The 66,777-nt window shown below is 30.9% G+C and overlaps 1 protein-coding gene across 1 annotated transcript; it reads left to right on the forward strand.

Annotated features, from left to right (window-relative positions):
- Positions 1–807: 807 nt before the first annotated feature.
- Positions 808–32,975, forward strand: LOC111714717 (uncharacterized). The gene is made up of 28 exons (XM_023489877.1): positions 808–879; positions 1,912–1,984; positions 7,172–7,266; positions 7,428–7,580; positions 8,060–8,113; positions 8,604–8,662; positions 9,387–9,497; positions 9,809–9,875; positions 11,148–11,234; positions 11,479–11,557; positions 12,735–12,863; positions 14,393–14,508; positions 14,787–14,911; positions 17,203–17,295; positions 17,671–17,801; positions 18,612–18,682; positions 20,175–20,236; positions 22,416–22,569; positions 23,322–23,415; positions 23,903–23,965; positions 25,094–25,169; positions 25,912–26,237; positions 28,132–28,274; positions 28,769–28,880; positions 30,807–30,889; positions 31,003–31,085; positions 32,608–32,647; positions 32,752–32,975. Exons 8-28 carry the CDS (start codon positions 9,810–9,812, stop codon positions 32,806–32,808), a joined length of 2,190 nt encoding a protein of 729 aa, XP_023345645.1. The 5' UTR covers positions 808–879; positions 1,912–1,984; positions 7,172–7,266; positions 7,428–7,580; positions 8,060–8,113; positions 8,604–8,662; positions 9,387–9,497; position 9,809; the 3' UTR covers positions 32,809–32,975.
- Positions 32,976–66,777: the final 33,802 nt, after the last annotated feature.

Below are 66,777 nucleotides of genomic sequence, written 5' to 3' on the forward strand. Positions count from 1 at the left end.
TCCTGTCTCAAGGTTATCTCAGTTGCTTCTACAACATATTTGAGAAGAGCTGTCTGTAAAGAGCAGTGTCTCCTATCTCAAGGTTATCTCAGTTGACTCTAAAACAGATCTGATGAAAGCTGTCTGTAAAGAGCAGTGTCTCCTGTCTCAAGGTTATCTCAGTTGCTTCTACAACATATTTGAGAAGAGCTGTCAGCATCTCCTCTTAAAGGTTATCTTGTTCTTTCGTTCTGAAACAGACATGTGAAGAGCAGCGTCTCCTGTCTCCAGGTTATCTTGTTCATCAGCTTTTTCTACAGCAGATATGTAAAGAGATGTCTGTAAAGATCAGTGTCTCTAATATCAGGTTGAGCTTCTGCTCCAGGAGTCTGACTTGATCTTCTAGCTGCTCCAGATCACCAGCAAGATTGGTTGTTTGTAAAGGGTAATTTGGAGAGGATGGGGCAGCATCTGATATCCTTGATGCTGCTGAGGATTAAGAGGGTGAATCCGTTATCCAGGTATAATGATGGGGAAGGAGGCTAATGTCCTCCTTTTTCTCTCTGATAGTCATGATATAGATACATCAGTCCGATAGCTGTCTAAAAGTAGCTTAGCTCATACGTCTATCCTATTCAAGATTCGTGGGTTCACTAATCAATCTCCAGGTTCCTAATACTGCCATGACTCAGAGAAAAGGAGGAGGAGTTTAGAATGAGTAACAATGCCTAAAATACTATATCTACCTGATTCCACCTGTACTAAAGTACACATATACTCTATATCTATTTACTCTAATAGGAATAAAGATTATTTTGTGTATTATATAGGAATGAAGATGTAAAGTTAAACTGTCAGTTTACAAATAAAGATCCTGAAACTAGAGTTGTTTGGCTGAAGGTGAGATATATTAATCAATCAGTCAATCAATCAATAAATCAATTCAAAATTTCACAAATCATATTATGAAATGTCGCTGTTGCAGATATTTGCATCTTCTTAATTTAATTTTAAGATATGAAATTTGAGAAAATGATTCTTAGTATTTTATTTTTGCAGAAGCATTATTTATATCTTTCTTTAGAAATTAGTTTTCTTAAAGGTTTAGCTGTTATTTCATTTTGTTTTGTTGTGTTTCTGTGTCAACCATTAATATAAAGATAACATGAAATTTATCTCCTTTATTATCCCTGTTATTTTCTTAACTAGGGATGGGTACCATCAAAAACAAATTTTTGTGATCTTTTGAATATTTTTCACTATTTTCTAAAACCCGGAAGTTAGCTATTTACTAATCTCAAAAAGTTTCTATTATATTCTTTAAATGATCTTTAATCTCAATACTGAACTTTTTTTTAAATTCATGTTTATTAAGTTGTCCTAGGTTCTTTTTCCATGCCTGGTAAAATTCATGATTTTTGTAATCTTTTTGATATTTTTTATAAAAACAAATTCTTAAAACCAGAAGCATTGGCAGCAACAACTTCAAATAATTATTAAATTTTAAATTTTTAATCTTTAACTTTTTTAATACATGCTATAATTTATGATATGGCAATCATTTCCCAAATTCATTTTTTTTACTATTTTAAGCATTTATGGTACTTAGGAATTTTTGCAGTAACACTTTTAATTGTTAATTTTGTAATCCAGTTTTCATACAGCGCGACCTATTATATATGATAATTTCAAGATGACCATGTGTATAGAAAAACTATAGTTTATTATTTCTAAATGATCCCTTTGTTTGTTCATGATTGGTTAATTTTTCTGAATAACACCTTCATTCTTGCACAAATTTAATTCATTCAGAAAAAGTTCAACCTTTAAGGAAAACGATGCTTTTTTGCCTTAGATAGTTTTTAATTTTCATGTTTCATGTTCCACTATATCTAATAAAATGAATATTTTGAGATAAAATTATCTGTTTAGGACGGTTTACCAATAGAGCTAGTGAATAATCTACACTTCTCTCTAGTTGATGGAACTAATCTTTTAATCTCAGGTGGGATTTACAAATATTTTCTCTTTCTCTTAACCTTTTTCTGAATGGGGGGGGGGGGGAGGGGGTTTTGTTTATTTTTTTTACCAGAACATTAAAATTACATCTTGCTAATCTGAGCGTTCAAGTTTTTTAAATTTTTTGTTCTTCATAATTGGGCAGACATTTTACTTGAACATTTTCAGCAACACATCAAAAATAACAAAATTTTTTTTAATATTTGATATCTACAGATCTAAACTTCCATATTTAAAAAGCCTTTGAAAAGCATGTGTTTAACGTTAATATTGATTAAAAGTTTTTTTTTTTTATTTTTCCTTCATACTCTTAAACATCAGCACTGGGGGGAGATGTTGAAAAAGCCCTCCCCCCTCCACCTATATCAGACAAAATAGCTGTATTATCTAAACAATATTTTTCTCTAGAATTAAATATATTCTTTAATGAAACAAATGAAATTAAGCAAGTTCTAAATAATACATCAATGATTAATAAATAGGAAAAATTAATACTATTTCAACCTATATTTTACAAAAATAACAGGTATAGAGTTTATACCCCCAAGTTTGTTATTTTATCTATTTCTAATGTTCCCCCATATTATTTAATATTTTTATTATTTAAAACTAATTGATTCCTTTTACAGTAATTTTCAAATCTACATCCATCATTCAAATTGAATGCTTCCTTTGAAAGACTATTGGACGAAAGTAGACATTTAAGAGCATTTTTGTCAGATTTGCAAATTCTTAAAAAAAATTGTTGACATTAAAACAAGAACAAAAAAATTATTAAGCATTATTAGAACTATTAATTAGTGTCCATTTCATTCTAGCAAAATTACATTATTTTAATGAATTAATTACTTAATTTCACAGAAATTTATCTGGAAAAAGTTCGAAAATAATTTTTAAAATATAATTTGAAATTCAAGCCAATATTAGTTTAATTTGACACAGTTTTATTCTAAAACTTTATCCAATATTTAATATTAAACTTCCATACAAAATTATTTTCATTTTAAACTTAAATGTTTTCAACCTAAAAAATCATCCAATCAAATTTCAAACCTTTTTCAGATAAAAAGTTAGTATTTCCCAGTTGAAAATAGTCCAAGGGAATAGAGTCCTTGAGACAATCTCTGACTTTCTAATCCCTATATCTTTGCAACTGCATGTTGTAGACCTCAGATATGTCAAACTATTAGTTTTGTTAGTTCAAAAATCAAAATAAAAAATGTCTTAGGTTTACACAATCAGGTTGCAAATATATAGGGAGCATGGCAAATGTTTGTTTGTGGCAAAGACACAATGCATTCTGGTCATTATTTCATTTTTTTAAACTACTCATGTTAGATTCCTCAAATAACCTGATTGGTTCAGTCATTACTACATTTATTGGTTCCAAATCCAACCAAAAGAAATTACATACAGTGAGAAAAGTCCCATAACATGGGACACAGCCTTTATGCAGTGTAATTAGACCAAATTGACATAAAAACGATTTAATAAGTTTGCTTTGAAACAACATTAAATACAAAAGTATGAAGATAATATTCCTTTTTCACAGTTTTCTGGTTCTTGCTGTACCATCACAAGACAAGCGTTAAAAAAGAATTATTCAACAAAAATTGGAATTTTTTTTTTCTTTCAACATCATGCTTCATGCTTTCTTCAGAATACTGAAGACTTGTGTTTAAAAAACTCTAAGGTTGGTTATTTGAAAATTCCTTAAGTATGTAAAAATCATACTTTTCATATTTTATCAAAAGATATATTAAATGAGACTAAGAAACCCTACAGCTCCAGATATATTAAATGAGACTAAGAAACCATTCTGAAGATCTAATAATGAGAGGACTGATTAAAGAATCCCCTTCTTTTCCCCCTCCCCCCCCCCCCACCAATCAACCCCCGTGTCTCCATTTTTTCCCCCTTATAATAAGGAAAGAAAAGTTTCAAAATTATTTTTATGAAAAGTCTCAAATTTTTATTTTTCCTCACAATGTATATTTTTAATGAAATTTTTGAAATATTTCATATAGTTCCCTGCAGAGCCGTTCCTCAGCTCAGAGTAATTGGGAGAAAGGTTTTCTAAAGAGAAGGAAGGGGGGGGGAGGGTCTAACACTTAAATAAATCAGCTAAGTAAATCTCAGTAAATTAACCTCAATTGAAGTGAATTACAAGAGATGTGGTGTCATTTAGAAAAAAAACAATAAAAATATAGAAATATCCTTTCTTCATATTGCTTTTCTTTTCCAATACTTGGTAATATAGACTTACAGTATCCTTTTCCATTTTCCCAATGTGTTATTATAATTGCATTGTCCAACCATACAAACTTCAGGGGGGGGGGGAACAACCACAACACTCTAAGTATGTCTTATTAAGTGCATTTTCTGTTCTTATTGAAATACCTATAGTGGTAGGCAATTATATCAATACAATGAAGACAAATTTTTAATTCAATTTTGATTTAAATTAGGGTGTTAAGAAAAAAGAAGTCAAGAGAATTTATCATTTGAAAAGCTTCTCTTTGATTACATGTAAACTTGTAATCGGAAAAAGCTTGTTAATAATCAAACTTAAATAAAAAGTTGTCTTCATTGTAGTGATATAATTGCTTACCACTAAAGCAAAAAACAGCATAATAAATAAATAAATAAGAAAATAAAGAATATTTCTCAATCGCTTTAAAAAAAAAATATTTGCATTTCTTCTCAAAAAAAATAAAAAATATTAACACAATAATTTAAAACAGCAAATAACTTAATTTTTCTTGTTAAAGAAAAAGAAACATAAATTTGAATAGAAAACTTTGAATATAAAAAGATTCAGATTCAAAAATAAGACACTATATTTTTGACATTTTTTGGTAGAAGATAGAATTTCTGTAATATATAAAAAAATCAATACTTTTCTTTTCTGGCAGGATCAATTATCTTAGTTGTATGAAGAGGAGAGAGGGGAGGGGATACACAATAAGATTTAAGGATGCCACACAAACTGAGCTGGGGGAAACCAACTAATTTTAATTCATCATGTCAAAACTATGAAGTAAGAAAATGCAAAAAAAACATACATTAGAGCTCTAAAACAAAATTTAGTGAAATGTATTATTTTGCAAGATTTAAAATTTTTTTTAAAGATTTTAAATTGTTATTGTTATTGTTATCAATAAACAGATGGTGTACCCTAAACTAAGCTTTCAGTGCGAACTGTAGTAATCTGCAGTATTCTGATTAAAGAAATTCTAGGCAGTGACTTTTTTCCTGTCTCTATTGTGACATACTGTTAGTGTTTTTTCTTTGTAGGAAGGTCCCTAACTGACTAAACAAAACTACAAAATTAAGAAAAATATAAATCAAAAAATAGCAAGTGTGTGTTGTATCTCCTGGTGGGAAAACTGCTCCATTAAACCTATTAAATTGCCTTATAAAAATCATCTCTGTATTATATAAGCTAAACTCACTGTGTAACTATAAAGGTTTAATGTGTTTGTAAAGGATTTTACTCCAGTTAACTCAAATTAGCAGATTTTCAAAAATAATTTTTACCATCCACAAACTTTCCCTGTGGGTTAAGTGAGTTACCACAAAAAGTTGGACTTGAGAATTTAATATTTATTAGATACCAGTAAAAATAAAATTCCGCTTTTCTCCAATAGGTGTCTCTGAGGTTTCCTTCTATTTTGCACTGCCAAAATTTTTTCTTTGCATCCTTGATAATAAATGATGAGAAATTCCACAAAATGTATAACAAAAAATTCTCAGAATGGTGACAAGAAATTCCTCCGAATAGGTTACGAGAAATTCCTGAGAATGGGTTACAAGAAATTTCCACAAAATGGGTTATGAGAAATTGCTTGGAATGGGTTACAAGATATTCCTGGGAATTATTTACAAGAAATTCCTTAAAATGGGTTATGAGAAATTCCTCAGAATGTGTTTCGAGAAATTCCTAAGAATTGGTTCTGATATATTTCCGGGAAATAATCACAAGAAAATCTCCAGCCCCGGCCAAACCCAGCCACTGTACAGTGTTCATCCCAGGAATTTCTCAATGGAGAATCTTCCTGTAAATTCTCAAGAAAATCTCCAATTTCTCTTGACATTTTCAATGAATTTTCCTGTGAAAGATTCCTGGAAATATTGACAAATTCCTGGGAATTTCCGTGGATTTTCCCCAAAATTGTTGCCCAGGTTGAAGTAGGTGATAAAAAACTCTTGTAATCTTTAGAAGACTGCTTGTAATTCTAGCTCCACTTATCAAGAAACTATCATGTTAAGGAGAATACAGTGTATTTATTTTAATTAAAGGGGTTAAAAAATAGGGTTAAACATTTTTAACCATTATAACAGGATAATATGTACTTAAAGCCACCCCATTTCCTTGTTTTGCGCTCAGACAAAAACTTGTTTCTTTAGCCGTCTGCAGTCAATTATCCAACTTAACAAAGTCTGAGATAAAAGCTATAAGAGATAATGTTGTTTCACCAAAAACTACTGAGAGAAATAATTAAAAATAATGGAAAAGTGATCCTACAGGCAAAAACAAATAGAAGCTAATATAGAGGCTTTTTCTACTTGATGAATGTTGCTTCATATAAGCTAACATTATTGATAGAAAACAGATAAACATAACTTTTATATATTATTGTTTGATGACAGGCCTTAAGTTAATAACAATTGGTCTTGTTGTACATCAATTTTTATTAATTTAATCTATAAACATATTTACATAATAATGAATTATTATAAATAAAGAACACTATTTTTAAAAAGGTTGTCTTTTCACATCACGCTGGCCTTTATGTATTCACTTGCCAGAACCCTAGTGAATACACTTCTTTAGTGTACAAAATACATGCTTATTTGTATAAAAATATGTAAAATATGCACAGAAAGGAATTGTACCATTAAGCTTTTAATTTATTTTTAAAATGCAGTATTTTTGTTCTTTACAGTAAATGCTCTAAAGAATAACTAAAAAAGTGCTTTTTTCCCAAGCACATTTTTGAATATTAGGTCAACTTTATAAGGTTAAATATTAGGTTAAAACATTATTTAAAGCAAAATAATTCATCAATTTTTTTTGGCATTGTACCTACTAGAAGCCCTTTTTAGTACAATAAAACTAAAACTATATTTTTAAAACACTTCTAGCTGTCTAAAAAGTTCTGTTTTGTAGGTGCAACTGAACAAGATAGTGCAGTTTACACTTGCCAGTTAAAAACCAGTTCTGGACAGACCTCAGCTAGTGCTAGTGTAACTGTACTCCCAAAGGAAATTCACATGGAATTACTGCTGGATCTAATTAAAAATCCTATATTGACAATTCTTTAAGATCTAGCATTATAAAAGTACTGTTTACTTAGTGCTTAAAGATTGAGCAATATTTCTCTGATAATATGTTTTTCTTCATTTAATTCCCCTGGGGATTCTAGGAGCGGGGAGTGAAGAAACCCAGTTCCCCAGACCTACTTGACTTCCCTGCCTCCCCAGGGAAACCAAGGCTGGTTGGATCTACAAACACATCTATCAGGGTAGAGTGGAGTAAACCTGTCAGGGTTGGGAAAAGTCCTCTAAGAGGATATCAGGTGATACAATTTTCATTTGTTCGTTGGATGTTTTGCGCCGACATGTTAAAATTGACACTTTCCTAAATACCCCAGTCATTGATCAAGGATCAATTTAGTTTACCCTGGACAAAACCACAGCTTAGATCATGTTTACCCCTCAGTTTCTTAAATTCATAATATTTACCCTTTTTCAGTCTAAATGGACATTTTTCATTTTAGTCTGAAGTCTTGAAAATAAAAAATGAAAAACAAAAGATAATGTACATTATATCTAAACCTTTGCTAACAATTGCCTTACAATGAAAAAACTTGTAGTAGGATCATTCCTAATGCTCGTATAATATTTGAGTCATTAATTAAAATTGGTAATGATAGAAAAGTGTGGGAATATTTCTTTTTGTAGCTATCCTTAACCTTTCGATATATTGGTGTTCACCTTCAATGTAATCTAAGATAACACTTGTAATATGTAAATAGAACTAATCATATTATTCCAGGTTGAATACTATATCTCCGGTGAGGGCAACCATTGGGTTCTTGTGAATGTTCAGGAAACATTATCGTCTGTGAAAATATTATTTTATTACTTAATATTATCCCCTTCATACTTATCCAGGCTTTAGAAATATTCTGAAAAGACGGGGTAACATTTTCATAACAGAGATGATATATCATTCTTTGTTAGCAGATGCTTATCATGGGATTGTCCCATCACTCAACAATATTTCAAAGAAGGGGATGCTAGGAAGTGCCTCACAGGGTGGTTGAAACTTTGTCAAGGAGATTCAAATTGTGTTTTGTTCAGTTTATTGATAACTCTGTAGGATATCAAATCTAAGATTATATCATGAAATGTCCTTTTTTCTCTATATTAATCCTAACTTGAAAGGCATGCAATAAAAGTAAACCCCAATTAAAATTTAAGGAAAGACAAAAATTTCTTGTAAAAAATTTAACTCCCATGATTCAAAAAAAAGTGAACACCGTTTTGTCCTAAATACTAGCAGGATGGATTGGCAATATATGTTTGTGTGATGGTAGGAGGAAAGTTTAGTGATAGAACACCTGGGTCCTAGCTCTACATTGATATTTCTAGTCAGGAACAATATATATATTTATTTACATTCTTTTATCACAGGTTTCCTTTCTGGTTAAACAAGGTATATTTCTTGAAAATCAACCCTCCCCTCCCCCAAATAATTTTTAAAAAATGTGAAATTTTCTTTCTATTTTTAATTGCCAAAATTTGATGCCAATAATAATGCTTACCTATATGACAAAAAAAAAACACATTTTTACCAACAGATGTTGTGCCTTTTTTGCCTTTTGTCTTCCTTTTCAAATTTTGAATGTTCAGTGGTGCAACTAGCACTTTTGAGAGGGGGAGCAAAATTTAGATGGGTTTAGGGGGGCTAGCCCCCGCTGTCAAAATATTTTCAAAAAGAAAGTGTTGTTTTCAGGATTTTAAGTTAAAAAAACAGCGTTTCTTTAAATCAAAAAAAGAAAATAGTTAGAAATTCTAATAGAAATGATGCACAAAGTGCCAAAGAAAAATTTGGGTGTGAGGGAAAGAGAGTGGGGGCAAGAGGGGGACGAAATATGCTTGGGGGGGGGGTTGCCCCCACTAGTTGCACCACTGCAAATGATATGGCAAGGCCAAAAATGTCTTTATTAAGAGACTAGATTTTATAAATAGCAAGACACAGTTGAACTAAAATTAGATCTTCTTCTCTTGTGCTACAGGTCAAGCTCAAAATCAGTGGTTCAACGTAGCCTACTCTATCGATTTAATTGAGGTCTTAATTAATATAAATATTGGTAAAGAGCTCGGAATGAACACGGTCTATCTCCTCCAAGTCTACTCTCTGACCCAATAAAACCCAATAATGGAGGGAATGAAGAAGATAATCTTCAAAATCTAATTCAAAAACTCAGGTTTTGATTCTAAACTTTTAAGATAGTTCCAGTATCTTTAATATCAATATATGACATACTATGGATAAAAACTCGAAATTGGATTGTAAGGAAGTTTCAAACAATTTTTAAAGAATTCAGAATTTTTTCTTCTTTTTTATGTTTACTTTAAACAATCATATGATGACATTTTATATAAAAGCTTTAAATATGATCAATCACTCTGTTAAATAAAACTAATACAAAGTTTGTACATTTTATCCATTATTTTTTCCAATGTAAAGTTATAAAATAATTTTGTAGTGCATTTCTAACAAAATTTTCTTTGTTAGCATGAAGCAAGTTGAATGGAATGGAGTAGCTGTCAATTCTGCGACTCAAGTCACCTTCAAGTGGAATGTAAGTTTATTAATGTATCCAAATAAACTAAACACTTTAATTCTTAATTATTTATTTGCAGCTTGATCTGGTTTCATTTTTCAAACTATCAATTTTACTAGTTTGAAATTTTGTAAATCAATAAGACAGGAATCAGAAAACTATTGTTTGAGTATATATTAAGTTTTTAAAGTTGACATATCTAACTAAACTAGACCTAAGTAGATATAAAGCGAACAAAAGGAACTAAAATATTATAAAAATTCCACAAAGCAAAATATGAATATATTCCAAGTGGCTCAATATTATGTATTTTGTGTATTCTCTAGGGGACACTATTTTATTGTTCAATAACAATACAATTTACTAATTCTATATGTTTTTGTACAAATGATTTATCATTTTAAATATTTGAAGAGGTTGAACTGTCTTTTAAAAACTGAATGATAACCAATTAATAACTTTTATTTGAATAATTTTGATGAAAACTTTGCTAATAACATTTTAGCCATACACATAAGGTCATAAAAACAGAAGGGGGGGGGGGGGAGCATACAGATCTAGTCATGGTCAATAAACTTTTCTAGAAATTTTAGGTTTTTTTACTTTTAAAAAGTTCCAACATTTCAAAACGGTAAAAGTTTTATTAAACTCAGATCAATCTTTATCTTAAGAGAAACGAGAAATTTTTTTGTTTGTTTTTGGTTGTTTTTTTGCACATATCTTATCTCAAGGTCAAAATTTGGCTTAGTGTAAAATAGTAAAGCTAATGTTTACAATAAACAATTTTGAGATTTGTAAAACTTCTCAGATTTGTTATTAAAAGATAATAAAAACAAAGTTATGAAAAGTTGCTTAAATTTTCTAGTCTCTAGTATAATGTGTCTTTACCCATGGTCTTTGACTTTCCCTGACTAACTCACATTTACTTTTTTGTTTTGGTAGACTTGTTTATTTCAGAACCATGAACATTGTTGTAATCATAGAGTTTCTGAGAGCTCTAAACATTGCAAATTTTAAACGCTTGATTTCAACATCTAATGTGAGCACTTTAAAACTTAATACTTCAGTTTAAATTTTCCCTGTAGGAATGACCCCATGGGATATTGAAGAGGAATTAGATTAAGATGATGACCATGTTAATTACAATAAACAAGTTTTGCCTTCTGGTTAAATTACTCGTAACCTTTATTTATTCTCATTACTTTTGTAACATACGTCACATTCTAAAAATAGAAAGTTTCATTAAAAACTAATCTTAATCTATTTTTGCCAAACACAATAAATATTTAGGTTGTGCAAAACAGGAAGATTATTGAAGGATATCATCTATATGTTTGGAGGGTTGAAGGGGTGGAGGAGGAAGAGAAAGGATTGAAGGTAGAGATTGCCACCTTCGTTTTTTTACAAATCCTTCTAGAACAAATTATTTTTTATGGTTAAACTATGATAAATAAATGTGAACGATTTTTAGCAATTTTAAATCAATCAATTTCTTTTGTTTTTGTTTGTATTTATTTCTCTAACTGAACTCCTTGTTTTTTCATTGTTTGCAAATTTTTCCAAACAACACCATCCTTCACATTAAATGCTTTTATAAATCAAAAATGAGGTCCATCTCTAGGTGAAGGATGATAAAGAAAGTGATGAAAATATTGCTGGAGGGCAGACTGAAAACAAAGAGATAATTACACTTTCTGGAGGAATATTCTTGAAAACTTCAGATATTTTTTTTTATCTAAAGAGACTGTCAGCACAATTCAAGCGAGCCTCAAAAGATGGAAATGCCCGATTCACAATGGTATCAACTATGAATTATGTATCAATTTTAAAACTTTTTAGTGTATTATTTTGCATCCTGCATTGTCACCTGCATTGTTAAAATTACGGTTACAGTCCCTTTAATATATTCTTTCTACGAGACATCCTTATCATTTATAGGGAAGTCATTTCCAGAAACCATTGAATTAAAGAAAGGGCAACTCCAAATTATAACCATTATATTAAAAGCTTTGTCTGGTTAGAAATGAGTATAATCTCTCTTTGAATTTTTTTCTTCTATTTGTGCTTTATTTATTACTAGTTGAAGGGCCTGAAAAAAATTTGAAAATACAATTTTGAAAGAAAAATATTAGAAAAAAAAATATTTAAAAATAAAATTTTAGCCTATAAAACCCCCGGCCACCCACAAGTGTCCACACAAAATTTCAGCCCAATTAGTCCATTCGTTTGGGCGGCTATAGACACACATATATATAAATATACGAATTTCTTGTTTTATTATTTAGATTAATGTCTAGCAGATTTCTTGCCACCAAAACAATAGACGAAATGTGATAATTGAATCATTTTCAAGTTAAAAAAACAACAATACATATGTTACATTTTTGAGAAGACAAATGTTTAGAGGGTTTTAATATAGCATTTCCCTCTTTTAATGGAGGATTAATTGAAATTTGAACGACAGTCTTGTCAGTTGAAAATTCAAAGCACTTCTATTTTCTAAATACTGAAAATATTTAGTTCTTTCGATGTTAAAAATGATATGCTATTTTTTTGGTTTAATTTTACAATTTCAAATTTAAACTCTTTAAGCAGGAGAAAAATTTAGAAATTTTAGTAGTAATCTGTTTATTTGTTTGTTTTGATGTCGGAACCCCATGACCTATTTGTCTCAAATTTTGATTGGGGAACTTGGGAGGCCAACGGGAAAGCTTTTTAGCTTGGTTTAAAGATTCCATGTTGAGTGACTTTTTTAAGGAAAAATAACTAAAATTATAATTTATGACCAAGCGCAGGTAAACGGCTAGATAAACCATGATTTTTATACAAGACTAATGTTTATTAATTTTAATCAAGTTTTCAAGTATTTCCTAACAGGAGGAACTACATCCTACACTATGAAAAATCTGTCTCCGTACACCAGATATCAAGCATTCATACTTCCCTTTGCTAAAACAGCTTTTGGCAGACCTTCAGTAATTATCTCATTCACCACTAAAGAAACAGGTTAGCTATAAAATTTGGAATTGAAAGTTTCGTCCTGAGGCTGAATCTATCAATTTACATGTAAAAAAGTAATCTCTGTTTGCTTGTATGTTCGATTATAACTCAGGAATACCTTGACTTAGCTTAGTTTCTTGGCAAGGCTGGGTCCCAAGATAGTCTACTATAAAATAATGAGAAAAAAATAGGGCTTTTATGTTAATGGTGTGAATTTGTTTTTGGATGATTATGCAGAAAAATTTAATCATGAAATGCATACTGAGCTTGGAACTTTTACTTATGATAAAATATAAGCTACAAAGATTGGACATATCTTTTATAAAAGCTTTTTCTAATCGCAAAATCAGACCTCTGATTGATGGTTGTTCCATAATCCATCTCTCATTGGTGAATTCCTAGAACTTTGAAGATACGTTTTAAAATAAAGAAAAATTTAACCTCCAAGTGGTGGATTAGCTAGTACCGTCCATGCAAAAGTTTCCCCTCTAAGTTCATGATGATAAAGCTTAATTACAGATTTCAGATTTACAGTATTGGATTTAGATCAGGGGTATTAATTTAATTAATTTTTGATTTTAGGCTTAGGATTTTTTAATAAATTCTTCAAAGTAAGAGGTCCCAGTTTTTGAACACTTTTATTATGGTCTTTTATTTGCATTGAATTTGAACGGTGTCCGAATATAATTAATTTGAGCCGTGTCTTAAATCCGCCAAAAACCGGTTGCAGTTAAGCACCGGCTTAAATCTTGAAACATTGAATACAATTTTAAGTGCAACCAACTATATTTGAGGCACGCTTAAATTTAAGCCACTGCTAAAATTCTTTAAATTCTGTCTCCAATGTTGTAACTTTTGATTGTTGAATTTTTTCTTAAAATCATTAAACTGATTACCTAATAAACCCAATAGCTTAAGTAAAATTTTTTCCTAAAGGTAATACTGTAGGAGTAATTTCAATTAACCTCACAGGTCCACATGCAAAGATAGCAATGCCCGATTTACAACGGTACCCTTGAAACCTTAATGTGATTAAAAATAAGGAAGAACATGTTGTTTTTCCGACTCGATAAGTTTTTATTTCCGTGAATTTCTCCATGGTTTTATTTAAGTGAGAAATGCGCACTTCATTCTTGCAGAGAAAAAAAATATTTAAATGTGCATATCTAATTCATCCTTGATTAGACAAAGCTTTTAATTGTACTGTCGTAAATCGGGCGTTCATAGTTTACGGGATTGTAGGTGGTTCATGACCTAGTTGAGAAATTGATCGATTAAGAGCTTGTGTCCCTGTTGAGATTCATAACTGGCCCTTGTTGAAACATACAAGTTGAAGATCCCGCTCAGTGGTAGTGCCGTTGATAGTTCACGGAATTGTATCCTTGTGTTGACATTGAAAGTCAAGAAAATCTGAGTTTTACCTGGATAGATGGGCGTTTGGGAAACTGTTATGGAGTAGGTCATTTGCTACATAGAGTCCTTTTAATTTTTAGTAACGGAGTCCATTTCATCAAGTTAAAACTATTAGTGTTTAGTTCCTGTCCTACCACCGTCAAGACTAGAATTAAAGCTTGTGGAGTCCAGTTCAGCAGTAGCTAGTTGGAAACCACCAGCAGAAGAATCTATCGGGGGAAAACTTATTGGATATAAGGTCTGTAAATCATCTAATGTACAAATATAAGTAACAACTACCATGTGTAAAAACTAGCTGAAGTGCCCGGCGTTGCCCGAAGAATTTTAAAAACACTTTGAAAACACTCAGCCAAAAAAAATTAAGTCACTTATTAAGTGAAATTGGCCTCTTTACACTCAAAAATTTCTGTGTCTGTTAACTATTTAAAGTCTTAATTTGAGACAAAAAGTCGTCTTCCCAAGTCCAGAGTATAATGGGGGAAAAAAACATCCAGATAATGATTTTATTAACCCAAGGTTGAGATTCTGACAAATGGATCGCAGGTTGGAAACCTAACCTTGGATCCAGGATCGACAAGTCTTATGCTCAACAATCTATCCTCAGGATACACATATACACTTCGGATAGCAGCTTTCAACGGGTAGGTCGTCTTTCTTTCCACATTTTTTTCTGATTCTCACTGCATAGGTTTCAAATTTTTCTTGAAAAAGCTGTCTTCGTGATTACTATTCTTTTTTGACTAAAATCTATTGTTTTTGTATTCCTTAAACTAATTTAATTGAAAAAATAAGAATACAGAACTAATTGGAAATAAAAATAGTTTTTTTAATTAATGATAAAATCTAAAAAGAAATTTATAAATAGTAAAACAATCAAAAATAATCTTAGAAAATGTTAACTTATCAAGGGTTTCATATTTTGTTGTTAGTCATTTTTTTTAAATCGCACCAATTGGCCAATACCTAAACTATTAAAGTTAGCTGTCAAAGTTTTTGTGACCTATCTTTGAAAAATTTGGCTTTGCACATGTATTTCAACTTTATATCTATAACATATCTATACATAAGGTAGGGTTAAAGGGACTATTGCAGTATTTTCAATTTAACTTCCATAATATAGAGTGGTGTGTCCGATTAACGGTAACCATAAAGGGAGTGACCGGCAAGGTATGTTGGCTGAACTGTATATGCAGTATTGTGGACAATTCTTTTATGATTCATTTTCTACGAGGTATATTGACTGAGTTTGAGCGCAAAGTCGACGTTCAAAACCATGAATTTGGGTGGGGTTTTCAAATCATTAAATAACGACGACAGAAAATGTAAACAAAATTTTAAAGTGAACTAATTAGTAGTTTAGGAACAGGCTGAGAAAATAAAAATTAACAATATTAATTAAAAAATTAGCGAAAATTAGTAGTCTCATTCAAGTATTAGTTTCGATAATCTCTCATTATTCACAAAGATTGGTTGCAGATTTTCTGGATTTTTATAGATTTCTAGAAATCTGCGAACACATTTGTAAAGAATAAGAAATTTAATATAATGATGAAAATGAAATAACTGATTCTAACATTGATTTATTGACAAATATCTTTTTAGAAGTATGTTTCTAAACATCTAATTGGTTTACTTTAGTATTTTTACTATATTTTTTGTCATCGTTATTTAAAAGTAAAAAAAAAGATTCTAAAAAACCGTACCCACCTTGAACGTCGACTTTGCGCTCAAATTAAGTAATTATACATGGTGTCCTAAATGAATCCTAAAAAAAACTTCGTATGAAAAACAAAAATAATTTGCGAATTTACACCAAATAAATAAATAAATAAAATTAGGCAACTTAATATTTTTTCCAGCAAAAAATCATACATTTTCCTTAGTTTTGTTCAGGTGGAGGTTTAAAGGGCACCGTTTTGAATCCACCACTTTCTAAATGAAGAGTCTCTTGAAATTCAGACTCCAGTCCCTTTAAGTTAATTTCTAAAATATATATCAAGGTTTAAGAAGAAAGGTTATTTGATTTCATTCAGAATCTCAAAATATAAAATGCTTTTCAAGAATAGTTATTTTCAATCTTAACAAATTAATTTTGTATTAAATTTTGTTGTAGTGAAATTCACATCTCTCCACTGGAGTAGAAAGTATTTCATTTTGAGTAAATTGAAATTATAAATTAGAAATATTTGACTGAGGAACAATATTATTCAAGCAAGAATTCAAGTAATTGTTTGGAGGAGGCGGGTTATAAAAAGTGTTTTACTAAGTTTATTTAGATCGTTTTTAAACAAATCCCAACCCTCTCTAGCACTAGAATTATACCATTTTCTTCTCAATATATTTCGCCAAAAACTTTGGCATCATCAGGAGTTTGTCCTATAATATTACAGATATAAGCAAAAAAAATAATTTATATAAAAAAAAACTTTTTTCCTACAATAAATTTATAAAATAAACAATACAAAGAAAGATACTCGAATAAACAAAGAATTGAACGAAAATAAAAAAAAAACTTTTTATGTAACCTTTACAATAAGGAATTTTTCAAAATGAATATTGGCAAAACACACTTTTAAGAAAAATTAGAAAACCGTACCTTGTCTCTTGTCATTGTTTAGAAAGGGTTTTAATAAGTTTATCTTGTCATTGTTTAGATATAATAAGAATGCGAGAAAAACATAACAATGTGAAATTCCAAATGTGAACTTGCATGTTGTTTTAGAAAAAAATCAACAAATAAAAAAAAATGGGCCAGATCAATGATAGAAATTTTAGAATTTTAAAGTGAAGCCCTTACATTGTTTTCTTCTTTTTGCTGTGCAGAATTTTTCAAATAAAACTATCACTCAAATCTAAAAAACTTGTTGTGATTGATTGTGAACTATATAAAATTGAAATTGAAATCATCTGCAAAAACAAAGTTTTTCTTCAGTGCTGGAGTTGGACCTTACAGTGATGAAGTAACACTGAAAGTGGAACCCTCTCTTCTCTTCTCTCCTGCGCTCGCCCCTAGCGGTGGATTTAGGTAACTACATTTAGAACTTTTTGGTTCCCTAGCGGTGGATTAAGGTAACTATATTTAGAACTTTCTGGTTCCCTACCGGTGGAATTAGGTAAATACAATTCTCATTCACTCATACTTCTAGCGGTGGATTTATGTTACTAAAGTTCAACCATTTATTTTTGTAGCTGCGTTGTATTTAGATACCAAAGTGATAGTTTACACCCATCCATAGAAATGCATTTTTAGCTCTTCTACAATTGTTCCCTTCGCAGATTTAAAATAAAGAATATCTCTTTTGCTTTTGAACAGCTAAGCCTCTGGTGAAAGAAACAAAACTTTGAATTTTGAATTTTAAAAACTTTTGTTTTTTTTAGATTTAATATTAATTTGTTTTAGCCGCAGCATCCATGAAACCTGGTTCGTCTCCTTCATTGGGACATTTTCCATACTAAGTGTACTGGCAGCAGGGTTCCTTGTTTACATCAGGCGAAGAAGTGCTGCTAGGAAACATTATGCACAATATTCAGGTATATATTTACACTGCATTCATGTTCAGGGTATGTTGTTCAATATTCACTGTTCAGCTCGTTCACTGTTCGACGTACACTGTTCAGCGCACACTGCTCAGAGAGACCACTGTTTATAGCGCAGACTGTTCAGAGCGCACATTGTTCAAAGCGCACACTATTCAGAGCACACACTTTTCAGAGTGCACACTGTTCAGATCGCACACTGTTCAGAGCGTACACTGTTCAGAGCCCACACTTTTCAGAGCGCACACTGTTCAGAGCTCACACTGTTCAAAGTGCACACTGTTCAGAGCGAACACTGTTCAGCATACACTGTTCAACTTGCGTACTGTTCAGAGCGAACACTGTTCAGCATACACTGTTCAACGTGCAACTGTTTGGTGCAGACTATTTTGTGTACATTGTTCAGCGTGCACTGCTCTGCGTACACTGTAAAAAGGAACTGATTACTGTGTCAAAATAAAATTATCTATGAAACCTGATGCCGCAGACCTAGTAAAAACTAAAACTCTGATAGATCAAAACTATATCACACAATTTTAAAAAGAGAAAATGAAATTACTATTATATTATAAATATAATCAGCGAGCCAGGACCTAATGATTTAATTATTGAATTAATTCTAAAATAATCAAACTGTGGACATTTTTGCCTCCGAATATTCTTTAATGTAAATGTTTTTATCTTTAGTTTGACATTTAGAATTTATATTTGTATACACATTACTAGTTTCTTTGCAAAAATACAATTATAAAAGATTTTAAACAGCCTAAAATTATGTAGATTTTATAATGATTCTTTTTATAGTTGGAGAGTCTAAAACTGATAACAATAGTTTAACCTGCATGGAATCTGATACACTTTGGATAAATCCTAAGGTAGGAAAAAAACAAATTGTGTTTAGCAAAGGTCAAAACTTTTGGTTCAGAAAGCGGTTAACGGTAAACCTTTATTAAATCTTGGTAAACTCTGGCACAATTGAAGTACTCTACTGACTTTAAGAAGGCTGGGCAATTGTACAACTGCCAATAACGGAACACGGTACACCAAATGAATCATCTCCTTCTTGTGAGGCTAGTGTACCCTCGAATGTTAATATCAATTATTCACAGCGAAATCTTTTGAGACAAATTCTTTCAAAATGTAAAGACGGAAAAGAATTTTATTTAATTCGACTTCGAATTACTAAATTCCAATTGATTATCCCTAAACAGGCCTTCCTCTAGTTTTTTTTTGCCCTAGCACTATTATTTTTGACACTATCAGCGTGAAACTTTTTGACTTTTAATAACTTGAAATTTCAAGGATTTTTTGTAAATTTTTTTATGCATAAGGTAGGGTACAGGGCTGTAAAATGTCCGGTCTGTGTAAAAATTTAAAATAGTCCAAAATTTTTCAATGACTACAGATCTAAAACTATATTTTTGAAAATCCCTTGAAAAATTATATTGATATTTGTTTTAAACAAGCAAATTTTTTTTTGCCTTTTTTTTGGGCATTTTTTTCAACATTTTTTCAACTATACAAGTTATTTTGTAGCAGAGATTAAAATATTACAATTGTATTACAGATATAAAATTCCTTCCATAGCTAATTTTTATTCTTCTTTCAGAATTACACGGATCTGTAATTCTAAAATAATTTTTCGTTACTGCTTTTATTAAACTGTTCTTCCGTTTTCTTTTAATATAAACTAAATAACTGATATAACTTGTATAGAATCTGCAGACAATACGCATAATCTCCAGCAATGATTCAATGACAGAACACTTTCTATCAATTTTATTAACTTTTGAGACCACTTAAAGGAAAAGTTTGCCCAAAAATCTGGTTTTTGCTAAAGCGTTTCCTTCGTAAGAAAATGTCTTTTTTGCGCAGATTAAAGTTTAGTTTATAGTTTTAGATTCAAACTTTATCTTTAATCCTTATTCCAATATTTCACTAGCAGAAGAGTCGGAATACATTTTGCTGGAATAGAATTATACTAGCTGAACATATTTAGAAAAAAAAATATTTTGAAACAAAAAAATCTAATTTTTTTAGCCTATAACAATCACTGGCCACCCATGAGTGTCCACAAAAATGTTCAACCCAATAGGTCCAACTGTTTGGCCGGCTATAGACAACATATATATATGTCTTGTTTTATTATATAGATATGTGCAGGAATATAAGATGGCGCAATTGTAGACTAGACTGAATCCTACTTTATTTGTATCTACTCCGTGAATTCCATATATATCTACTCCGTGAATTCCATTTGTATCTACTTCGTGAATTCCATATGTATCTACTCCGTGAATTCCATTTGTATCTACTCCGTGAATTCCATTTGTATCTACTCCGTGAATTAAAAAATGATTTGTTTAGGCTACTGGACTCTCCATGTATGGATCATATCACGAGAAACCAACACATCTTTATATCAACAGGAAACCAATCTTGAGAAATGAAAAAATGATTACTCGCCACAGACTTAAATATTCTAAACTTTATATCTTTTAAACCTGATGGTGAAAACCTTTGATAATTAAACCTTAAACTTTTCGATCTAGCATATTTCATAGTTTAAAATATTAAAGGTCAACGAATTATAATTTGTGGAGGGTGAATGTTAAAGAGAGTACAAATATAGGACGTTTAGAAAAATAACATTCAATGCACATATAAATAAAACATTTCATAGACATTATTTCATTTCGTACATTGAACATTTCATTCTCCCTACTTAAGGCATTTCAAAGGTATGCCATTTAAAGCATTTTACATATCCTATAAGTTTATTAACAAGACATTTTTTTGCAAAGGATATTTTATGCATTGGAAATTTTATTTTTATTAATTTTAATATATTAATTTTAATATTTAATATATTTAACATTCAGGGTCCAGCCTTTATTTTATATAAAATTTAATAAATGGGACATTTTATAAATAGAAAATTTTAAAAAAGGACATATTATATAAAAGACATTTATTAGTTATAACAATTAGGTAATTTCATACATAAGACATTTCAAAGTTATGACATGTAATAAACAGGACATTCATTATTCTGTACTACAGGACATTTTATATTCATGGCGTTTTAATGATAAGACATTTCAAAAGACTTTTTATGGAATGGGTAACTATTAATGCCTTTTAATCGATTTTACCTTTTTATAGACTTTTTATTGGAATTTTTCAGAAATGCATTAATCAAATTCATCTAAAAATGTAATAAAATAAATGGCCCAACTATAGAGTAAACAAATGTTAGTGAGGAGTTTAAAAAATGTAAACTTGGAAATGATTTTCAAAAGTTAGGATATCCTTTCTGCACTCTCTCACAACCCTACCCCGTGAGTCGAGTTAGGCATCACGTTTCATCATTTTTTTTAGACATTTAAGGTTTTTAGAATTCTCCATAAAATTCGCAAAGTCTGGCAAAATTTTTAATTTTATAGTTAAGTTTGCTTTTATTATAGAATTGTGCATTATATTGATTGTGACAGAACATAAAAGCCTAAACGAAGCCAAACCACTTGTTCTTTAATAATAAATTTGAAAAATCGTTCAAACTATCTGTCAGAGCAAAATTTTGAATAATGAAAAAAATCAAACGTTAATGTCAAACAATTTTGAAAGATTTATAACTTCAAACCTTTAAAAATATAAAGAAACGAATAGAAACGATCTACAAACTCTAGCCCAGAGTCCCAGGGTTGAGAGAAACTAGAAGAATTGTTTGAGTAAATTGAATTTACTGATTGAGACCATTGATAAAATCAGTATTCAATATGCTCCAAGGGGTTCAGTGGGGCTTGAGATTAATCCGGCCTCAGATAGTGTTGGTGGTATAAAGATATAAAAAGTACTTTACGTTCTCCAAAAAAAAAAAAATGTTTCATTTTAAAATGTGTACGATAAATCGTCATCGTTTCTATAAAAATTTAAGTAACATTTTTGTAACGATTTATACATTGTCAACTATATAGGTGCAGTACAATATAAGCACATTGTACCAAAAAGATTGTCAAGTACAATAGATGCCCAGGTAGAATTTGTACAATTTCAGTACAGATATATTCTTACGTCACAAGTGTCAACTCAGTTTTTTGTGTCAGACAAAATTATTAATAATAGTTACTAACTTTAGACTAAATGCTTATCTTACAGTAAAATAAGTGCAATTTTCTATGTTTACACTAATATGTTATTTGATCCTAAAAACACTAATGTTAGAAAATTTCATTTTCCTTGTTATATTTGACACTTATGACGTCATGTATTGGTCCAGTTCTCTGTTGCCACCTATTGTATACTTGATAATCTATTTGGTATCAAACTTGTACTGTACAAGTACACGATCAAAGAGCAATATTTTTACTATAAGAAAAGTTTTATTAAAAAATTAAAAAAATAACATTTTGTATTTATATTTAGAGCATAAAATTATTTTTTTCAAACTATTTTTTTAATTGTAAATGTCTAACACAAAATTTTTTTTACTTCCCTTTATAATATTTTTGTTCATGTTTTAATAACTGATAATAAAATTAAATATAAAATGATTTTAACTTTTTTGAAAAGTATATTTTATTGAATATATATTGGTGTTGACTATAGTGTCTATCCTCCTGAGTATGCTGAGCTGCAGCAAACCAACCAGAAAATAAATCAGGGCCCTACAGACAAAACATTCCAGGATTCAAACTATCTTCCCCAGGGGCCCTGCTACGCATCTACAGATCTAATGGAACAGTCCTTCAATAAAACAAATGTAAGTTTGCATTTTCACTTTATCTTCAAATTTTTGATTTAGCAATTCGATTTTGACAAAGATAAATAATGCAAAAATTTGATAGGACTCAAAATTGTCAATCAACTGTTTTCTAACCTCAAGATCAAATTTTCTAATCTATTTATTTTTGCAACTTTATGCTGTAGACTTTTGTCATCTTAAAGGGAGTGTTCGCGAAAAATGAAAGGGGTTATAGGCTTACGATGAAGAATAAGCGCTTTTGATCGCTACTAATCTTACTTCTATCTGTTGCGTCTATAAGGAGAAAATTGTTAAAAACTACTAATACCGAATATCGTAGCATCTATCCAAAAGCGCTTTTTTATCGCATTACGCCTATACCCCCTTTCATTGTTAGCGAACACTCCCTGAAACTGTGAATTCTGTTGGTCACATAATCAAATTTTGAATACAAAGGTCATTCAATTATATAAGCTTGCAAAGAAAATAAGAGTTTAATGACTTTAACTAAAAAAAGATAATATTTATATTGTTGCAAAAAATATATTTGACAGCATATGATTATAATTAATAAATGTTTAATGAATTTATAGATAGATTCATTAAATTTTTAATACAGTAAAAGTTCAATAACAGTTGTTCTCTTGACAGATTATGGTTTCTTGTGATGAATTATGTTCTGTGGCCGATCTAGCCAATCCTAATATCTTTGGTGGAAATAAAACATTTTAAATATATTTGTACATTTTTAAAGATAATTCCTAACCAAGGGTTCTGGTGAGGAGAGATCTAGTGGCGAGGAGCAGAGTCAATCCACAGGGGAAACTACTTCCGGTTCTCTTTCTTCTAGGGGTAAAGCATCAGGTATTACCAGGGTGGCGGGGGCCTCATCTAAATTAGACAAAAATAGCCCAATCGGGAAATCTGAATAGGGTTAATAGGAAAAGGAGGTTTTCACTTTTCTTGTATCCTTTCCCTGTTAAAGATGGAAAATTAAAAGTAATGTTTATTTTATAAACGATTGTGTTAAAGATGGATAAAAGAGCATTAGAGCTAGATTTTTAGAAAATAAAAACAGAGAAATCATTTTCAAACCTTTTTAATTCAGAAATAATTGAAAATTTGTTCATGGCTTATTTAGTTTTCAATTTTAGAAACCCAAAGTTGTTATAACTTTGAAATATAAATGATGTACATTATTAAAATTTGTCTTATTTAGAAGTAAAATTAAGTTACTTGAGTGACATGGCTCTCCATTATAAGTTAGAATTAACAGAATATCAAGATTAAATATGAAAACGGAGAATTTTGTCTCGCAGTTTTTATTAATATTCATTTTTTGTTTGTTCAGTAGAAAGAAGAGAGAAACCTCGAAGAATTAAGAAAAGTTCTCATGAAACCAGCCAACAGTCAGGTAATGAAAAATTAAAACCGCGACAACTGGGCGAACTTTAGGTTAGGACACTATATAGATTATGATAGCTGTAGGTTATGACAACTGTAGGTTATGACAACTGTAGGTTATGACAACTGTAGGTTATAGCAACTGTAGGTTATGACAATTCTGTAGGTTGTGACAATTGTGGGCTATGGAAACTGTAAGTGATGATAGCTGTATGTTATGACAACTGTAGGTTATAACAACTGTAGGTTATGCCAATTCTGTAGGTTGTGATAATTGTAGGTTTTATGACAATTGTAGGTTATGGAAACTTTAGGTTATAAACACTGCAGGTTATGAAAACTGTAGGTTACAAGATCTGTAGGTTATGACTAAAATGGGTAATGACAACTGTAGGTTATAAGAGCTGTAGGTTATGACTGATATTGGTTATGACAACTGTAGGTTATAAGAGCTGTAGGTTATGACAGATATTGGTTATGACAACTGTAGGTTATCAGAGCTTTAGGTTATGACTGATATGGTTATGACAACTGTAGGTTACAAGATCTGTAGGTTATGACTGATATTGGTTATGACAACTGTAGGTTATAAGAGCTGTAGGTTATGACAGATATTGGTCATGACAACTGTAGGTTATGACAGATATTGGTTATGCCAACTGTAGGTTATAAGAGCTCTAGGTTATGACAGATATTGGTGATGAGAACTGTAGGTTATAAGAGCTTTAGGTTATGACAACTGTAGGTTATAGGAGCTCTAGGTTATGACAGATATTGGTAATGACAACTGTAGGTTATAAGAGCTCTAGGTTATGACAGATATTGGTTATGATAACTGCAGACATAAGTTTTTAGAAGTTAAGGATTATATGGGGTTTGCAAATTGTAGAATATGCTGAAGATCATGGCTCTAGGTTATGACGACTGTACACTACTATAAACAATGATAATTGCAGGATATCAGAACACTCTAGGTTATGACATCAGTGTAGTTTGTGTGATCTATAGGTTTAGACATCATAAGTTATGACAACTGTAGATTTTGCAAAGGTTATGTACTCAGTTCTTGGTTAAAACAATTGAACTCCAAAATATGAGAATTGCTAAAGATTTAGAAAAAATAAATATCTTTGTTTAGTTCAATGTGATGGTTTAATCAGTGCATTCCAACAGAGACAAATGCTTTGCTACAGTGTTGGGAACAGTCCCTACAGGTAATACCAAGCTACAGTGTTTGGAACAGTGCCTACTGGTAATATCATGCTACTATGTTGGGAGCAGTCCCTACTGGTAATACAAAGCTACACTGTTTGGAACACGCCTGCTGGTAATATCATGCTACTATGTTGGGAACAGTCCCTACTGGTAATACCATGCTACAGTGTTTGGAACAGTGCCTACTGGTAATATCATGCTACTATGTTGGGAACAGTCCCTACTGGTAATATCATGCTACAGTGTTAGGAACAGTCCCTACAGGTAATACCATGCTACAGTGTAAGGTACATATACTGCACACAGCTTTGCATGTTCTGAATGTGAAATACTAATTTCACTCTTTTTTGTTTTTGTTTTCATTAAGAAATCACATCATAAAGCGTATTGACCTGATATTTGTCCTTTTGTATTATTTATAGAAAATACCAACAATTGTAATTTAATAGAAAACAAAGAAAACGAACGTCTAAAACAGAACATTCACATATCCGTGTTATATTTTCAGTTTTTTACGAATATTTTTAATTGTTAGATTAGTGGCCGATAAGAGAGAGGGGGGGGGGGAAGATTAACTTAACAAGAAGTGAAACTCATTTATTCTGTCTATTTATGAGTTCAAAGCTCATGGACTCAATAAAATACGAATACTGCAGAACCCTGGATTGGGAACAAATAACAAATAAAACAAAAATACGTATGTCAAAATAAAGCATGTTTAACTTAAATATATATTTTTAGAGTTTATAATAGAGGACTAACAGCGGAGTCTGGTCCATTGCCTCTGTGTGACCCAGGCCTTCCTCCGATGCCTCCAAGCCGAGGACCTTCCTCCTTTCAAGGAGTCAGGGTTGGGTCCTTAAACTCCTTTAACGGTCCTTCTCCAGGTGCAATTAGATATGGAAGCAACTTCTCCGTCCCAGGCCTGGTCCCAGGGTACCCGGAGTACGGAGGGATGCTGGGACGGGTTTACAGGGTACAGGAGGAGAGGGGGTTTGACTCTCAGTATGAAAGTGCTTCCATTTATCAAGCAACCCATCCAACATTAAACACAGCAAATAGAGAAGGTAAATATATAAAATTTAGCAAATAAAATGAAAGAATCAGTTTGCAAATTTGAAAAGGTCGTGTAAGAAATCCACATTTATCTAAAAGACGAAAACTCTTAATCAAAATTAATAATAATAAAAAAGTATGGTTTAAAATATACATGTCTAGGGGTACACAAACTATGATCGAGTCAGGGAGGTTTAATCAAAGGCCTAGGCGTTACAACACTATAAATTTGATACAAGTCTTAAACATTTCATGTTATAGTCTGGATCTATACTGTATCCCTAAGACCTGCAGTCTTTTTTCTCTGCGATTACCTACTGTTTCTTTCTTACGTCTATATGTAAATCATTATCATTGAACCATCCAATGAAAAGCTGGGCCTCCGATTGACAGCGGGCAACTGATAGTACTCCAATGAAGATGATATCTTCTAAGACCCGAAAAAAAACTGTATTAAAAAACTCAAATCCAATATCTGATATGCAATACATGCAATAATGTTGCTTGTTTTTGATGCAAAACTACAGAGAGATGCATTCTTCACAAGGTTTTAAGATATTCAAATGCAGACAAAACAAACACAACATTTATATTATTTGATTGAGAGAAAAATGTTGAAAAATAATTTCGCAAACTATTAATCAAAATCATTTTTAAAAAGTAAAATGATGCATGTTTTAATTTGTTACTCATATATATTTATGTAAATATTTCAAAATCACTTCCCCACCCTCTGATCAAAATATTTTTTCCCATTACGTGTTTGAGTGAAATACACACTTTTTTAGGATTTAATATCGCTGCATTGGAAATATTAAATGCTCTCTTAAAAACGTAGACCCAATTGTCGTAACTTTACCCTAAACAGGCTGGGAGGGCGTTTGGCGCCCCCCCCCCCGGCTATACATAGATTCAGACCCCCCTGCCTTTATAGGGTTAATCTTGTTCAACATAGGTTAAATAAAATGATATGTCTAGCTTTAGGCTGTATACATATAGATATATATAGAAATACAGTTTACTATACTTTCAACTCTCAATTTCCTTTTCATATATATTTGATTCGCAATCTTACCATCACAGGGCCAGAGGCTTCAATGATAACAAAAAAGTTATGATTTAAGGGTTGAAATTTCCTTTTTCCTTTAAACGTAATTGTTTGTTAATAACAGTCCCCTTAACTTAAAATCTTCATCTGACCAGTTTGATTATGAATTACATATCCATTTCTTCGTTTTTGAAAACTTCAGAAACAATGAAGAAATTATCAGAATTAAACACTTTTCAAGCTATTAAATGCATTATCTAGCGGAGTAACCATAATGAAAATAAACAGTTTTTATAAAGAAAATAGGATATATCTAGTTCATACTTTATCATGCAAAGTTTTGAAGGGTACCTTTTTGTATCAGACGTGTCATTGCATCATATATCAATGGAGGGAAAATTAAAATTACATTTACAGTCCCTTTAAACAGAATTAAGTTAACAATCCTTTTATCTTCTAACATTTGACTTTTTAAAACAAAGTGAAATGCCCTTTAAGATTGCCAAGAATGATTAAGATATCCAAAGGAATTGAGTTTTTGCCAACAACTTCTAAAATTAAATACCTTTATCCTTGTTGCAGTCTTTAGAGATAAAGGTTAAAAGATTACTATTATGAATCGGGTCGAACATAAGAGCCAAATGAATTCTGCCTTCTTTTAACATGATAAAACTAATGGAGGGTCACTTAGAATTATATCTTTAGATATACTAAATTAAAGGGATCCTCCATTTAAAGAAAATTAAATATTTTCTACACTAAAAACCGTAGATATCTTCCACATTGTCAATTTAGAAAAATGCTTAAAGGGTACTCTTGTGAATCGGACATAGGATCTATTATCTCTTGTATTTCAGAGAGCAGTCTAATAAACCATCCCAACAACATCTGCAACATTCCTACCAGCACAGCCAACAGCAACAACCATTATATGAGCTGTGGATCAGAACACTCTGAGATGGAATCATTTTATGCAGATTCAAGCTTTGAAGACACACAGGTAGGAAAGAATTTATATAAAAAACTGAAACTTAAAATACTAACAGTATGATAATACTTTGTATAGAACGCACAGTGCAGACATCATATCAATTGCGAAAGCTGTTAGTTAATAGTGATAATATTTTTTGTTATTATTATGGCCCATTTAAAAAATAATTATGGTCCTTTAAAATCATTATGGTCCTTTAAAATGGTCCTTTATTGTATCTTGACAAATCTGCAAGTTAGTTAAATTTGAAGTCGACAGCATTGACTTAAAATGGTCGTAGCGTCTTCGTCTTTTGTTTTACTTTACCAACTCAATTATGCTTTTTGATTCCATTTATAAATATTAATTTTAATATTACAGACGCTTGTTTCTATCTCAAGTTAGAATAGAGTAATTGGCAAGGTACTGCCTGATTTTTGCACGAGAACGTGCACATCTTGGTTCTCAATGAAATAAAAGTATTATCAAAAGTAGCAAAATTTAATTATCTTCTCAAATTTTAGACTCATCATCCTGTTTCTAATGGAGTCCTTACCCCAAGCCAACCAGGAGTGCTAGCCCAAGAAGAACAAATCTACTCCACATTCAAGCCTCCACCCCTTCATAATGAGAGAGGTGAGAAAAAGATTATCATAGATTAATAACAATACAGATATAACACTAGCTCAGGGGTTTTTCGTTCACAATAACCCTGAGGCAGAGGCACAAAGAAGTTATGCGCATGCTCTCTCTTTTTCTTTTAATTTAACGCTCTGTGCGCGGATTCCCTTCTGCCTATGGGTTATTGTTAAATAAAATCCAATTAAATCTTGAAAAGCCGACATCTAGTGTTTTATCTGTATTATTATTAATCTATGAAAATTATCTTTTTGCAAAAATTTGAACTTGACAAGTTGTCAAGGTGTCAGCAGGGGTTCTATTTGACAGAGCGGGCAGGGGAAAATGACAAGGAGAAAAGGCAAGAAGGGATAAACATTCAATAAGAAAAAAACGGGAAATGACTTTGATTTATGCAAAGTGATCTTTTGGAGGTGAAGATTAATTTCGCTAATTAAACAGCAAACATGTTTTTTTTGAAATTCGGAGCAAAATATAAGAAATCAAAAAGGTCTGAAATATCCCTAACATTTTATTCATAATTCAAAACAACCATTGTGATTATCTAACCCCTATATCTTAGCAACCAAATATCGCAGACCTTTAATATTTTAACAATGAATTATTTTACATCAAATCTAAGATTGAATTATAAAAGGTTTACACCACGAGGTTGGAAAGATATAGGGATTAGAAAATTTGAATTTGTGGGAAAGATTCAATACCTTTCGAAATACTTTCGATTGATCGAAATTAAGAATATAACGTTAGGAATCTTTTTAACCCTATCCCTGCTTGGTTACTTAAAACCCTGGATACGCTGTGGGGGTGGGTGTATTCAATTTGAACCCCCCCCCCCCTCTAAATCCCATGTTTAATGTTCAAATAGGACAAATTTTACATCATTGGAAAGCTCTTATGATCTACTTTTAGAATCTGCAAAAAAATGCTATTTCTGTGCAATCCGTTTCCTTATGTTATGGGTTTTCCAAAAAGCTAAAAGCAATGTTTTATACCTAAAGGGGAGGACTATTGATGTTTAGGAAAAGTCAGAAATTTCTACAGCCTCAGACCAATATTATTTGAGTTGCGTAATAAAAAATAAAGGGGGGGGGTCAAATTGACCCCCCCCCTAGCAGGAATAGGGCTAAGTGCAGATTTTAAAAAATATTTTTTTTTGTTATTTGATTCATCAAATACCTTAAACAATCCCTTTAAATAAACTGCCCGTACTTCAAGAATATTTTAAATAGATTTGCAGACCTGAAGACTTGCTGACACTATATTTAAATTTTCTTTTCATACTATTTGCGTTGAAAAGAAGGAAAGAATTTAAATCTAACTGCTGAAGTGTACACACTTGAAAGTTGAAAATTTCAAGAGAAAACTCGAGTATTTAAAACTTTATCATCAATTTATGATAAAGAATTTTTTTGTAAAGTTTGCTCTTTCATTTTTATTATTTTAAAGAATTCAAATTCTGATCACCCAAATAGAAAATGATATTATTAAAAATTGAATTTGAAATCGAGATGAATTTTTCTCACCTTGAAAATTGACATAGGTTTTTAGTAACAACTTTAATATTGAACTGTAGCTTTTCAAGTCGTAATTCCTTTAAGTTGTAATCCAAAATAACAAAAACTTTCACGGATTTTTCTCTTACTATTGAGGGATTTTCAAAAAAAGTTCAATTCGACATGTTGATGGCTTTAATTTAATCTCAAATAAAATGAATTATTGCAGTTCAAATCTCAAATAAAATGAATGACTGCACTTTAAATCTCATATAAAATGAATGACTGCAGTTCAAATCTCAAATAAATGAAAGACTGCTTTTAAAATCTCAAATAAAATGAACTATTGCAGTTCAAATCTCAAATAAAATTAATGACTGCAGGTCAAATCTCAAATAAAATTACCTATAAGTTTCTTTTTGCATAGTGCCCAAGAGGCGGCTTCGAATGGAGAGGCGGTTATCAGATTCCCAGTCTAGAAAACTCAAAAGATCAATCATATCCCTTCAGGTAAATTCCAAACCGGTACAAGCAATATAGCAAGTCTTTAGTTTTATGTGACCCACTTTAATATGTAAATGTATGAAATCAATATAAAACGAAATAAATATCTAAATCTCCAGGAGCGAGGGTCTGTATCTGCGAACTGTAGTCCAGCACCAAACAGAAGGTGTAGGGAGGAGGGTATAGTCCATCTTAGCACAAGGTAAACTTCTATTGCTGTATAAACTTGGAAAATTAGTAAAATTCACTGATTTATTGATTCATTAATTCATTGATTCATTGATTCATTGATTCATTGTTTCATTGATTCATTGATTCATTGATTTATTGATTCATTGATTTATTGATTCATTGATTCATTGATTCATTGATTCATTGATTCATTGATTCATTGATTTATTGATTCATTGATTCATTGATTTATTGATTTATTGATTCATTGACTCATTGATTTATTGATTCATTGATTCATTGATTCATTGATTCATTGATTTATTGATTTATTGATTCACTCATTGAATTATTCTTCTCTTTTTAAAAATGTTGCTTCGCAANTCATTGATTTATTGATTCATTGATTCATTGATTCATCGATTTATTGATTCATTGATTTATTGATTCATTGACTCATTGATTTATTGATTCATTGATTCATTGATTTATTGATTCATTGATTCATTGATTCATTGATTCATTGTTTCATTGATTCATTGATTCATTGATTTATTGATTCATTGATTCATTGATTCATTGATTCATTGTTTCATTGATTCATTGATTCATTGATTCATTGATTCATTGATTCATTGATTTATTGATTTATTGATTTATTGATTCATTGATTCATTGATTTATTGATTCATTGATTCAATGATCCTTTGGTCCATTGATTCATTTTTACTTAGATTGATAGATATTTGTGTGCATATCGTTTATTAATTCATTGGTAATTTAAGTCATTGTTTTATAGGGATCAATGGTATAATTCTAAATAGGTTTGTTTAATTGTTCATTCGTTTACTTTATGATTGATTAATTGTTTCATAGATTTATTGGGTAATTTATTCATTGATTCATTGGTTCTTTTTGTTAATTTGTTTATTAGTTTATTGATATATAGATTCATTTATTCGTTGATTCATCGACTTATTGATTTCTTGTTTTTCTTTGTTCATTATTCCGTTGGTTCATTGATTCATTCGTGAATTGCTTCATTGATTCATTGGTTCACTGTTTGGCACATATGTTCATAGATTTATTAATTCATTAGTTCAATGGTTCATTGGTTCATTGCTGAATTGCATGGTTTAATGGTTCATTGCTGAATTGCTGAATTGCTAGGGTTCAAAAGTTCATTGGTTCATCGCTGAATTGCATGGTTCAATGGTATATTGCTGAATTGCTGAAATGCATGGGTTCAATTATTAATTGGTTCATCGCTGATTTGCATGGTTCAATGGTATATTGCTGAATTGCTAGGGTTCAATAGTTCATTGGTTCATCGCTGAATTGCATGGTTCAATGGTATAATGCTGAATTGCTGCATTGCATGGGTTCATGGTTCATTAGCTTATCGCTGAATTGCATGGTTAAATGGTTTTTGGCTGAATTGCATGGTTCAATGGTTTATGGCTGAATTGCATGGTTCAATGGGTTATGGCTGAATGGCATAGGTTCACTGGTTTATTGTTGATCAATACATTTAAATTTTGATTTTTGTTCAGAGTAAGTGAGGATATAAATGAGATGGTAGAACAAATTCAGGAAATTTAAACTACTAACAATAAAATTACAATAAAAACTTTTTAACTTTTTTTTGTTTTTTTTTGTTCCCAATGCTTTGGTCTAAGTTTAAATGTTTGATGCAGTCCATACAGAATGATATCTCCGAGCTAGCTGGTAGACCCATCTCACTTACTAAATAATTATCAGTAATGGTTCCTATCTAATAATGGCAAACTTCTATGTTCAGTAAAATGTTAATCCATGGCCGTTAAATCTATTAAGTTGTTTTGCAAGCAGCTTGACTTTAAAGGAATTGAGTCTTTGCCACACACTCTGATTTTCTAATCCCTCTATCTTTGGAACCCAATGTCGTAAACCTTTGATATTTCAAAATTATATTATTTAATCTATTAGAAGTGATAGTTTGAAATGTTAAAGGTCTACGACATTGGGTTGCAAAGATATAGGAATCAGAGTTTGCAACAAAGACTTAATTCCTTGCATATGATATAATACACATATCCAAAAACATGCAGCTTATATGTTAAAAGTTTACTGCCTGATTTTAAATGGATTTCTTGGAAAAAGCATAAATTTCTAATTAAAGCTAATCAACATGTTTAATTTCAAATAAGTAACAAATTGTGCAGAGTCCGAATTTAATGAATTTGAGCCGCGTCTTAAATCCCCTAAAAACCTGTTTCAATTGAGCGCCGGCTTAGATCTTGAAACATTGAATACGATTTTAAGTGGAACCAACCATATTTGAGCAGCGACTTAAATTTAAGCCGCGGCTCAAATTCTTTAAATTCGGCCTCAGGATAGTCCTTTGTTTTGTTTCGATTTTTACTCAGTTTTTAAGCCATCAAATAAAAAAAGAAGAAACCAAAAAAATTAACTCAAAAAAATTACCACTATCTCCAAACCTTAATATTCTGATCTTTATTTCTTTGCTTTTGAGAATTTGAGCCGCGGCTTTAATTTGAGACGCAGATCAAATTCATTAAATTTGGACTCCGATGATTTTTTGAAAATTTTTAAACTTTGTTCAATGCAAACATTTCTGAAGTCAACAATAATGAATGAAACCTAAAAGACTAAACTACATTTTTAAAACTTAAACCTTAAAGTCTGATTCTTTATATAAATCTCATTTAATCTCAACTATTGTACACGCTACAATGTGATAGTAATTGTAGTTTTAACTTAATCTGTACAAAACATATTTATCTTAATATTTATCCATTATTGTTTATGGCAGAACGCAAGCGTACATTAATGGTTGTCAGGCAAGCATTGTTTTGCTTTTACACATCCTTAAAGTGAAAATACAATACATAGATTTGAATAGCAAATCAACATACAGAATATGCGTCATGGGATGCCATTACGCTCGTACACAAAAGCATGGCATCATGGTGAACGTTCTGTAGATTTACTTCCATTCCCAATTTTCTTTGTTTTAAACTTCTAAACAGAAGTCGCGTGCTTTATTAAAAATACACTTTTTATTACCATGTATTTTAATTACACGTAGCTAAAATTGATTCTGCAGGAGTATCCATATTATCAACAGAAGAACATATCATTAACAGCAATTAATCAATTTACTATCAATACGAGTTAATATTTACAAAGAAAATGCCAAATAAGAAACTGCCAAAAATGATCTATAATAGGGACTGTAAACGTTATTATAAAGGATGCTCTCTTTAAAAAAGAGTGGCTTGTCGGATTCACAATGGTACCCATTAATATAATTTAATTGGTCAATTCAGAATCAGTTATCAATCATTTTGTTTTAAAACCAGTTTATTGTAATTTCTCTGCATTATTTCTTGATCTAGAAACAATGGTGAATTTATAAGAACTAAACACTTTTCAGGCGAAAAAACGACGTTAACTTTTACATAAAGTCCATGATTTAAAATCTTCGACACGAACCGTAATTCCTTAAACCCGACTTTTAGACCCAATTTTTGACCCAACTCTGACGACAGCTTGGACCCGAGCCGTATTTTGTTGAATTTTTTAGGTTACTGTTGTGAACCAGGCATACTCCTCTTTTTTTTAATGGAGGATCACTTATAATACCACAACAGTCCCTTTAAACATTTATGTTTATGTAGTTGTATGTAACTTGTATTCAGGACACTGAGAGGGGATACATTTATTTTTCAATAGTTTTTCTAATTTATTTTTAAAATTAAGAAAATAAACAACAAAATTAATATTTTCAATATATCCCCTTTATACCTACATTCCTTAAACATGTAATATGCTTAGAAATATTGTTATTTTTGTTTAGAAGTTTTTATTGGAAAATATATAAAGAGAAAAATGATCCAGCAATTAGTGATAGATGAAAGGAAAGGAGCCATTCACTAGGATTGTGTCCTATTCAGGGGTAGATACTCTCATGGAAATAAGTTAACTAGGAATGTGTCCTATTCTGGGGTAGATACTCTCAGGGGAAATAGTTAACTAGGAATATGTCCTATTCAGGGGTAGATACTCTCATGGAGAATAGTTGACTAGGAATGTGTCCTATTCAGGGGTAGATACTCTCATGGAAAATAGCTAATTAGCAATGTGTCCTATTCCGGGGTAGATATTCTCATGGAAAATAGCTAATTAGCAATGTGTCCTATTCCGGGTAGATACTCTCAGGGAAAATAGATTGGTTACAAAAAAATAGATTTAGGAAATAACAGAAAATCAAAATATTTCTATTGTTATATTAAAACATTGTTGCATTGTTGCATTGCAGTTGACCACTGTATAACCCTAATGTGTCGTACGGGGTGTCCCAATAAATATGGGAATTAAGAGAAGAATTGTCTTTGTTCAGAATTAGCATTGTATTGTAGGGTGGATTGAAAGAAAGAAAATTTGGAGAGAAATATGGTATTTGATGGATGTTACTGATAATATTTACAGTTTTAAATAAAAAATGGAATTCAATTCTTTTTAAATAGCTACTTATATTTAGAACAATATTTATTGTAAAGCCATAATAAAATGCTTTAATTTGTTTGAAATAGCTTGAGTCCCTTGCTGTACACATTTTTAAGGTTTTCCTGAGTTTTCATCATTTGACTTTTGGATTGTAGAAATGTTTAATATCAAAAATAAAATTCATGTAAACGATTTAAGGCAGTTTTGTTATTCAACAAAACGTTGTTTGGTATGTGTCTGTAATATTTCTGTAAGATAAACAGCTAAGAGAAATTACTGTACTGTGTACTGTGTAAATATATCTCCTGGTATAGTACAGAGTGTCCCAACAAACATGGAAATTCAGTGACGACTTTGTGTCTTCTATCCATGCGGCATTTTATCGTGAACAAATTTCCGCATAAACATCTAATATCGGAGACGCCTGCAGGTAGGGTTGTTAATCGTTTTTGAAAACGATCGTTAAACGATCGTTAAACGATCGTTTTTTGTTTCGTTTTCAAAAACGATCGTTTCGTTTTCGGAAAAAAACGATCGTTTTTAAAAACGACCCACTCGTTTTGAACTTTTAGAAAACGAATAGCGATCGTTTTTGTAAACGATCGTTTTTATTAAAACGATTTGCGATCGTTTTTTATACGATTGTTTTTAAAAAAAACGATCGTTTTAAAAAAATTTTTTTTTTGATAATTATGTTAACGATCGTTAACGAAGGGTCGTCGTTAACGATCGTTAACGAAGGGTCGTCGATAACGATCGTTAACGAAAGGTCGTCGTTAACGATCGTTAACGAAGGGTTGTCGTTAACGATCGTTAACGAAACGACGAACTTTATTAAAACGGTCGTTTTTGGAAAATAATTACATGAAACTTTATTGAATGTCGTCTTACATGAAGTTTAACAGTTGTGGGGGATGTTTTCTACTAAAAACTACTCAATGATAAGTACAGATGCACTTCAGGTCGGTTTCCTCTCTTCGTTAACGATCGTTAACGAAGGGGTCGTCGTTAACGATCGTTAACGAAGGGTTGTCGTTAACTATCGTTAACGAAGGGTCGTCGTTAACGATCGTTAACGAAACGACGAATTTTATAAAAACGATCATTTTGAAAAACGATCGTTTTTAAAAACTAGCGTTTTGAAAAACGATCGTTTTAAAAACGAACATTTTTAAAAAACGAACTTTTTAAAAAAACGATCGTTTTTAAAAACGATCGTTTCGTTTTCGATTTTTCGTCGTCGTTTTCATAACGAAACGATCGTTTTTCTGAAAAATGAAAACGTTAACATCCCTACCTGCAGGTCTTCAAAAAGTGTTTTACCATTTTTGTACCTTCATAATTGACGGACGGAGACGAAATTAGTACAAATTTAAATTTATTTATTAAACCAAAACTTTCCTTATATCTAACACCTCTTTAATTTTAAAATTACAATTGCAAGGTAGACCACTATATGAAAAGCTCGTCAGACGTAGAGGCTCATTTTTTAAAAAAAATTTCTTTGCGATGAATTAAATATCAGAAATTAAAGACGACTTTCAAGTCGTATCTCAATCCCCATGTTTATTGGAACACCCTGTCCAGTTGGTGTTGGTCCATTAAACATATTAAATTGCCTTATAAAAATCATCTCTGTGTTATATAAGATAAACTCACTAGGGGAACATTACAGGGGTTTATCTTCACATTACACTATTTTATTTATATTTATCTCTATATGGTGTAAACTAAAATAAGAAAACTATCTAAAGTATACTTTATATAACATCAAATTCACAAAAGATTGCTAAAATAACATTTTTTTATTCCATGGTTTTAATAGGAACAAAATTATTTGCATACAATACAATTTTAAGCTATCTAACTTCACTATTAAATTTAATATTTGTTAAATTATATTATATTATAAAAATTTATTCACACACGAAGATATAAATACATAAATAAATGGTGTAGTTTAAATTTGTTTAAATAAATTTTTGAATATATAGCTTTACAAAAGAAAAAAGAAAAATATGCAAAATTATGCACAAATAGGCGACATTGATCATTACTCATTACATAACATATTTATCATGACTATGACTATGAGACAGAAAAGGTTAAATTTAGAAGATTATTACAGGGTTGTTCACAAAGGATGAAATCATGAATAAAAAGGAGACAGAAAATATAAATTCCGTACAATCGTCTCTGCAGTATCATTCTTTGTGGGTAACTCTGTAAAAGATATGTTTATGCGACAAAGGGTTGAAAGTTATCATTGTAAATCAAGTATTTTTAATGCTTGAAACTGAGGGACGCTTGAAAATACGTTGACACTCCCTTTAACATTTTTTGTATAGTATTCGCTAGTACGGGCTATGCCCACTGTCCAGACCAGTGTTAAGTAAATTATAAATAATGGAAAAGTATTCTTGGAAGTTAGCAGACTTATAAGAGCTGAGATTACCTTCTGTTGTGTATTCATTATTCTTGATTATCACTCTATATTAATATATATCAGACTAGCTTCTGGGAACCCACTTTTGTCTGGAACTCTAAGCTTACCCACAAAAAAAAAATCCATTAACTTAGAATTTGCTTATCTCTTTATCTTCACAATCTGATATAAACCTTTAAAATTTTAAAAGTTTTAAAGTTAATTTAGTACAATTCTTTATTGAATTATTAAAAGTCTATGACATGGGCATCAGGATTAGTAAATAAGCCGCGTAATTATGTATTACAATAGCAATTTGTTTAATGTAAAGGGTAGGGTAGAAGATGGTCAAAATGCATACTGACGTTTCAAAAAATCTAAGAATGTCCTTTATCTCACACTTTTCCTAAACATCCATAGTCCTCCCCACTCCTTTATGCGGAGTCCATTAGCGCCTGATCCAATCAGGGTTCAGTCATGTGTTTGTTGTCTACTCTAAACCAATAGAAATAGTATGGCGGTAACATCTATCTTTCTATCTATCTCATTATCCAATTAGAGTTATGAATCCTTCAATCACCGTTATCAGTGAATAGAAATATTTACTTATACTGAAACTATGTTAATCTTGTTGGTATTTGAACTACAGAAGAAAATTATGTCACTTATTGATATTTGTAAAAAAATAAAATTTTAATGTTTTTACACTTTTTTAATGTAATCTCTTTTTTTTCGTAGGAATTTTTACAGAAAGTATAAATTATTTTATTTTTTACGATCCCTTTAAGATGATTACTAAGTTGATGGATTCTTTATATTTATTTCTCAAGAGGAAAGGATTATAAGCTTACGAAATGGAATTTGAAAACAGTTTTTGCAAAACTTCATTTCGAACCTTTTTTGTAAGAGTTCGAACTGTAAAGTATAAAAAATCTAAAAAAAGTCAATAAAAGGTATTTTTATCAAATGGATATTGTACAAGAGGATGATAAAACTTTACAAAATGTTTAAGATCACAGGAGAAACTGAAATTGAAATTCTTTTCAGTGAAAATATTTCTTTATTGTAAAACCGCTTTAAATTCATTCAGGAATAAGGAAAAACATTTTTTAATCTAAAAATTAAAAATTACAATTATTTTATTTTCTGTAAAGAATAAACGAATTTCAGAACTAGATATACTGAAAAACATAAATATATTATTAGAATGAATTCATATTATGCTTTTTAATCATTCAAACTTAAAAGATACAAAACAGTTCTTATTCATTTTTGGAATATTGTTTAAATATATTTTTCAATTATATAAAATTCTATTTTTTAAACATAGCGAAACGATAAATAAATTACCCCACTGAAACTAATTATCAGTGTGATTTTAAAGTTTAGTAGATGTTGCCTTTTTAAACTTGTAATATCTTAAAATTTAATTTTTAATAACATTTTTACATTAAAAGTATTGACCAAACCTGAAGCTTCTTAATTAGATCCATGAACCTGAAAGTAGATCCACATCTCTTACACCAAATGATACCTTTTAATTTTTAAATGTTAACATAAAAAAAATTCTGGGATCAAATTCAATGAATAGCATAGCGCAGACTTATTTCAACAAATTCTCTTTTTTTCTGGCAAATTCAAGACAAGGGGTTGAACAACGTCTGCGCGGTTCAACAACCGTTAATCTTGCTATTCATTATTAAATCAGGTCCGTGAATTCAAGACAAGGGGTTGAACAACGTCTGCGTGGTTCAACTACCATTAATCTTGCTATTCATTATTAAATCAGGTCCGTGAATTCAAGACAAGGGGTTGAACAACGTCTGCGCGGTTCAACTACCATTAATCTTGCTATTCATTATTAAATCAGGTCCGTGAATTCAAGACAAGGGGTTGAACAACGTCTGCGCGGTTCAACTACCATTAATCTTGCTATTCATTATCAAATCAGGTCCGTGAATTCAAGACAAGGGGTTGAACAACGTCTGCGCGGTTCAACTACCATTAATCTTGCTATTCATTATTAAATCAGGTCCGTGAATTCAAGACAAGGGGTTGAACAACGTCTGCGTGGTTCAACAACCGTTAATCTTGCTATTCATTATTAAATCAGGTCCGTGAATTCAAGACAAGGGGTTGAACAACGTCTGCGCGGTTCAACTACCATTAATCTTGCTATTCATTATTAAATCAGGTGAATTGACTCACACTTGTAGAACATTAAACCGTCCTACATTGATTTTTTAACAAATTTAATGAAATTCAGAAAAAAAATTAAATTGTCATAAACTTTAGGAAATAACAATATTCTAAAGAAATTGAGTTCTTGCCACAAAGTATGGCTTTCTAATAACTATATCTTTGCAATCCAAAGTCGTAGACCTTAGATATTTCAAACTATGATTCCTAAATCATTAGTTAATGTAAGTTTGAAATATCAAAGGTTTACACCATCAAATTGCAAAGATATAGGGATGTGAAGATTTTAGTTTGTGGCAAAGACTCAGTTCCTTTACTACCAATGCTAGTATATACACTACGATTTAGATACTGACTGCTGGACAATGAATAAAATTACCATTATTTACAAAACATAAACTTGTTTATATTTATTTTCAAAACAGAAAGTTTCATAAAAAACCAAATTTTTGCAAATATGCACCAGGGAAATCTTATTATATAAATTGTTGTTTATTTTCTTCAATAAATTCAAATAGTTTATTTTTATATTATAGTATTTTTGACTGGTCAGGGTTTTCAATTTTTTTTTCTGAAAAAAAATAGAAATGAAGATTTGTGAAAACTAAATTTATAACAGACATTAAAGTAAAATGTGTCAAAAAAGTAAAGTGTCCAAAAGATTCGAAAAAATAATATCAAGGAGAAAGTTAAAACTTTTCCATTTCTTTTTACGAAATTGAATTGTTTCGTATTATTTTTAGCAAACTAATTGGAAGAAGATAATAAGAAAAATAATTGAAGTTGATTAAAAAGTTGTTATTTTTATTAATCAACTTGTTCCATCAAAAACTTTTTAGATTTAGAAATGTCTAGATCGTAACAAAAATAATTTGATGCCAAACCTCAGAGTTTTAAACAGTTTTTTTTATACTTTAACAATAACTGTTAAAAGGTCCAATCTAATCAATTACTGGTGCAAACTAAAATCCTAAATAATTTTTAAATGCTTTACGGACATTTCTTTCTAAACAATCCAAGTGGTCAGAAGCTAATTTTTGAACCGATTTTTAATGCATGAATATTACACACGATTGAAATTTTAGAAGAATTTAAAAAAAAGCGTTTTATTAATACATTTTTCAGGGTCTGTTACTAAATCTCTCTGTCACTTGAAATAAGTTAATCTAATTGGCAGTAGAAGGATGGAACAATTTACTGTCACACACTCTCCCTAGTTGAAGCTGACCCCTCTCCCTAGTTGAAGCTGACCCCTCCCCCTTGAAGCTGACCCCTCTCCCTAGTTGAAGCTGACCCCTCTCCATAGTTGAAGCTGACCCCTTTCCCTAGTTGAAACTGATCCCTCTCCCTAGTTGAAGCTGACCGCTCTCCTTAGTTGAAGCTGACCCCTCCCCCTAGTTGAAACTGATCCCTCTCCATAGTTGAAGCTGACCCCTCTCCCTAGTTGAAGCTGACCCCTCCCCCTAGTTGAAGCTGACCCCTCTCCCTAGTTGAAGCTTACCCCTCCCCCTAGTTGAAGCTGACCCCTCTCCCTAGTTGAATGGGCCAAGTTACTACTGAATAGGGTTGAGAAAGAAACTAGAAGAATTGGAACAGTAAATTCAATCCACTAATTAAGACCATTGATAAATCAGTCCTCAGGAGAAGCTAAATGTCAACCTTTTTTAAAGGGACTGTAGACGTAATTTCAAATAATTCGTCGCCTTTTAAATCGGAGGGTTACTTGAAATTACTTCTACTGCCCCTTTAATACATTAAATAACATAAAATATTTAGCAATTATTACTTTTTTGAAAGAACTATCAATAGGTTATTTTTAAAAAATTTAATTCAAAACAATTCGCATTGCTTATCCTATCTAAAGCATACAAAAACTTCCAATGTTAACTTTAAAAAACTAAATCTCATAAAATGTAAAAATTAAAGAGTATAAATTTAAATAGCAGAAATTCAAAAAATAAACTGTGATTTTCAAATATTCTTAATATTATCTTAAACACTATAGATATCTCACTTTTCTTGATATCCAACATTGTATATATCCAATATTGTAGATATCCAATATTGTAGATATCCAATATTGTAGATATCCAACAATATTGTAGATATCCAACATTGTAGATATCCAATATTGTAGATATCCAATATTGTAGATATCCAATATTGTAGATATCCAACATTCTAGATATCCAACATTGTAGATATCTAACGTTGTAATTATCCAATATTGTTGAAATCCAACATTTTATATATTCAACATTGTGGATATTTACATTGTACATCGAATATTGTAGATATCCAACATTTTGGAAATCCAAAATTGGAGATATCCAACATTGTAGATATCCAACATTGTAGATATCCCACATTGCAGATATCCAACATTTTAGATATCCAACATTGTAGATATCCATGATTGTAGATATCCAACATCTTAGATATCCAACATTGTAGATATCCAATATTGTAGATATCCAACATTGTAGATATCCAACATTTTAGATATCCAACATTGTAGATATCCAACATTGTAGATATACAACATTGTAGATATCAAACATTGTAGATATCTAACATTGTAGATATCCAACATTGTAGATATCCAACATTATAGATATCCAACATTGTAGATATCCAACATTGTAGATATCCACATTGTGGATATTTACATATTGTAGATATCCAACATTTTAGATATCCAACATTGTAGATATCCAACATTGTAGATATCCAACATTATAGATATCCAACATTGTAGATATCCAACATTGTAGATATCCAGCATTGTAGATATCCAATATTGTAGATATCCAACATTGTAGATATCCAACATTTTAGATATCCAATATTGTAGATATCCAACATTGTAGATATCCAACATTTTATATATCCAACATTGTAGATATCCAGCATTGTAGATATCCAATATTGTAGATATCCAACATTGTAGACATCCAACTTTGTAGATATCCAACATTGTAGATATCCAACATTGTAGATATCCAACATTATAGATATCCAACATTGTAGATATCCAACATTATAGATATCCAAAATTGTAGATATCCAATGTTGAAGATATCTAACATTGTAGATATTCACTATTGTAGATATCCAACATTGTAGATATCCAACATTGTAGATATCTAACATTGTAGATATTCACTATTGTAGATATCCAACATTGTAGAAATCCAACATTGTAGATATCTAACATTGAAGATGTCCAACATTGTAGATATCCAACATTGTAGATATCCAACATTGTAGATTTTCTACATAGTAGATATCCAAAATTGTAAATATCCAAAATTGTAGATATCCAAAATTGTAGATATCCAATGTTGAAGATATCTAATATTGTAGATATTCACTATTGTGGATATTCACATTGTAGATATTCAGCATTGTAAACATCCAACATTTATATCCAACATTCTAGTTAACCTACATTATAGATATCCAACAGTTTATATATCCAACATTGCAGAGAACTGACATTGTAGATATCCAACATTGTAGATATCCAAAATTATAGATATCCGTCATTGTAGATATCCAACATTGTAAATATTAACATTTTAGATATCTATATTGTAGATATACAACATTGATATCCAACATTGTAAATATTAACAATGTAGATATCTACATTGTAGATATCCAACATTGTAGATATCTAACTTTATTTATATCAAACATTGTATATATCTAACATTTTAGATATTCAATATTGTAGATATCCAACATTGTAGATATTCAATATTGTAGTTATCCAACATTGTAAATATTGGATATTGTGGATATTTACATATTGTAGATATCCAACATTTTAGATATCCAACATTGTAGATATCCAACATTGTAATTATCCAATATTGTTGATATCCAACATTGTAAATATTGGATATTGTGGATATTTACATATTGTAGATATCCATTGTGGATATTTACATATTGTAGATATCCAACATTTTAGATATCCAACATTGTAGATATCCAACATTGTAGATATCCAATATTGTAGATATCTAATTTTGTAGATATCCAACATTGTAATTATCCAATATTGTAGATATCAAATATTGTAGATATCCAATATTGTAGATATTCAAAATTGTAGATATCCAACATTATAGATATCCAACATTGATATATCCAACTTAACAGTTTACATACCCAACATTGCAGATAACCAACATTGTAGATATCCAAAATAGTAGATATCAACATTTTAGATATCTACATTGTAGATACACAATATTGATATCCAACATTGTAGATATCTAACATTGTAGATATCAAACTTTGTTTATATCAAACTTTGTAGATATCCAACATTGTAGATATCTAACATTGTAGATATCCAACATTGTAGATATCCAATATTGTAGATATCCACATTGTAGATATCCAACATTGTAGATATCCACATTGTAGATATCCAACATTGTAGATATCCACATTGTAGATATCCAGCATTGTAGATATCCACATTGTAGATATCCAACATTGTAGATATCCAACGTTGTAGATATCTAACATTGTAGATATCTAACATTGTAGATATCCAACATTTTAGATATCCAACATTGTAGATATCCAACATTGTAGATATCCAACATTTTAGATATCCAACATTGTAGATATCTAGCATTGTAGATATCCAATATTGTAGATATCCAACATTGTAGATATCCACATTGTAGATATCCAACATTGTATATATCCAACATTGTAGATATTCAACATTGTATATATCCAATATTGTAGATATCCAATATTGTAGATATCCAAAATTGTAGATATCCAACATTGTAGATATCCAACATTATAGATATCCAACATTGTAGATATCCACATTGTAGATATCCGACATTGTATATATCCAACATTGTAGATATCTAACATTGAAGATATCCAACATTAAATTTTCAACTTTGTAGATATCCACAATGTAGATATCCAACATTGTAGGTATTCAACAATAAAAATATAAAATTCTAATGAAAATTATGTTTGTTTGAGACCTAAGTTGTTTGTTTAAAAGTTAAATAACGTTGGATTTATATTTTGTTTTATTTTGAAATAACTTTTTAAAAGACTTTTGTTGTTTATCTAAAGTTTTGTTTCTAAAAACCTGAACAGCACCATTAACAAAAATATGATAAATAGACCAAAAATATGATAAATAAACCAAAAATATAACAAAATATGATAGATATACCAAAAGCTAAAAACTTTTGTATGAATGGAATTATTGAGAGTTAAGTCGTTTCTCTTCCGAGGTTTAATCTAAACCGTTTGGTTGATCATAAAGAAAGTGTTCGCAAAAAATGAGGGGGTATAGGCTGATTTCGAATAAAAATCGATATCGATCGCTACTAGCTAAAGTTTCTTTTATCTGTTATATATCAGATATAATAGCATTCAGCTATTACAATGTCGAATTCTTTTTTGCATTGGTATAAAGATGATTATTCATGATATTATATATTTTTTAATATTCTCTGTACTTTAAAAAAATTTTTGTTTGGTCTTCATGTGTCTAGAGATGGGTTCATTCGGCTTTTTTCATTTGAATTCGTTTTTAAAATTATCGTCAATCTATTTTATTTCGTTTTCTTATTAAAATCCTTAGTTAAGTAAAATTGTTCGTTCAGTTAACCCTATCCCTGCTGGGGTACTTAAAAACCAGGAAACGTTAGGGGTAAATTTGACCCCCCCCCCTCTCTCTAAATCCCATGTTTGATGTCCAAATATGAAAAAAGATAGATCATTGGAAAGTTCGTATACCCTACTTTTGAAATCTGCAAAAAAATTGCAAATTTGCAAAAATTGTATTCTTTTTGCTAAATCCAATTATAAAGTAAAAATCTTTACAAAAAATGCCCAAAAAATGATAAAATGCCATTTCTAATATGCAAAAAAAAGGCAAAATTTTAAATAACCTTATGTGTAATTAAGAAAAACTAAAAATGTAAAAATTTCTTTTGATGGGTTGTATGCAAATAATTTGCAAAAATTTCTATGCAAAACTTGGCCAATCCGTTTTCTTATGGCTTTCCAAGTAGCTGAAAGTGGGTTAAAACAAAGATTATTGTGTTACAGGCATTGTGCCTGAGGCAGTTAGTGTAAAAGTCCGAAAATTTCAACAGTCTAAGTAACCAATACCCCAGCAGGAATAAAGTTAAAAACTATCGTTCTTGAAAAGTTTGTCAAAAAAAATTAGTTTTTTCATGGTATTTTTAGATAGATAGTTTTTCAAAATTTTGGTAAAACAATCATTCGTTCATTAAAAAAATAACCGTTGTTTTTATTCTTTGGGAAAATTAGTTCGTTCAGTAAAAAAGCGATCGTTTTTTTCAAGTTCGTTTGACCTATTTTAAATCGTTAGTTTTTTGTTTAGTATTGTTCGCTTTTAAAAAACTATAATTTCTTCATGTCTCTGGACGGTCCATTTCGTTTATCCATAGTTCAGTCTTTTTTTCTAAACGACACACTTTTACACGAAAACTTGTTTTCGTTCTCAAAAATTTTGTTCGTTTAGAAAAACAATGCCTATCTCTACAAATGTCTCTCTCAAGTAAAATCCGTGAAATATCGGGAGGAGAAACACTTACCGGCCAAATAATCTTCGTTTAAATTACTTTAACTCTCCCCTTTCTCATCATTCTTTCTATCGTTCACCTTCCCTTATCCCTTTTTATTCCTTCCTCATCCCATCCTATACCCTTTCCTGTCTCCCCCTTCCTTACATTCTGCATTCCTTCTATCTTTACATCCCCCCTCTCTTTTTCTTTCTTACCCTTACACTCTTTATTCCTTCTATCTTTACACCCCCCCTCTCTTTTTCTTTCTTACCCTTACACTCTGTATTCCTTCTATCTTTACATCCCTCCTCTCTTTTCCTTTCTTACCCTTCCTTACACTCTGTATTCCTTCTATCTTTACATTCCCCCTCTCTTTTCCTGTCTCCCCCTTCTTTACACTCTGTATTCCTTCTATCTTTACATCCCCCCTCTCTTTTCCTTTCTTACCCTTACACGCATATTTTTGTAAAAGAACAAAGTTTTGGACACTTTAAACTATCAAGTCTCTATAAATTCCAATAAAAAGAAGGATTTAACAATGTAAGATATCTTTCAGCACTTGTGTATTGTACATTGTTTTACAGAAAACCCGAATTGCCAGTAAAAAGTTTCAAAGAAAAAGTCAAACTAAAAGATACATGATCCTAATGATCCTAATGATGTATAAATAGGTGCAATGAAAGCTGACTGGACAGTGACAGATGCTTCTTTATTTAATTCAGGGATGATGCTACCTACTTTAAAAATATTTACATGAACAATAAAAAAAAATTTTCATTTATGTATTAATATATTTTAGATTTTTTGATAAATGAATGTTATTTTTAATAGATATTTTTCAAAAAATATCCATTTCTCAATATTTAAAAAAATTCTAATTTCTGCAATTGTTTATTTTTTTAATATATATATAATAACCTCTGAAGTCCGGATAGTTTATATAGAGAAGTGGGGGAAGGTAGAAAAGAACGGGAAGGTTGAAATGAGGGGTGGGGGGTTGGGGAAGGAGGGAATGAATGAAAGGGAAGGATAAAGGATGGGAGGGGGGTATTAAAATGGAAAGGTAATAAAAACGTATTGAAAGGGTAGGATCGGATGGATTATGCACCTTACCTAAACTGCATACAACCTTAAGTCACTTGTAATGGGATAACTGAGTTGAACATCAACCATTTTAAGATGGAAAAAATGGATATATCAATCAATTTTGGACACACAACGAAGTTGTTAAGTAGGCTTGTCTCTGTTTTCTTTTACATAATAATACAATAATACAGTACATACAGTACATACAGTACATAATAATACAATAATACAGTTTTGAAAGTTTAAAAAATCTAATATTTTAATGTTCTTCTAGACAATATGTTCTTCTAGACTATATGTTCTTCTAGACTATATATTCTTCTAGACTATATGTTCTTCTAGACCATATGTTCTTCTAGACTATATGTTCTTTTAGACTATATGTTCTTCTAGACTATACGTTCTTCTAGACTATATGTTCTTCTAGACTATATGGTCTTCTAGACTATATGCAGTTTTCCTACCATATACAAAGTGCTTATGGATGCTTCTCCTCTATATATAAATTCAGCTTCTGTGTCTGTCTGTTTGTTTGTATCAAATAAACGTCATAAACGGCTGAACCGATCGGGCCTAAATTTGTTGTGGGATCTTGTGCACGACCCTAGGGTAAGTTTATGAATTATAAAAATTTTAAAAATTTGTGCTTAGAAGATTTTTATTTTGTAAAAATTTTTAAAATGAGAACATGTTCACAATTGAAATAGAGGATGTGCGCGAAGCGCCCTAAAAGCCTGGTTATTTAATATTTTTTACCGCTATAAGGAAAAAAGTTAGATTTGTCAGATCATTAGTTAAACAAAACTTTACGCTTGGGACCATACAAAGTCTTCTTTCTCAAAGGCGGGGTTGTTTATTTATAAAATCAGTTTTAAATAGTTTTTCATTTGTCAACGTAATCTTATAAGTGACCATTCATATAAATTCATGAAAGATTTAAAATCAGGCATAGTTTTTAAATCCTGTTTGAATATTTGGTGTCTATAATTCAAACATTTCAAAACATCGATATAAAAGAAAAGATAAGTTTTTCTTTTACCTTTAATCTCGATTTTCAACCAAACGAAAATGGCAAAATTTCAAACTACCCTAACTTCCTTAATTTTAGTACTATAAACTTCTAATTGGTGTCCAATGTCCATCGATCAAAATGTTACATAGATTACAAAAATTAAGAGATTTCTGTATAAGTTCCTCAAAGAGTGTTTTTTGGCCACCCTGTATAATTATATGGAAAAATATCATAAATAGATATATAATGCAGTTGCTTACAGATATTTGAAGATGTGTGTCAAAAGTCAATATTAAAGTAAACATAGAGGTTTTCGAACATTCCAAATAGTTTTAAGTTGAACTGAGATTGTATATAAAACAGTTTTAGGTTTCATTCGAAACCTATGAGACATTTTTACGGTGCATATTTTTTCAACAAGAGCGCAAATTCAATATTTAAAATTCTCATTGATTATCCATTTTAGAGGGATGATCTTGCACCAGAAAAACATCTGATAGGTCTCAAATGAATGCTAAGAAATGTAACAATAAATCTGCAATATCAGTTCAACTACCATACATTGCCGATCTCTTCCTTTGGCAACCCTTTTTTTAAATAAAAAATTAGCATTTAAAAAAAGATTATTTGGGCTTAAACACACTAGTCCCAATTTTTGGGCCAACCTGTCCATATGTATATGGATATTTTATGCAGATAGAGATGTAAGAAGATGTGTGTGAAAAGTCAATATTTTTGTGAATATTCCCTTTTCAATACTGAACTAAACTATACTATACTGCATGTATAACTTCATTACACAGAAGGAAAACAATATGCTTATCTTCTCTTCTATCTATTAGGGCCTAGAGGGATATAACTTCTAGGATACAATTAGAGATGGGCACCTTCTATCTATAAGGGCCTAGAGGGATGTAACCTCCAGGATACAATTAGAGATGGGCACCTTCTATCTATTAGGGTCTAGAGAGATATAACCTCCAGGATACAATTAGAGATGGGCACCTTCTATCTATAAGGGCCTTGAGGGATGTAACCTCCAGGATACAATTAGAGATGGGCACCTTCTATCTATAAGGGCCTATAGGGATGTAACCTCCAGGATACAATTAGAGATGGGCACCTTCTATCTATTAGGGCCTACAGGGATATAACCTCCAGGATACAATTAGAGATGGACACCTTCTATCTATTATTGCATTGAGGGATATAACTTCTAGGATACAATGAGAGATGGGCACCTTCTATCTATTAGGGCCTAGAGGGATATAACCTGCAGGATACAATTAGAGATGGGCACCTTCTATCTATTAGGGTCTAGAGAGATATAACCTGCAGGATACAATTAGAGATGGGCACCTTCTATCTATTAGGGCCTAGAGGGATATAACCTGCAGGATACAATTAGAGATGGGCACCTTCTATCTATTAGGGTCCTAGAGGGATATAACCTCCAGGATACAATTAGAGATGGGCACCTTCTATCTATTAGAACCTAGAGGGATATAACCTCCAAGATACAATTAGATATGGGCACCTTCTATCTATTAGAACCTAAAGGGATATAACCTCCAGGATACAATTAGAGATGGTCACCTTCTATCTATTAGTGCCTACAGGGATAACCTCTATTTATTACAAAACAAGAAAATAAAGTATATTTTACCCTAGATTGAGTTTTACTTTTTTAATCATAACTATAAATAACCCTATCCCGATTGGGGTATTTTTTTTAGTTCAATGTTTAACCAAACACCTCGTGTGTTCCATCCATATGTTTTTTGGAACACTCAATATGTTCTGTTCAATTCTCATGTTAATTGGAACACCCCATATGTTCTGTTCAATTCTCATGTTAATTGGAACACCCTATATGTTCTGTTCAATTCTCATGTTAATTGGAACACTCTAAATGTTCTGTTCAATTCTCATGTTAATTGGAACACCCTAAATTTTCTGTTCAATTCTCATGTTAATTGGAACACCCTAAATGTTCTGTTCAATTCTCATGTTAATTGGAACACCCTAAATGTTCAAATTCCTTGTTTATTGAAACACACTGTATATATAACTTCTAAGTCGGATAAAAGAAGATGTTTAATTATCTTTTTCCTAATCTTCATTAACTTATCCTTCCAGGGTATATAAACTAATCCTTCAATCCTCTTATAATCCTTTTATTCTCAACTTTCAATTATCCAGCACATTGACTCGATAAAAAGTTGGAAGGGTTTTGGTTTTGTTTTAAAACGATGTCAGCGTTATCTACGTGAAATTGTCATTTAAAACAATTAGTTATAAAAATCATAAACATTAATTTCTAATTCATGCTTTATCAGACAAGGCCTTTAACGTCCAGTACCGTTTTGATACGCTGGCATTGTCGTCTTTGCGTGGAATTAAGGTCACATGAAATTACGTGTATATAGTCCATTCCAGAGCTTCTAAAAGTATATACGGGCTGGTTAGCACCCCCCTGATACCACTTCAAAGTACAAAGTACAAAGGCGATTATTTAAACACAATGAAGACGACTATTAGATTTCAATTTTAATTTAAACCATGCTGTTAAACAGCATGGAAACATATAGAAATAGAAGTCAAGAGATGAAAAAAAAGCTTTCCTCGATCCTTGATTACATGTAAACTTGTAATTCAAAAAAAGGCCTAAATAAAAAAGTCGTATTCACGTATTAATATAATTCCCTATACCACCGTAGTATAAGTAATCATACCGTGATAAATAAATGAAGATACAGATTGATAGACAAATAGATAGAGACATAGATATATAGATAAATAGAGAGATACATAGACATATAGAACGAAAAGAGGAAAAAGTGTATTCAATGACAGTGAAAAAGGGTTGGCAATGAAAAATAAATGTTTATTCTATTAAAACGAAAAAGGTTGTCAATAAAAGTGAAAAGTGTATTCAATGAGAGAATAAAAGAATTGACCGGAAAGTGTAATTAACTAGAAAGGAAATGGGTTGCCAATGAAGAGGAAAGTAAATTTAATGAAAGAGTACAGGTTGGCAATAAAAGGAGAAAGTGTATTCAATGAGAGAATAAAAGAATTGACGGGAAAGTGTATTCAACTAGAAAGGAAATGGGTTGGCAATTAAGGATAAAGTGATTTCAATGAAAGAGTACAGGTTGGCAATAAAGGGGGAAGTATATTCAATGAGAGAGAAAAAGAATTGACGGGAAAGTGTATTCAACTAGAAAGGAAATGGGTTGGCAATGAAAAGGAAAGTAAATTCAATGAAAGAGTACATGTTGGCAATAAAAAGGGAAAGTGTATTCAATGAGAGAGGAAAAGAATTGACGGGAAAGTATAATCAACTAGAAAGGAAATGGGTTGGCAATGAAAAGGAAAGTAAATTCAATGAAAGAGTACAGGTTGGCAATAAAAAGGGAAAGTGTATTCAATGAGAGAGGAAAAGAATTGACGGGAAAGTGTATTCAACTAGAATGGAAATGGGTTGGCAATGAAGAGGAAAGTAAATTTAATGAAAGAGTACATGTTGGCAATAAAAAGGGAAAGTGTATTCAAAGAGAGAATAAAAGAATTGACCGGAAAGTGTAATCAACTAGAAAGGAAAAGGGTTGGCAATTAAGGAGAAAGTGAATTAAATAAAAGAGTACAGGTTGGCAATAAAAAGGGAAAGTGTATTCAATAACAGAATAAAGGAATTTATAATTTAACTAAAATAATTTCAAATTAGATTTTAGTGCGTATTCAATAAAATATCTGTTTTCATTTTATTCTAACCTTGAACCCTCCTTTCAAATGCTTTTTCTCAGTCTAAACGTCAGCAATTTTAATGTTTTAATTTACATCTTTTTTTATTTAATTCAAATCGTTTAAAATATTCAATATCCAACAAATTGAAACATTTAAGAATTAAAAAATAAAAATGGAAAAAATACAATCTAGGATAATTTATTTCTATCTATTTTATATTTATAAGAAAAATCAATCAGTAGAAACCAAGACAAGAGGAATAAAGTGTTCTCTTCAAACCATTTATCTTTGATATTTTTCATATATCTATATATATAAAGTTGTAATCTCTGTTTGTCTCTCTGTCTGTCTGTTTGTTTGTCCGATCATCGTAAACAAAACAAAACAAACGTTTTTCACAAAAGTCAAAACTGCCCATCTCTATCTACAATTGGCTTCTCTTTAATTAAATCAAATAAACGTGAAAATGTGCGCTGTAAAGAAAAGGTCAATTTTTTCCAGTACTTCACATGTCCCAAATTTGAAATTGCTAGAAAAAGTGGACTGGAACTTGGACGCCCAAAAGAAAATACTAAATTAAACTACTGAAGATTGAAGAAACGCTCAACATTTCAAATAATTTAAATTTTAAAGCAAACAACTTTTCTAAGAGAACCCTAGTTCCTAATCTAAATCTTTGAAATCAAGTTAAAAGTTTTCTTCTATTCCTTGATTTCTTAAAGTTTTAACGATTCAGATTCTGATCTTTATTCAGTGTACGCACACACTTGTATACAATGATCTATATTCAGTGTACGCACATACTTGTATTCTGATCCATATTCAGTGTACGCACATACTTGTATTCTTATCCATATTCAGTGTACGCACATACTTGTATACAATGATCTATATTCAGTGTACGCACATACTTGTATTCTGATCTATAATCATTGTACGCACATACTTGTATTCTGATCTATATTCAGTGTACGCACATACTTATATTCTGATCTATAATCATTGTACGCACATACTTGTATTCTGATCTATATTCAGTGTACACACATACTTGTATTCTGATCTATATTCAGTGTACACACATACTTGTATTCTGATCTATATTCATTGTATATACGTACGCACATACTTATATTCTGATCTATAATCATTGTACGCACTTGCATTTTAATATTTCAGTGCACACAAAAATTGTTTAAAAAGGAATTTAAAGAGCTGAACGTTTTTCTATCAAGATTACATAAGCAGTTCTTGCATTTAATATTTGGCTTTCTATTTTCTCCTTTACACATTTTTTTTGTATTATAATTCATAAGGGTGTCTGTATTAGTTTTTTTTTAAGTAATGATCAGTTCGAATTTGTTTATGACAATTCTTTTGCGCTTAAAATAAAAATACGTGTACGGCCTTTTTGCAAAAGATAGGTCCTAAGTAGCGGCACATATATTTAAGAATTTTTATGACATACTTATTTTAAGTTTTTTGTCAGATACAATAGTACATGCAGTGGTCCAAAAGTTGCAAGCTCTAAGGCAAAAATCTTTGAGAATTTTTTTAATAACTAAAGCTAAAAACAAGCGCTTTATAGTTCTTAACTGTAAATGTTTGGGGCTACACTTGTAAAATAACTCCAAAAGATCGTTTTGAGGAAAAATTAAAGGCCATTGCGTTGCGACATTTAATTAAGAGTCGACCCTTACTTTACAAACAAACGTTAGATGAAATAATTACAGTTTAATTTGATTCTATTTTGACAATTGAAAGTTAAAATGTTTTCCAGAGGTTTATTTCTAAAAGTGACAAAAAGAAAGAATCTTGAAAATCATTGCTATAACGTTGGCCAGCTTCTGAAACGTTAAAATTTTACTCTTGTAAATCTATTGATTTTTAAATCTTTAGTTTATTTCTAATATTTGAGTTCTGTCTAAAATCTGAAAAAATTTCTTGAGAATTAATATATTTAACAAAAGAAATCTTATAACAATAGATTATTATATTTTCACGCGTCAAAATTAAAGAAAATTTTCTTCTTATTAAAAAAATCTTTTCATTTTCGTATTTTCTATTAAAGAGACACAGTTTTAAATTAATAATTTTTTAAAATTAATTTTCAAAATCTGGTAATTTCATCTGAACTAAATTATAAAACTTTTTCGGGGGGGGGGGGGGGGTTATAGCAAATTTTTTGAGTTAAAATATAAAAATAACAGAATTCGTAGTAAAATAACTCATTAGTAGGATACATCTTTTTGTAAACATCCTAGCAATTGCTGAGGCTAAAAGCACAAAATAATGTATTTTTTTGTCAGGGCGTAAAAAGTAAATTTTCCTTGTATTTTTCTCGAAGATCAGACTTTTTTATTAAATTAATCACTTTTCACGAATAATAATGTTCTACAACTTCACTATAGTATCAGTAGAAGTAAATATTTCCATTTACTGTTATAGCGCCGATATAAGGATTCATCTCTAATTGGATAATGAGATATATACTCTACCCTTTCTCCGGATATATAGGAAGACAGATGATACTATCATACTATTTCTATTGGTTCAGAACAGACACAAAACACTGAACCCTGATTGGACTTAGAGGTAAGTGAGCGGATTTAATAATTCGAACCTTATCCCAGAAAGCTGTGACTTAAAATTACAGTTTGACCTATTAAAAATGTTGTTTTAATTATACACCAAAACATTTCGTAAAAAGAAGAAACCCAACGCATCTTGCCCTAGATAGTCCAGGATGGGGTGTTAAATTAACCATATTTAATAATTTATATCTATTGGACCCCTCCCCCCCCCTTTCCTTTCTTAAAGTTATGTATGCATAGAATCGGAAATTGAGAGTTTGAAGTTGGTAAACAGTATTCTAGATTTATATATATATCTATATATATATATTATATTGTATATGTCTAGCTGAAGGCAGTATATATATATATATATATATATATATATATATATATTGTACTGCCTAAAGCTAGACATGGTAGGTTATGGAAGTGAACTTAGTATTACAGAAGTAAGTTCAATATACAGGATCGCATATTGACAGATTACGTTAATATAAACAAAACTAAACTTGATTGACAAGGATATATTTGATGTACTAAACTTGATTGACAAGGATATATTTAATGTACTAAACTTGAATGACAAGGACACATATGATGTACTAAACTTGAATGACAAGGATATATTTGATGTACTAAACTTGATTGACAAGGATATATTTAATGTACTAAACTTGAATGACAAGGATACATATGATGTACTAAACTTGAATGACAAGGATATATTTGATGTACTAAACTTGATTGACAAGGATATATTTAATGTACTAAACTTGAATGACAAGGATACATATGATGTACTAAACTTGAATGATGAGGATATATTTGATGTACTAAACTTGATTGACAAGGATATATTTAATGTACTAAACTTGTATGCCAAAGATATATGTGATGTACTAAACTTGAATGACAAGGATATATTTGATGTACTAAACTTGATTGACAAAGATATATTTGATGTACTGAACTTGAATGACAAGGATATATTTGATGTACTGAACTTGAATGACAAGGATATATTTGATGTACTAAACTTGAATGACAAGGATATATGTGATGTACTAAACTTGAATGACAAGGATATAGGATTCTATATTCATAAAGTTTTGCAAGAAACCTTAACAAAGTCTAAAACTCATTTCCTTTTTCTCCTAAAAACTTTTCTAATATTTCTTGAATATAAAAACTGTAAAATTATTGATGAAAATTGAAAAAATTCGTGATATTTTTCAAGATTAAATATGATTGTATATTTTTCTAGATATGTTTAAAATATACCACGGTGTTTTTAAACCCTATAAAGGCTGGGGGGTCTGAATCTATGGGGGGCGTTTACCGCCCCCTCCGAGAAAAGGCCTTAGAGAATAGGTATAGGGTTGAAATTCATGTGCATAGCCAAATTTGTCAAGGCCAGCTCATTGAAAAAAAAATTAGACCGATAACTTTAATATTTTGGGTGCTAAGGAGGAATGAAAAAAACGTCAAAAAGGGTGACACATGCTTCTATATCCATTTTTCAAGGGCTTTTTAGGAATATAGGTTTTAGATATGAAGCTTTAGTCGTAAAAAAGTTGTGTGGTATTTTAGATTTTTTTCCGCGCTCTACCCAGCCCTGTGCATTAAACAAAACAAAAAAATTTACAAAAAATTCTTTAAATTTCTTTTCATTAATAGTCACAAAATTTCACGATGAAAGGGTCAAAACTGAGAGTGCTAAGACAGAAAAAACTACAAGGGGGCGCCAAACGCCCCCCCCCCCCAGCCTGTTTAGGGTTAAATAGGAACGTTAGGTTGGAACAGTTTTTTGCACTTTAAATGTTTAATAATGCTGGGGTTGGTTAGCTATTTTTAAAGTAATATTTTCAAATCAAAAACCGGACTTTTACGCTTCCCTTTTCCATACCTATGAGAATCCTCTTTTGTTACCAATGTATACCAAATTCCAATCCCCTCCCTTTTAATCTATGTAACTTGATATTTAGACATTTTCTTCATTAAATTTAATTTGAAATAGCAAAGTTTGTATTTTGAGTTCTAATTTTGTTCCTAATTAGTTGAAAATTAAAATAATATATCATCAATTTGATTCATTAAAACAAACACATTGCATTATTTATTACTAGTACGACGTTTGGCCTTTTAGCACAGTCCTTCAGTTTCAATTTCAATTTCAAGTATGGGAAATCATGTAAAAAAAAGAAAGTTTTTTTGGTCTGATTTCAATAAATGTTCAACAAGAATTTGCGCATTTTTTCGCGAAATTTTCGCTTTCTTTGCTAAACTTTTATATTTTGTTGAGCGAAAATTCCGCGTTTTTTCGCAAACAACATTAATGCATTTTTTCTACGAAAAAAAGTGCAAAGTTTCCGCAAAACGATTTTCTTATTTGACTGGAAACCTTAGACTTGACGTAGCCTAAACAGAGTTTGCTGAATGACTGGGCGAAATAACATTATAACACAAAAAAAAGCATTTTTTCTCGCTACTTCTTTTTTCTGGCTATCTAATAAATTAGTTAAAGCGCCCATTAAACAATTGACATTGCTAAAAATGTTTCCAGTTCGTTTAGTAAAAAAATCTTACAAGGATATAAATCTGATAATGATTATTGGAATTATACAGTTTGGCAGGTAACACAAGCATACTTAATTAGTCTCTAGTTTCATCCGTTCCTTAGCCAGCTAATCATAGATAAACGGATGATCTAAATATATCATTAGACGTGGGACAATATATGAAAAGAAATAAAAAAATGAGTTTTTGCCACAAACTTTGATTTTCTAATTCCTAAATCTGTGCAACCCAATGTCGTAGACCTTAAATGTTTCAAATTATGAATTCTCTTAGATCAATTAATCTAAGTTTGAAATATCAAAGGTTTACACCATCAGGTTGCAAATATTTTGGGATTAGAAAATTTAAGTGTGTGGCAAAGGCTCAATTCCTTTATCATTAAAATCTCAGAAAATAACAATGTTCTTGTTAACAAAATAGAATTATGATTCATGATGGAGGAAGGCTTAATTTTTTTAATTTCATTAAAATATTTTGATATGTCTTGATGAAGTTCTTGATATGATATGTCTTGATATTCTATAAATTGTTTGATTTAAATTTTATGGGAATTTGCTTATTAGTTCAAAAGTGGGTCAAAACAAAGATTTGTTTGTTACAGGAAAAAGTAGTCATTCAGGTGCAGTGTGCCTGAGGACTCAGGCAGTTAGAATAAAAGACCGGTTTTAGACTTAAAGGGAGGACTGGTAAACTATGATGAATGTCTACCTAGAGGGGGTATAATACTAGATATCAGAGATCTGCATTCCAAGTGTAAGAACTGGTAAACTAGGATGAATGTCTACCTAGAGGGGGTATAATACTAGATATCAGAATTCTGTATTCCAAGTGTAAGAACTGGTAAACTAGGATGAATGTCTACCTAGAAGGGGTATAGTACTAGATATCAGAGTTCTGTATTCCAAGTGTAAGAACTGGTAAACTAGGATGAATGTCTACCTAGAGGGGGTATAATACTGTATTCCAAGTGTATAAGAGCTGGTAAACTAGGATGAATGTCTACCTGGAGGGGGTATAGCACTAGATATCAGAGTTCTGTATTCCAAGTGTATAAGAGCTGGTAAACTAGGATGAATGTCTACCTAGAGGGGTATAATACTAGATATCAGAGTTCTGTATCCAAGTGTAAGAGCTGGTAAACTATGATGAATGTCTACCTAGAGGGGGTATAATACTAGATATCAGAGTTCTGTATTCCAAGTGTAAGAGCTGGTAAACTAGGATGAATGTTTAGAGGGGGTATAATACTAGATATTAGAGTTCTGTATTCCAAGTGTAAGAGCTGGTAAACTAGGATGAATGTCTACCTAGAGGGGGTATAATACTAGATATCAGAGTTCTGTATTCCAAGTGTAAAAGCTGGTAAACTAGGATGAATGTCTACCTGGAGGGGTATAATACTAGATATCAGAGTTCTGTATCCAAGTGTAAGAGCTGGTAAACTATGATGAATGTCTACCTAGAGGGGGTATAATACTAGATATCAGAGTTCTGTCACATCACTAGGTTTACTCATAAATATTCCATAAAGGGAGTGTTCGCCCCGCTTACAATTCCAGTTTTAAATTAGCCCTTTACCCCTTTAGTAAAATGTAATATTATCACTTGGAAAAAAAATATTAAAAATTGTTTTTTAAAAGTTTGGTATAGTAGTCGTCGTATATATTAATACAATGAAGACGACTTTTAAATTAAATTTTTGGCTGGTTCTAAGCTTTCAAACTGAATGGATATATGTCAATCAACAGTTTCACTTTGTTTACTTGTAAGCTTGTAAGAAATCAAAACTTAGAAATCAAAATTGAAATAGAAAAGTCGTCTTCATTGTATTGATATAAACTCCGACCACGGTATGTACAGCATGTAGGTAGGTACTAACACTCCCTGTCTATTCTGCAAATATGAATTTACAAAAATAAAAATGAAGAAATATGAAGCATATTCCTTTCTTTCTGCCATAATAATGCTCAGCTTCTAGCATCATATTTCAACATATACTCATGAAGATTTATTGCACAATTTTGGAACAACATTTCTGTAAAGATTAAGGAATAAAGCTATATTTTGCAGGAACTTGTCCAGGGGAGAGTAGGCTTAACTTTTTTTTAGATTTTCTAAGGTGGTGGGTGTCTGAGTACCCCCATAGTTCTCTATAATCCAGTGGTAGGGTTCAACAGCGTGCCCCCCATTTACATACAAAAAGAGTATAAGCCCTAAAAAGTATATCTTAGTAACTACGAAAAGTTGTAGATATTTGTTTGAAAATGTACTCCACAAAAGAAAGGTCCATCACCATCATATTCCTAATAAAATATAGATATAAGGATTAGAGATAAAGTTTGAATATACAGCAGAAACTAAAACTATAAACTAAACTTTAATCTGCGCAATTTAGACATTTTCTTACGAAGGAAACACTTCAGCAAAAACCAGACTTTTGGCCAAACTTTTCCTTTAAGTAGTCTTTAAAGTGTGCGAAACAAACAGAATTGTATGATTTATATTTCTAGGGTTTTCGATGTACACTCAAACAAAAGTTTATATGCAACCAATAAATGGAAAATTGTCAGAATTCATCATTTTTAAGAAAGAAAAACGACAATATCTTCCTAATTGTTATCAGATGAACGCTTAAAGGGAGTGTTCGCGAAAAATGAAAGGTGGTACAGATTAGCAGTGAAAAATAATAGCTTTTGATCACTACTAAGGAGAAAATTGTTAAAAACTACTTATACTGAAGAATGCAGCGTCCATACATATTTAGAAAGTTGTTTTTAACAATCAGGATACATATTAAAAAAGTAAACAAGTACCCAAATTATATAGTACATATATAATATATTGTGCATAGACTACCAGAAGCATAAAGCACTACTGGACAATGAATAAAATTACCATTATTTATATTAGCAATAAACTTGTTATTTCAAAACAAATAGACTCAAAAATATTTAACATTTTTCAATTTTTTGAAAATAATACCATCCCTGGTTTGAATAAGATTAAAGTCATTTTTCACTATAAAAATGAATATTTTCAATGGACCAATTTCTACTTATTCAATGGCGCTCAGGTTTAGTAAATAGTACGTGATGACATCTTATTCAATGGCGCTGATGTTCAGTAAATTGCACGTGCTGACATCTTATTCAACGGCGCTGATGTTCAGTAAATTTCACGTGCTGACATCTTATTCAATGGCGCTGATGTTTAGTAAATAGCACGTGCTGACATACGTCCATGCGCTATCAAAATATCTCTGAAGTTTTAACCCTATCCCTGCTGGGGTACTTGAAAACCAGGATATGCTGGGGGGGTCAATTAGGCTTTGGGTATGTAGGAAAAGTCAGAAAATTTCAACAGCCTCAGACCAATACTTTTTGAGTTATGTAAAAAAAACTACAGGGGTTGGTCAAATTGACCCCCCCCCCAGCAGGAATAGGGTTAACTGACCCTAAATTGAAAGAGGAGCATGCTCTTTTCAAAGCAGTACTTTTTAACCCTAAAAGACAAAGAAACCTAAAGGGAGGGCTATGGGTAATTAAGAAAAGTCAGAAAATTTCAACAGCCTCAGACCAATACTTTTTGAGTTATGTAAAAAAAACTACAGGGGGAGGGGGTTAAATTGACCCCCCCCCCCCTCAGCAGGAGTAGGGTTTAAGGATACTGTTGTGAAGTTTTAAAAAATCATTTCTGATAAATCTTGGCTTCATATATTATAAATCATCATTATATTCAAATGTGATGAAACGTATTTAATCCAGTTTATTCTAAAGAAAATATACAGTTTTTACAGTATTTTTTTGCACAGAGAAATGCACTTTAAATACATATAAATATTTACATTTCTGCACTACAGGGCAGTCCTGCAAAATCGTATGGTAAAAAAATATGTTTTGTTTTTATTTATAAAGTAAAAATTATTAAATATTTGAATCTATTGAAACATTGATGATTTCCTATCTTGGTTTCACTGTTAAATTGTATCTCGGCTCTGCAAAGAGACAATGACAAAATTCACAGAATTGATCCCAAAACAACGATATATTCTCCATCTTGGTAATACCTGGTATGAAACCTTGTGGTTTAAATTGCCCAACTTGTCCCTACATAGAGCCTGGAACAGTTATACAATCCTCTAATACCAGCAAGAAGATTGAGATTAATGGAACTTTCAACTGTAAGACCAGAAACGTAGTTTACTGTATTACATGTGAACAGTGTAAACTACAATATATAGGACAGACAACAAGATCTTTAGATGAAAGAGTGAGAGAACATATTGGTTACATTAGAAATCTCCATTCAAACCAGCCTACAGGAGAACATTTTAACTTTCCTGGACTAACAATTTTTTTCATTTTTTTATCGATTTTGATGGTTATTATATCGTTAGAACTGACAAGGGTCAAACCCAGACCGAAATATATTTTCAATACAATGTGGAACTAACATCTATATTTTTTACTCTACAGAGGTTTGGTCCATCACCATCACCAAATTTTATATTCTCCATTGTTCCTCAGAATCGGGCGTACCTAGTACATTTGAATTTCCGAGCCGGGTCAACCTTTCCGGTCCCAGTTTGTACTATATCGCCCGGACATTAAGTAAATAAGGCAGACACTCAATAGGACTAGCTGGCGCAACAAGGTTGACGCGGTCAGACTTTAGGTTTAATTTACTTTTACTTAAGGGTGAATGCCGAATCACTGAGAATTACGTCTACAGTTATTTTAAGAAATATTTGATTTCTTGCAAATGTCTGATTTTCTCAATTCTTGATTCTTATCATATTCCTAGAACAATTTAACTTGGAAAATATTAGATTTTGAACTCTTTTTCCTTTTTGGTCATAAATCATATAGTTTAATCCTAAACTTCACTTTAATTCAAACCTTCAGTTTAATCCTAAACTTCAGTTTAATTCAAACCTTCAGTTTAATCCCGTCCTTTCGTCTAATCATAAGCTTCAGTTTAATCCTAACCTTTAGTTTAATCCCTACTTTCAGTTTAATCCTAACCTTTAGTTAAATCATAACCTTTAGTTTAATCCCAACTTTCAGTTTAATCCTGAACTTCAGTTAAATCATAACCTTTAGTTTAATCCCAACTTTCAGTTTAATCCTAACCTTGAGTTAAATAATAACCTTCAGTTTAATCCTAACCTTTAGTTTAATCCCAACTTTCAGTTTAATCCAAATCTTCAGTTTAATCCTAACTTTCAGTTTAATCCCAAACTTCAGTTTGATCTGAGCCTTTAGTTAAATTTCAAACTTCAATTTAATCTGAACCTTAAGTTTGATCAAAAATTTCTGTTTATTCCTAACCAAATCAGTTTGATCCTGACCTTTAGTTTAATCCCAACATTCGGTTTAATCCCAACCTTCATTTTAATCCTAACCTTTAGTTCAATTTCAACTTTCAGTTTAATCCTAACCTTTAGTTTAATGTCAACCTTCAGTTTAATCCTAAAATTTAGTTGAATGCCAACCCTTAGTTTAATCCTAACGTTCAGATTAATCCCAGCCTTCAGTTTAATTATAATCCTTAGTTTAATCCCAACCTTCAGTTTAATCCAAACCTTCAGTTAAATCCTAACCTTCAGTTTAATACCAACCCTTAGTTTAACCCGAACATTTAGTTTAATCCTAACGTTCAGATTAATCCCAACCTTCAGTTAAATCCTAACCTTCAGTTTAATCCCAACCCTTAGTTTAATCTGAATATTTAGTTTAATCCTAACGTTCAGATTAATCTCAACCCTTAGTTTAATCCAAACATTTAGTTTAATCCTAATCTTCAGTTTAATCCCAACCTTTAGTTAAATCCTAACCTTTAATCCCAACCTTCAGTTTAATCTTAACCTTCAGTTATATCCCGGCCTTCAGTTAAATCCTAACCTTCAGTTTAATCCCAACCCTTACTTTAATCCGAACAGCTTAATTCCCAACATTCGTTCAATCCCTTACTGTATATATCCCTTTCAAAATATCTCTGTTTAATGCTTACCAAGCATTAATCCAAAATGGTGAAAATAAGTTTTAAACTTAGAATCGGAGATTAGAGTTTTCTGTGTGGTTTGTGGTTTGTACTGTACAGGAGTAAATTGGAGATTAAGCTTAAACTAGAAGTGATATCATTTTCTGCTTTTTTATTCATAGTTTCATACAATATACTCACTTCAGTCTTCAGATACACCAAACTAGATTTATCTCAGTAAGTCCTGATCAAAATACAGATACAAGAAACTAAATTGATCTGAGTATGTCCTGATCAAGATACAGATACAAGAAACTAAATTGATCTGAGTATGTCCTGATCAAGATATAGGTACAAGAAACTAAATTGATCTGAGTATGTCCTGATCAAGATAAACATACACGTAACTAAATTGAACTAAGTATGTCCTCTTTGTAACAAAAAAAAAATCTCAGTCAAGATTTTAATCTAAAACTATCAAAGAACACGCACCATGAACCTTTTACATACAAAAAGAGTATAAGCCCTAAAAAGTATATCTTAGTAACTACGAAAAGTTGTAGATATTTGTTTGAAAATGTACTCCACAAAAGAAAAAATTTATTTCAAAGTTAAACACATCGATATCTCAGTCATTCATGATCATAGCTTTTAGTGTACTGTTGTGAAAAATATCTAAGCCACGAACCATGTAAAAAAAAATATTTTTTGTAGATTATTGAAGCTTTTTTTATAAATGTTACTGACTACTGACTAGTAGTTTGTACTTGTACTTGTATCATGTATGTTGAAAACCTACCCTTCATCATTGCATGACATGAGTTCTGACTGGTCAATCCTATTACAGATTAATTTTACATTATTAATAAAATATTCGTCAGAGCAATTGTATATTATTCCTTAAAGAGATAAAATAATAGACATTTAATTAAAACCCTGAGATAAGTTTATAATAGAAATTATTGAAAAATAAAGTGCTCTGAAAATCATATTTTGATCATGAAACTTTTTATCACAATTAATTTTATTTCTAAACTGTTGACATTTTTTCTGTTATAAAACTAATTTCAAATATAAAAATATAAATGATATTTAATGTTTCAAGAAGTATAATATAAAAGACGTTATATCTTTTCTGTTAGTTTTGTTTCTAAACTTAACTAAAGTAGGATCGAAAGCCAACAATGACGACAATAAATCATAATGGTACAATTTAAAAGTGATATGAAAGGAAACTTAAAACTGATGTGAGTAAATCCACAGAGTATAAAAAGAAAAGGAATTTACAAGTAAAAAATAAACAAATAAAAATGATACTAGTGAATCATGGAAAGCCAGAGCTCTCTGACGGGCTCTCCGCCTTTCATTCGCCTCGTACGACAAGTTAATTTTTCGTCTTAAGACTCTGTGTGACTTCTTGGTTTTAGCCCAGGCTGATCCTATTTTCTCCTTCTAAGTCGTGGTTCATGCATATTGGCTTGAATTTAAACCAGGATCTTGGTCAACAGTGCAGGCTTCGGTTTTCCACGTGTTAAACATGTGTTCAAAGCATGTTTTCTGGGTTGGCATTTTCTAACGACAAATATTTCTCCACATTGGCGACTTATCGTCCGACCCACTTTCTGTCCAACCTGAGGACTGAAGGGTTTACATCAATGGAACTATCCAATCTGAGTTTAGCTGCGGGTTCATATGAGAACTAAGGGGGTTGCATCAATGGAACTATCCTTATTCCGACTATTGAGCTCACACCTGTTACAAAAAAAATGATTCACTAGTAAAAAAAGTTTTAAATATTTATAAAATTATAAAAGAATTAAGTTAGAGGTTTAAGATTTGAATGTGAACTTGTTTTCAAAAGGAATTCTTAATTTATGTAAATGTATGGCGCGCTATAGAAAACTTTTTAATCATATTAACTTTACTTTAAACTTTACTTTAAACCGAAAGGTCTAGAATTTATCAGAAAACCTCTTTTATACCTTAAATGTATGCAAGAGGAATTTAGAGATCTTTACGATATGTTAAAAAAATTCATTTTATAAATAACACAAAAAAATCATCAAACTTCGAAATGCTCAAACATAAAACTTTTTTCGGGGCCTAAATCCCAAACATTAGTCCTTTCACTTACTTTTTCCTTATTATTATTATATTATTATATTATATATTATTATTACTATTATAACGATTTTTTCACACACTAAGATATCCATACAGATATAATTGGTTTTTTTCTTAGATATTTTGAATGTATAGTTTTACAAAAGAAAAACTAATATTCAAAATTATGCCCGACATTTATAATTTCTCAATAAATAACGTATATTTATCATTTCAATTATTACGTAATGATCGAATCCTTCAACATATTCGTTATTGTATTTAAAAGTTCTTGTAAAATCCTAACTTTCCATGCATGGTCCAATTGGACATCAAAATATTCCATTTGTTTCATAACTAACATTTTACTATAGAGATCCGAAGGATTTACAGAACAAACATTTGCAATGAAAAATAAATTTCTGCGAAGAACTGTGTTACACAGCTGAAAAAATCTACGAATCGCACTTTGCATTAGTACAGGGCTACCCAGTACCCACAAAGGATTAGTACAGGGTTACCCAGTACCCACAAAGGATGAGACTTCAGAGACGACTTTGTTTCCTTATACTCATGATTCTCAGCAACTGTAAACTTGGTTTTCTTCTAGCTGAATAATCAAACAAACCATTAAATGCAGAAAACTTAATATAAACTTGAAATCATCATTTACAGTCTCATCCTTTCTGGGTAAATAAAGAAAACGGTTCTGTTGTGAATCACTGATGCCATTTTATACAAAGATGGTCCACATTAAGTTACGCTGACCTTTTCTTTCAGACAGAACTATTATTCTATAATTTCCCCTTTATGTTGAACATTGGTTCACATTATGCTATATTACCCTATATGATAAGATTCAATGGATTATATTGGATTTATATTTTCTCAAGATTGCTGGGGGGGGG

The sequence above is a fragment of the Eurytemora carolleeae genome, unplaced genomic scaffold (assembly GCF_000591075.1).
Source record: "Eurytemora carolleeae unplaced genomic scaffold, Eaff_2.0 scaffold1523, whole genome shotgun sequence".
In the NCBI taxonomy this organism is placed as follows: Eukaryota; Metazoa; Arthropoda; class Copepoda; order Calanoida; family Temoridae; genus Eurytemora; species Eurytemora carolleeae.

Excerpts from the sequence above, each read along its gene's own strand:
- LOC111714717 (XM_023489877.1), top strand. The coding sequence starts at position 9,810 with ATGAAGCAAGTTGAATGGAATGGAGTAGCTGTCAATTCTGCGACTCAA. Across the intron at positions 20,237-22,415 it reads ACACATCTTTATATCAACAG|TGTCTATCCTCCTGAGTATG; the intron begins GAAACCAATCTT and ends TGTTGACTATAG. Across the intron at positions 30,890-31,002 it reads GATCAATCATATCCCTTCAG|GAGCGAGGGTCTGTATCTGC; the intron begins GTAAATTCCAAA and ends CTAAATCTCCAG.